This window comes from Poromitra crassiceps (genome assembly GCF_964638095.1).
Source record: "Poromitra crassiceps genome assembly, chromosome: 15".
In the NCBI taxonomy this organism is placed as follows: domain Eukaryota; kingdom Metazoa; phylum Chordata; class Actinopteri; order Beryciformes; family Melamphaidae; genus Poromitra; species Poromitra crassiceps.
The window spans coordinates 22,869,384-22,941,472 of record NC_139634.1 but is presented as its reverse complement, the minus strand read 5'-3'; positions in this window follow the sequence as shown (position 1 = coordinate 22,941,472).

Sequence of the window (72,089 nt, the reverse complement as noted above, 5' to 3'; positions counted from 1 at the left end):
AGTATGCATCCTATGTACGTAGGATGCATGATAGATGTTTTTTAAAAGAAGGATGGCTGCAACTGTGCAATGTTAATGATAAATGGCCAACATTGTGAGCCAATGCAGGTTGGGAAAATGGCCATAGACAGCTCTCATTGAAAATGAATTGAAATGAACAAAACACGGACACAACAGATCAGTGTGGTTGCATGCCGCCTATGCTTTGCAACACCTGGGGCCTCAAATGGTAACTGTTCAGTGCTTTTGCATCCAACTCCTACAAATTGCCTGTCACTAGGCACGGGCAATGCAGGGACAATTATTCATAACTGAACTGATGTACCTACAGCCATTATTCACACTGCTAATATAACAACTGATAACATTCAAAATATCTGAATAAATACTTGGCTGGATGCCTCGCTGATCTTTGAGCTCTTTCAACTGGGACAAAGCAGTGCCGATATGCATTGTGCCACTTATCACTCTCCGTTTTTCACTTGGGGACTTTCCAAAGATTCAATTTGTAGTTTCTGGACAAGTGAAGGCAGCTGATCCTGTGGAGCTGCTTCTGCCATGCTACACTGAACTTACCGCCTTCCAAAATAGCCACGATTGAAGCAGTTCTCCCTGTGATCAAAGGCATGGCTTCCTCTGTGCCCAGAAGATTTCCCACCAGTGGATGTGACGAACATTAAGAGTGAAATAAAAGGCAGCTTTTAGATAAAAAATTTACATTAGCATACTTTGAAAGAGTAACCAAACCCCACCAAAATATGCGGTGAATCCACAGCCCGTCAGAATATGTGGACGTGTAGCTCACGTGATTTCACCCATTGGGTTTTGGACTCCCGTTTTGATGTCTCACCGTCACCATCTTGGCTATTTGAAGCCAGACGTGATGTGAATTTGGACGAGAAGAACCACAGCGCCGCCTGCTATCTCTGCAATCAGCGAGCTTCGCAATCACTGGACAGGCGATAATCACGACCCAAAACATAGTATTTTCTATCATCTATTTTACTTCGAGATGGGACCATAATTTCCAAAATGCTGTATTCAAGAAGACTTGAAAATGGCGATTGAGACCATAAACTCATTAGGAAAGTGTTTACTGAGGTCATAAATCAAGTGAGAAGTATGGCCATTTTACCATTTTACCATTCACTTCCATACATCGGACTTCTTTTGCAGCCAGTGGAGTCACCCCCTGCAGGTCATTCGAAAGAATGCAGGTTTAAGTTACTCCCGCATTGGCTTCACAAACAAAGCTTCGAGCTAGCCCACTGGGTGAATCAGAAACCTAATGATGAAAAGTATGTACTGCTTTGCTCATCTGCTATTGGCTGGTGTTGGTGTCATGTGATGTCAACTTCCCAGCGATCAGTTGGGAAGTACCCCACTTTTCACCATTAGGTGTCAGGCTTGGCCATCACTTTAGGTTTAGTTAGTTAGTCTTTACAGCACGTACATATTCTCAAATGATGGGACCCATCATGGATCATAACGAGGGTATCGATAATGTTTTCATGACCCCGCTGCTAGCGAGTCTACATTTTTAAGTTGGCTACAAAAATGCTGCAACTCTTCCTTGAAGCGATTTCCCAGAGGGATTAAAAAAATCACTGCCCAGTTCACTAACCCACAGAGTCTGTCCAGTTCACTAACCCACATAGTCTGCCTAGTTCACTAACCCACAGAGTCTGTCCAGTCCACTAACCCACAGAGTCTGTCCAGTTCACTAACCCACAGAGTCTGCCCAGTTCACTAACCCACAGAGTCTGCCTAGTTCACTAACCCACAGAGTCTGCCCAGTTCACTAACCCACAGAGTCTGCCCAGTTCACTAACCCACAGAGTCTGTCCAGTTCACTAACCCACAGAGTCTGCCTAGTTCACTAACCCACAGAGTCTGCCCAGTTCACTAACCCACAGAGTCTGCCTAGTTCACTAACCCACAGAGTCTGCCCAGTTCACTAACCCACAGAGTCTGCCCAGTTCACTAACCCACAGAGTCTGCCCAGTTCACTAACCCACAGAGTCTGTCCAGTTCACTAACCCACAGAGTCTGCCTAGTTCACTAACCCACAGAGTCTGTCCAGTCCACTAACCCACAGAGTCTGTCCAGTTCACTAACCCACAGAGTCTGCCCAGTTCACTAACCCACAGAGTCTGCCTAGTTCACTAACCCACAGAGTCTGTCCAGTCCACTAACCCACAGAGTCTGCCCAGGTCACTAACCCACAGAGTCTGCCCAGTTCACTAACCCACAGAGTCTGCCCAGTTCACTAACCCACAGAGTCTGCCCAGGTCACTAACCCACAGAGTCTGTCCAGTCCACTAACCCACAGAGTCTGCCCAGGTCACTAACCCACAGAGTCTGCCTAGTTCACTAACCCACAGAGTCTGTCCAGTCCACTAACCCACAGAGTCTGCCTAGTTCACTAACCCACAGAGTCTGTCCAGGTCACTAACCCACAGAGTCTGCCCACTTCACTTGGATTTGTCTTTTCGGGGAAATGTGTCAAGCAAAGCACAGTGGAGAAACAATAGAGAGCTACTCTCTACTGTTATTGAAGGGAATTTAGAGGATGATTACAATTGAAGAAATGGCTTGCAGACTGAATGCGATGTCTGCTAACACTATTATTTGAGGTAAGTGACATTGAGTCATTGACAAAGCAGAGACTTGTGGCTTTGATGTGAAAGGTATTTTGTTCAAGGACATAATTTCACAGGACAAAACTGATTATTTTAAGAATCAGATATTCGGGTAGATTCAGTAGACTCCTGCACACTGTCTTCACTTAGCAATACTTTATTAAATAACAACGTTTCGGTCAAGCAACCTTCAGAATCAGATATTCAACTTTGTCATTGAGAACCACTACCTTTTCTTATGAGAATGTTTTCCTTGGATAAAGAATAAAATAGATACTGGTAATAATGACTGCTTTTGTAGTCACTGTACAACATCAGTGCCTTTTTTTTCACTTTGTAGACCAGTGGTTCTCAATCTTTTTCGAATTAAGAGGCCCTAATTTAATTCATATTAGCCCCCCAGACACCCATTTGATGATTTTGTCTCTCGGACCCAAATCTGAGAATATTTTATTGTTTGTTCAGAATTACATGACTATCTGTATTGTAGAGATAGAAGAGAAGCTATGATCAAAACAGTAATTATTCTACATTCTCTTATTGTGTTCACTTCTTGTAAATTAGACTAGAAATATTGCGCATCTCGTAGGCATTGCTCACTCGTGCAGCGTGCTCGTGCAGCTTGTAGGCATTGCTCACTCGCCTGCCGTAGCGTGCTCGTGCAGCTTGTAGGCATTGCTCACTCGCCTGCTGTAGCGTGCTCGTGCACCTTGAAAGCATTTCTCATTCGCCTGCCGTAGCGTGCTCATGCAGCTTGTAGGCATTGCTCACTCGCCTGCCGTAGTGTGCTCGTGCAGCTTGTAGGCATTGCTCACTCGCCTGCCGTAGTGTGCTCGTGCAGCTTGTAGGCATTGCTCACTCGCCTGCCGTAGCGTGCTCGTGCAGCTTGTAGGCATTGCTCACTCGCCTGCCGTAGCGTGCTCGTGCAGCTTGTAGGCATTGCTCACTCGCCTGTCGTAGCGTGCTCGTGCAGCTTGTAGGCATTGCTCACTCGCCTGTCGTAGCGTGCTCATGCAGCTTGTAGGCATTGCTCACTCGCCTGTCGTAGCGTGCTCGTGCACCTTGAAAGCATTTCTCATTCGCCTGCCGTAGCGTGCTCGTGCAGCTTGTAGGCATTGCTCACTCGCCTGCCGTGCTGAGTGGAGCGCCCGCCTGCCTTATTATAGTAGTGAGATAATGGTGACTGAAATGTAACAATTCACAGAGAGTAATGGCTTATTAAATGTAACTAAAAGTACGTAATAATAATAATAATAACACACACACATAATAACACACACACACACACACACACACACACACACACACACTCACACACACACACAAACATGCAGTATGTGTTATTTTCACCTATTCTATTTGAATATTTCTGCATACTTAGGTCCCTAAAGAGTCTAGGAAATGGATAAATTGTGTATGACTGAACTCATTAACTCATTAAACTTTACAACAATAAACTAGAGACCTAGGACATTCAGGGGATGTATGGCTTTCCTATACAGTATATTGACAATAAGTGTGATACCAAATCACAGCAAGAATTTTTCTATGGTGTGACTCAAGGTCTTGGTGTCTTCATGTTGTATTTTGAAGGTATTTTTGTCGTTTTTGTATCAATTCTCGAGTGGTCAAAAAGGGTTAAATCACCCCCCCCCCCCCTTTTCTTCCTTCATTTTCTGGGAGAGTCCCCCCACACTCCGCATTTTATTGTGTCCCCCCACTTCTCAAACCAAAGTTACGCCCTTGGCCCTATCACAACTGATATGTTTGAATGTAAACTTTCTCCACGAGGAATTAATTCAATCACAAAAGCAGGTGATTGTACTTCATAACTTCTATTAAACAAAGTTACAGTCCCTTCCACCTCCCAAGCAATAAATCTGATTTCTATACAGCCGCAGAAAGGAATGTCTTGACCACATGCAATAAAGGCCAGCAGAAATCATGGATAGTTAACCAAACTTTCATCTGAACGCTTGAAAAGCTAAATGCCTAGTAATTAAAGCCTTCTGCTAAAGGACAATGTTAAACAAATGAATGCTGTATAGACGTATTTGCATGCACGGATTTGAAATAATCAGAATAGTATTGAGGCCTGGAGTGTCATATTCAAACAATGACTTTAATTTATAACCCCCATCTCGCAAAGTTACAATGATCACTCACTACTCTAAATCTGGACACTATATATGACCACCAGAAATTAATGGCACATAACGACCACCATAAATATAATTCTAATTATACCCGGTCATTCCCTCAGTGCACATTGACTTCTATGTAATAACATCATAAAACTTTGGATAATGTATGTATGCTGTGTTATGGGCGCAGTGTTAAGAACCATTCAGAGATTTGGCAAATACGGTTGCAAATTCAAGTACTCGAGTATTTTTTATTTATTTATTTAGGATTTGTAGCTGACAAACTATTCCGTCGATCTATGGTAAACGATATGGTTAATGATGCATATTTTTTTGTTACGCTACACAAGTGACAACAGCTATAGGGGAAAGTGAGCACAATATTCGCAGATGGTGGTACATGTGGTAACTGTAAATATTCCACTCTGTTGCTACGTGCGTGACACTGTAGCTGTAGCCTACTCTGAAGAACTATATTTTCTGGCGGAGGGATATTTTGACTTTTATCAATAAATCATTGAAACGTTTGTTGCTGTGTGTTTATTTTATGAAATCTCGCCAGCGTCATGCCTTAGACCAGCCATTAGCCATTGTAAAATCAGTGTAAACAGCAGCCTCAAGGAGTTTATTGCTTAAATTGCTGCAGCTAGCAGCTCTAGCTTGTTTGGCAAAGGAGAGAAGCGACAAACTGAGCATGGTTGCATCTGAATGAGCTGACAGACAAAGACAGGAACAGCTTAGGTAACACTGGTAACATGTGCTGGATGTGTGAAATGTAATTATTGGGGTAAATAATTCAAATATAAAACATTTTTAACGTAACAAAGATGTCCTTTTTACTTGAGTACCTTAAAAAAAAAGACTACTTTTTTACTTCAGTAATTTCCCTGACTATTCATTTTACCTGTAGTTGAGTTAATTTTCACTAAAGTAACAATACTTGTACCTGATTAGGATTTGTCAGTACTCTTCCCACCTCTGGTGACTTCCTCTCTGTTTGTTAAGCCTGTTGCCGTGGCGACTGATTGAGAATCCGGACGAGGGAGTGAAGAGTTTGCAGCAAAGACATTAATGGTTGACATACGTATAATATATAGACGGCATCTCCTCGTTTCAGCGAGCTGCCATCTTTTTTGTTTGACGTCATTTGGGACTGGAGTCTGTGCAGTAGAGTCAGACTGAGCCCCCTCAGCCGTCTGACGGAGGTTTGAGAGTGGCTGTCACAACTGTCAATCATCCCTTTTTATATCTTCAAATAACTATTTTTAAAAACAAACCTATCAGAAAAAATTGCATTTAAACATACATTGGCACGATAAAAACAACCTAATAGACACAAACTATATTTGGGAAAAATCTATTTGACGTATACTCGTTTATTTTGGCTCATGTCCCATCTGCTAACATGGAGGGGGACGGGATTTATGACCTATACTTTGGCCAGCCACCAGAGGGCGATCGAGATGTTTTGGCTTCACTTTATATGGAGCTGACATGGTGTCCATATTTATATACAGTTAATGGGAAAGACCTGAGCCTTGGCGGCAAGAGATTAAACATTGTTTTCCCCCTCTGTGTTTACAGCAAGCTAATAGGTAATCTGAATTTTGTTTGCTCTGAGTTTTATAACTAATAGGCTAATCTGAGCTTTTTCTTCCTTTCATTCATTTCTCCCCTGGCTGGCCCTTAGCCATACAAAGAGAAAGAGTCTGGGAAGCTGCTTTGATGTAACCGGTAATGAGGAGTAGGCTCATTGTGTTGTGATTGGGGTGACTGGGGAACCCCCCCCCCCCCCCCCCCACACACACACACTTATGAAATCGAGCCTCGCACGTCATGCTTGTTGGCATCACTTAATTGTTATCATGCAGTCTTCTATCAACCAACCCAACTCCCCACGCGGCAGGGCGGACGCGAGCTGTCATGGTTTGAATCCTGAATGATTTACAGGCCAATTAGTCTGGTGAAGTATGAAGCGTGGCGTGTGAGCGCTGTGACATGAGGTCAGCGTCTCAGGCAGACGCCTTACAGTTGGCTAATCACCCACATCTTTCCACTTCTTAACAACAACAAAAAAGGTGATCGGCGCACAAGGAAGAGACACAAAATAGGTAATAAGCCCCTCGGAGAACACAATCAATGCTGGATCCATTTGGGTCCAAATTGTACAGAGGGTGTTGAGTAGATTTAAATAGGTCAGAGGGTGTTGAGTAGATTTAAATAGGTCAGAGGGTGTTGAGTAGATTTAAATAGGTCAGAGGGTGTTGAGTAGATTTAAACTGTACAGAGGGTGTTGAGTAGATTTAAATAGTACAGAGGGTGTTGAGTAGATTTAAATAGGTCAGAGGGTGTTGAGTAGATTTAAATAGGTCAGAGGGTGTTGAGTAGATTTAAATAGGTCAGAGGGTGTTGAGTAGATTTAAATAGGTCAGAGGGTGTTGAGTAGATTTAAACTGTACAGAGGGGGTTGAGTAGATTTAAACTGTACAGAGGGTGTTGAGTAGATTTAAATAGTACAGAGGGTGTTGAGTAGATTTAAATTGTACAGAGGGTGTTGAGTAGATTTAAATAGTACAGAGGGTGTTGAGTAGATTTAAATAGTACAGAGGGTGTTGAGTAGATTTAAATAGTACAGAGGGTGTTGAGTAGATTTAAATAGTACAGAGGGTGTTGAGTAGATTTAAATAGTACAGAGGGTGTTGAGTAGATTTAAATAGTACAGAGGGTGTTGAGTAGATTAAAATAGCACAGATGGTGTTGAGTAGATTTAAATAGTACAGAGGGTGTTGAGTAGATTTAAATAGTACAGAGGGTGTTGAGTAGATTTAAATTGTACAGAGGGTGTTGAGTAGATTTAAATAGTACAGAGGGTGTTGAGTAGATTTAGACTGTACAGAGGGTGTTGAGTAGATTTAAATAGTACAGAGGGTGTTGAGTAGATTTAAATAGTACAGAGGGTGTTGAGTAGATTTAAATTGTACAGAGGGTGTTGAGTAGATTTAAACTGTACAGAGGGTGTTGAGTAGATTTAAACTGTACAGAGGGTGTTGAGTAGATTAAAATAGCACAGATGGTGTTGAGTAGATTTAAATTGTACAGAGGGTGTTGAGTAGATTTAAACTGTACAGAGGGTGTTGAGTAGATTTAAATAGTACAGAGGGTGTTGAGTAGATTTAAATAGTACAGAGGGTGTTGAGTAGATTTAAATAGTACAGAGGGTGTTGAGTAGATTTAAACTGTACAGAGGGTGTTGAGTAGATTTAAACTGTACAGAGGGTGTTGAGTAGATTTAAACTGTACAGAGGGTGTTGAGTAGATTTAAATTGTACAGAGGGTGTTGAGTAGATTTAAATAGTACAGAGGGTGTTGAGTAGATTTAGACTGTACAGAGGGTGTTGAGTAGATTTAAATAGTACAGAGGGTGTTGAGTAGATTTAAATTGTACAGAGGGTGTTGAGTAGATTTAAATAGTACAGAGGGTGTTGAGTAGATTTAGACTGTACAGAGGGTGTTGAGTAGATTTAAATAGTACAGAGGGTGTTGAGTAGATTTAAATTGTACAGAGGGTGTTGAGTAGATTTAAATAGTACAGAGGGTGTTGAGTAGATTTAAATAGTACAGAGGGTGTTGAGTAGATTTAAATTGTACAGAGGGTGTTGAGTAGATTAAAATAGCACAGATGGTGTTGAGTAGATTTAAAGCAATCTTTCTCCAAAATAAAAAAAGGCATTTAGCCTCTGTGAGATTGTCTGTTTGGTGACCTTTCATGCAAGTAGTGTCATGAATCATTTCCAAACTTACTGTAATTCAGAGCAAGCAATGGTGAGTCAAAGATATGCTACTATGAAACTGCATGTGGTCATAAAGCTTTTATTATTTTTATTGTATTTTACAAAAGTTTGTTTTTAGCAGTAGCCTGCACGTTTTATCATTATGAAAATGTAACAAACCAGAAATCTTAGTTTACTTGAGCTGTAATTTTAATCTCCCCTTATAAATGTAAATGAGTTCAATAGGTTCAATAGGCCTGGGGGGCACCGTTGTGTCCATTTCCGCTTCATCCTTCCCTGGTTCGGGGTTTCCTTAAGTAAGGCCAGGCACCAGGTGGCGTTCGTAGAGGGGGGGTACTGTCAGATGATGTCACCGATGATGACGATGTCACCAAGGATGATGACGATGTCACCAAGGATGATGACACCAATGATGTCAACAGTGATGTTGCCGACAGTGATGATGATCATCATTGAAATGACGAGGTTGATGATGTCAGTGATTATGTCACACTTGACATAATGTCACAGGTTGACGGGTATAGGAATCAGCTCTGTCAGCTTCACACTGTGATCATAAGATCAGTTTCAGCAACAGTCTAGTCTTTCCTCTTGGCTGCAAGTTTGTCTGTTACCAGTTTCTGTTGATCAAGTATCAAGTGTGTCAAGCCTGACAGGATGATGGCAATTGCAACACAATCTTGGTTGTTTTATAATTAAGCACATTGTTGCAGTGCTTCTATTTATATATTCAAGTTATGCTTGCTAATGGTTCAGTTGGTAGCATAGCCTAACCTGAACTGACAATTAAATAGTGTCAAAAATGCAGTAGGCTACTTGTTCCTTCTCTCAGCCTGTGGTGTGGCTTTAAATCTCACCTGCAGTTAGCACACTTACATGTTTAATGAGGGTCACTGGAAGAAGCCAGTAACAACACATTCATGTTCATTTACCATTGTTAAGGCTCATTAACCTGAGATTTAGCACTCACTTCTCATTAATGAGGATGACATTAATGAGGCTTAAGACACAGATAGTCTACTATAGTAAATAACCTGATACCAGTCATTTGCTCAACTTAAAACTAGAAAGGCCAAACCAAGAGCATAAGACAATGAGAGAAGTTGTGCGATGTCAGAAGGTATTTTTATTTATTTATCTATTTCATAGGGACAGTGCAGCATTTATGAACATTTGCATGTAAATGTGCCGGATTGTAGCCTTAGCTAATTTCCATCCGTAGTCCCTCGACAGGTAGATGTAAAGTGTAAGAGTTTAAAAAGAAAAGAGAAATAGAAAAATTTGTGCATACATAGGGCAACTGACAGGGATACGATGTAAGTAACACATACATACATATGGGGTAAAGTATAGTGTATAAGTAAAAAAAAAAAAAAAAAAACCCATATACATGAAGGAGGCATTTGACTATCAGGGGTGTGCATATACAAATAAACAAAAACAGGAGACATTAGGGACATTGACTAAGGTAGACATTGGACTTTCAGGGATGTACATATACAAAAAACAAACACATGAAACAAAAGGGTTTAGATGTGGTCGCAGTTTTGGTTGGTTCTGAGCCATGACTTTAACAGCCCCTTGAAGGTGTGGATGCTGGTACTGCTGGTAAGGTAGATAACTCAAATCATTGTTACATTATTCTGAAGCCAAACTGTAGGGAGATATAAAGGATGCATTATTTAATATCAACGGCTATTCATATACAGGTCGAGGTCAGTATCACTATGTGTCTATAAGGAAACAGTAAGTTGATATAATGTGTTGAATAACATAGCTGAAATTAGTGTTAATGTATGTTACCATCAGGACGGAGGTACAGGCCAGGGTACCGCCTTTGCGGACTTCCCATGCCCTTTCATACCTTCCAGCATAGCTCTGCTAAATAAACTATGAAGATATCATGTAGTAATCTAATAATCTTTCACTAGGGTTGGAGTGGAGTACTTTGTGAACAAATATTTGTTACTGTATGTCGTAACTGTATTGTAACTAACTAACTCAATCTTAAGACATGTACTAATTAGCATGCAAGCACAGCTGTAACTGCAGGTTTAAGCTAACTAGGCTAATTTATAATAACAATGATCAATATTTACAAAAGTTATGGTTGGGGTATAAAACATTTCCTATAGTATACCATATAATGATCTTGGTGAAACAGACAGCATTTTAACAAAGGTAACAAAAGACAAAGAATATTAGCAGCCAAGATGGTTTGTTCTTTCTTTCTTTCTTTCTTTCTTTCTTTCTTTCTTTCTTTCTTTCTTTCTTTCTTTCTAACTGGAATCATCACTTCCTCTCTTTGTCTTTTTTTCCTGATTTGTCATTCTCATATGCATCCATGTTCACACACACCCATGAGGTATCATATGACTTGATGGTCATGAATATGCAGGAATTGGGATCAGGCCCCTTGTACACAACTGACAGGAAGACAAATGATGCAACCCGCTGTAACACACACACACACACACACACACACACACACACACACACACACACACACACACTCATTCACTCTCTCTTTCTCTCCCTCTCACACACACTGTGACACACACACACTCACTCAACACTTCAATCAACTAAAGAGATCAGTGGCGTGTGTGTGTGTGTGTGTGTGTGTGTGTGTGTGTGTAGTAAGAAACATCGTCTGCTTGTGTATGAGAGAGAGAGACAGACTGTGTGGCTGTTTTCATTTGAGAGATTACTGAATATAGTTGAATCTGATGATAGAAATCAAAATCATGATGCTCTTATACAAAATTTGTATCCAATTTAAAAGTCCCAGATATTTCGTTTATTAAAAAACTGAAGTGATATTTCAAGATGTATATAAAATACTCTACTTTGAATAACTAAGCATCTCGCGTGCTACACATGCTCGATTTCTAGGCTTGCCCGCTGCACGGGCTTGCCCCACCTGATCATCACTTATAGCCTCAGCCTTAGGGCAATTATGGCAATTAATCTGCTCTAATTAAATAAATAAATAAACGGCTCTGTCAGGTGACCTGCACGGGTGCTCTTTACACTTCCTGAAAGTTTCAGCCCGATCGCACGTAAAACGGCATAGCTGTGGCCGGCCAAATTTGTTGAAACAAACAGACAGACAGAGTCCACATTGCCAAATTTATAGATATAGAAGATAGATAATGTGTGTCTGATGGGTCTACTGCTCAGCCTGCTTCTTCACCATGCTAACAGCCACAAACAGGAACAAACTCACCCACATCACACATAATGCCTCAACCCCTCCTACTCTACATCTCACCCTGCTTCTTTACCATGCTAACATCCAACACATCCTACTCTACTGCTCACCCTGCTTCTTCACCATGCTAACATCCAACCCATCCTACTCTGCTCACCCTGCTTCTTCACCATGCTAACAGCCACAAACAGGAACAAACTCACCCACATCACACATAACACCTCAAAACTCATTGGACTCCCCACCCAAAACCTCTCAGACCTCAATAACAGAGCACTAACATGCAGATCACTCACCATTGCGCAAGACCACACACACACCCTCAATCCACTCTTCTCACTCCTTCCATCTAGCCGCAGGTAGGGTACAGGTCTCTGACTTGGAAACGGGCCCGTTTCAAAAAGAGCTTTGTGCCACCTGTCGTTGAGGCACTGAACAACGCTAAATGTAGGTGTGTTACATGTTGTGTGCGGGTCATATGTATGTATGTACAGTATGTATGTATGTAAATGTATGTATTTATTTAGTATTTATGTGAGGCCGAAGTGCAAGCTGTGAAAACAAATTTCCCTCAAGGGACAATAATGCATTGTACTGTATTGTTCCTGTGACAAGAGGTTCTGCTTGTCATCTTGTGAGCAGCTGTTGCAGGTGCGCGGTTCCACTGCATGTCCCTTTTGGGCGAGGACGAGGGTTTGGCACAGCATGGGAGAAGGTGTTATACTGGACAAGCTTTTTAAATTGTTTGACTACTATATATATATATATATATATATATATATATATATATACACACACACACACACACACACACACACACACACACACACACACACACACACACACACACACACTTGTTTATACATGAATCCACATTGAAAATATTGGCAGCTTCAATCCAAAACATGGTCCTAAAACCTAAACCTTACTATTAGCGGTGTGGCCTTAAAAATAGATATAAAATGCTCCAAATATGTGTGAGATTAAGAGAGAAAAGCAGACAGGCAGAACAGGAGAGGAAGGTAGAGACACACGAGTGCTTGTGCAAAAAGGTACAGCAGCTAAGATGTGTAAAAAACAGGAATAAAGAAAGGCTTTGAAGAATGAAGCGTAACATCACTGAGACAAGTAGAAGACATGCACCTCTCAGCCACACATGCTTTATCTAACTCTCTGGCAGACTTTGCAGCACTTTGCAGCACATGCCTTTGCTTTGCACAAACCTTGCATCATCACCATCACTTGCTAATGATGGCAGGACTTGGAAGAAAAGTTTAGAGACTTTGATATCGGTTTCATCCTGTTTCTCTGTCTCTGTTCATTCGGTCATGATGCCATGGATTGTTAGATAGAGTTAGGAATGTCTCACAAAACCTGGCCATTTGCGTCATAGTGTTTTCTTTTTCTTTTCTTTTTTTTGGCGGGTGGGGGGGGGGGGGGGGGGGAGGAATGGGGGGAGGAAGCAGGCTATGAGTGCATCTCAATAGTGAGGAAAGTTTGACAACTCTGATATCTCATCTTATTTGCCTTTCCTTGTTTTTTGTCATCTCTCACCAATCTTTCCTTTCAATGTATTTACCTTCTGTTGAATAAGGTGAATACGCTTGTCCTATTGGTTACCTTACCAGCTTACCTGTTGAGTGATAGTAGCTCCATGCTAACACTTTAGCATACACTATTTTGAGTGATAGGCTCCATGCTAACACTTTAGCATACACTATGTTGCGTGATACTGTAGTACAGATGTTGCCTGTTTCCAGGGGCAGGGGCACTGTTGCTGCGGCGGCAGTAAGTGTAAGTGTTTTTCTTCGGCTGTTAGTTCAGTGAGTTTTGGCCGTACAGTGATCAGATTAATAGCATTGGAATCTGTGGATTCTCAGCTTTAATTTGACATATTGTTGGACTCTTCCATGCCCAATTATGCTCAATGTTAAATACAGATACACATACGGACGAAGCTTTTTGTCCGTACTCTGCGTTAATTTGTTCATTTTCTGCTTTTTTCCTGAAAGCTTACAACGGGGCAGGACCACACGCACACATTAGGCTCTCTACTGCCCACTAGTGGATGTATTGCTTAACATGATGTTAATGTGAAATGTGAAAGACCCAAGGAAGTATGTGAGCAGGGACGTTTACATCGTTTGAAACACATTTATTTTCAGACAAAAATGGAGCATGAATGAGCCCTTACTGCTGCAAACAAACAAAATATAATCCAACCAATAATACAACCAGCACTTTTGCGGTGGTAATGCCCTTGGACACTGTAACATATGTAGGCTAACATTTTAGCATACAATAGAATGATAGTAGGTCACTAGAATTATCTCAAAAGTGAGAAAATGAGAACCTGTAACAGCAGCACCAGTTAATTTAAAACATGATGTTTACCACTTTACACTCAATTGTAGCTGCTGTAAATATATTGTGACACAGCATTGTGAGTGGTTGGCCTCCACGGGAATAAGAAAATACAACACCAAACGTCGCAATATTACTTTTTAACAGTGGTCGATTTTGCTTTTAACCGGAAAATTATCCAATGGGCCAATTGGGGTCATGCCTATGTTCCCCGGGTTCTATGTTCCCCGGGTTCTATGTTCCCCGCTCCTGCTAAAAAGGGTTCTATGTTCCCCGGGTCCTATGTTCCCCGCTCCCGAAAAAGGGTCCTATGTTCCCCGGGTCCTATGTTCCCCGCTCCCGAAAAAGGGTCCTATGTTCCCCGGGTCCTATGTTCCCCGCTCGTATGCTTGAAGTCGGTGAGTGCAAACCGCAATATCTCGAGGTTGTGAGACTTCATTGACGGAGTGCATGAGGGAAAGCTCGAGTCTATAGGCTCAGATATATGCACACATTCAGCAGCAGGAGCAGCAACATGCTATCCATAATATTAAATTTTTCAGAGAGAGAGAGAGATCAATATTTGCAACATTGACGCAGCACAAATCGCATCTGCCTATATAACCCACAGACATGCACAAGTTCTGTAAAGCCATTCAAATAAATTGTTTAATTTCGCTTGATATGTAGCCTAGCCCCAGGCTATTATATTTTGGTATTCAAAGTAGCCTAGTCTAAGTAAGAACTGGTGAGAAACTGCCACCTATTAGCTGTCGGTGGAGGTGATTTATCGATAGAAAGCCATTAAAGCAGGCCTATTTGATTTCGTTGCCTATAAGTCCACATGCTCTATTAATGAAATAAAAAAGATATAATATAAAAAAACATTGGGAAACATATCAAGCGAAATTAAACAATTTATTTGAATGGCTTTACAGAACTTGTGCATGTCTGTGGGTTATATAGGGCGAGGCGATTTGTGCTGCGTCAATGTTGCAAATATTGATCTCTCTCTCTCTCTCTCTCTCTCTCTCTCTCTCTCTGAAAAATGTAATATTATGGATAGCATGTTGCTGCTGCTGCCGCCGCGCAGTCACCAACTTATAATTTATTTTTACTGTCGGACTCGAATGTGTGCATCTGAGCCTATAGACTCGAGCTTTCCCTCATGCAGTCTGTCAATGAAGTCTCACAACCTCGAGATATTGCGGTTTGCACTCGCCGACTTTACGCATACGAGCGGGGAACATAGGACCCGGGAGAACATAGGACACTATTTCGGGAGTGGGGAACATAGGACCCTTTTTCGGGAGCGGGGAACATAGGACCCGGGGAACATAGAACCCTTTTTAGCAGGAGCGGGGAACATAGAACCCGGGGAACATAGGTACGCTCCCGGCCAATTTCCCAAAAGTGTGATCCATATTCCTTTAACACGCAGAATAGACAAAAAGAACGATGGCAGAATAAGATCAGATTCAAAACCATGCTGTCATGGTATGAGGACTTTACCCCTGCTTGGAAAAGAATAAAATGTGACCCAGATTTTAAAACAGATTCTCTTGTCTTTAGTTTTATTCTCAGTCTGAGTCTCAGCCTGAGATTTTTCAAAGGTTTGCTTTGGTTCTCAGGCTGTGAAACATTTTCTCCATGTGGGAAAAAGCTGTCAGGTAGAGTTCAGTGATAAAACAGAATCAAATATGAGGTCTTTGTAGGGAATTGATGATGTGTGAGACTAGTATTCCCCTTGAAAGCATAACTCTGGACATTTTTTACATGGACCCTATCTATTCCAGTCGCATTATTTTCCACCAAATCTCATCAATTGTTTCACTGCAGGGGTACCAGAGTTTAGCGATATGCTGGGGAAAATATGGTGCATGGTGAAAATAGACAGACTCATCCTCAGTTCTAGAAATTTAACATCCGCAGTATCATGAAGCATTTTCAGTTGGGAGACAGCGCCCGACATCAATTTAAGATGGGGGGGGGGGGGGGGTGTTGGAATTCTTAAATTAAGTGGTATTCCCCTTTACCCGACGCTCTTGAAATAGTCTTCCCAGGTGTATTGTTTTATGTGTCAAAGTATAAAATCTAATGAATCCAGCGTCATAAAATCCCCCTACTACTCTCCCTTATCTTTAATTTGATGCCGACCGCCATTGAACAATCACTGATTTCCCCCCAAAGTCTCCTGACACGCAGGCAGCAATGATTAACTGTGAGCAATTATGATGTGAATAGGAGCCTTTTCTCCTCTCTGCACCCCATAAAAGACAGACTAGCTATTACTACCCAGACAGCACGTCGTCATTGTGCAACCTGTCACTTTTATTGAATCTCTCTATTCTGGAGAGGGACACGCCAGTCGCCAGGCGCTGGCCTGGCCTGGCCTGCAAAGAAAAAAGAAAAAAAAAGAAAAAAATTGTGTGTCAGGCCACTCTCACTGAACAGCAGGCCAGGCGCCGCCTACTGGTTTACTAGTGGTTTTATTACTTTATTAGTTAGTCTGAAGTAATAATTACACCTCAGGGTTAAAGTGGGTGCATCTCATTGTAAAATTGGACTCAGAAGCTCGGAACCATAGACGGTATGAAAATATGGACAGAGCCACCGTGAAGTCACTCATTCATTTCTGGACTCTTGTGTTGGAGCCTTGAGTTTTGCATTGCTCAACACTTGGCTATAGGCTATTCATAGCTTTCAAGGGGCGTTACGTGCTGCCGGGAACGCCCACCTGGCGGTCAAAAAAAAAACGTGTTCATTCCACTGCCGCCGAGTCACTAGTTTCTCACGCTGTGTTTGTTCAGCCAAAATGCCGGATACCTGTTGTGCTATCGGTTGCACTAACCGACGAGGAGACACGCCTGGCTTGTGCTTTTACAGAATGCCGTTGGAGAAAGAAAACTCAGACAGGAGGAGGTTGTGGATTTGTGCGATTAGACGTGGTTCAGTCGCTGGGGAGGGCAAATGGCTACCATCAAAGTACACACGTCTTTGCGGCCAACATTTCATCAAAGGTAAGCTCAAGTAACGTTAACGGGGTATTTTAATAATTATTGTAACGTTACTTGAGCTTACCTTTGAGGAAATGTTGGCCGCAAAGACGTGTGTACAAACGGCTGAACAAACACTGCGTGAGAAACTAGTCGACGCGGCTGGCAGCGAATGAACAAGTTTGTTTTTTGACCGCCAGGTGGGCGTTCCCGGCAGCACGTAACGCCCCTTGAAAGCTATGAATAGAGACTAAAACCATTGTTGGCCTAATTTTTCAGAAACAAAGGTTGGGGCAGAACACATTACCATGTCTTTAATGTTAGGGGGCTTGCTTAAACAGGAAGATGTTTAATTAAACTGAGAATATGTCAATGTTTATTATTATTGTTATTGTTATGATGTGTAGTTCTTAAGCCTGTGGAGAATAACGCAGTATGCACAATTTGATCACTCTTCCTTAAATAAAGTTTGCTGTGAAGCGTTTTGTACAGAGGCATGTTTTTGGTTTTACTTCTTCATATTACTTGCAGTTATCTAGGCAATGTTGATGTTTCTATTAGTGAACAAATAGGTAACATGTATCATCGCGTTAGCATTATATTCACTAAATCTTGCTTCAAACGACCCAAATTGGGCTTCAAACGACCCCAGCACGCGCGTCAGCCCATATCGGCCTGGCCTGCTTGGTATAATGCCCGGCCTGAATTATGATCCCAGTCCGCCCCTGCCAGTCGCTATAATAAAAGTGCAGAGACCTGGGTTTAATTCCGGACAGCCGTACTTCCAGGTTGGTCAGACGTCCCAACAGACACAAACGGCCATGTCTGTGCATGGATGGGAAGCCGGTGGGGTATACTGTATGAGTCCTGGTCGCTGCACTATAGCGCCTCCTCTGATCGGAGGTGTAGATGTATAGTTCTAGATGGCTCAGCCTGGTGGCCAGGTCACAAATATAGTGATGTCATAAATCACTGATTGATGTCACAGATGATGTCAACAGTAATGTAACTTGAGCGAGAATGATGTCATCAGTTCACTTTAACACTGGCATTCATCATCTTGTGATTTTATTGTGCAGTCATGTCTTGTAGAAATGCGTGCAAGATCGTTTGAACTACGATATGCCTTCCTCGTCACTGTCATCATCATCATCATCATCATTTTACAATATCACTTTTAAACATTTAGATGTTGTTTCTTCAGAGCAATTTACAACGGGATGAAAAAAAATTGCATTGACATCACAGCAAGTTAGTTAAATGTCCCATATTCTCCACTTTCCCATTTGAAGCTACCAAAACCAACCAAAATGAACTCAAAACACACTCAATCCATTTTTACACGTTCATTTTCCAGCATTTATCTGAGCCTTACCAAGAACAGGCTGTTTCTGTCACTGTGTCTTTAAGGCTCATTAATATTGACAACCCCTCTGTTCTGATTGGCTGCTTCAAAACTCTCAATGACAACAGTGACAACTGCACAACCACTTTGGAAAAAACAACACTTTATTGGTCTGTTATTTCTTACAAAAATGATAATGAGTGAACCTTTGTGATGCCACAAATTACAGGGCAATTCGCTTTTTTTTGAGTCTTCAGAAATATGCTCCTCTTCCAGCAGTTAGTGGACAAATGGGGTGGGGCCCTTGTGTGGTCAGATGGAAAGCCAACATGGTGAACCTCTGGAACAGAGGTTCACCATGTTGGCTTTCCATCCATGTTGGCTTTCCATCCATCCCTGAGGTAGGGTTGCTAGTCAGATTTTCTTCTGGGACTTGAAGGGGAGTGGGTCTCAGATATGTCAGACCTGTTTCAGGAGTGTGGTTTTGGAGAATATTACTCTCAAAGAATGTGTATAAATGTAGAGCTGTTTAAATCTCAGATCCATGCTAACTGGTTACAGTCTTGGACTGAAGAAATTTGGCAGAAGCCAAAATTAAGAACTTATTGTTTATTTAAAAATGAATTTAAATGTGAAAAAAATGTTATGTTTAATTTACCTAAAAGCAAGAGGTCCTTATGTGCTCAGTTACGATGTGGTATCCTGCCTTTACATATTGAAACAGGCAGATACAGAGGGACGGTGGAGGAGGATAGGATTTGTGAATATTGTGAGTTGAAGGAAGTGGAGAATTAATTTCATTTTATTTTGTATTGCCCATTGTATCATGACTTATGAGAGATACTATTTAAAAAAGTTCACTCCCCTGAGCTAAACTTGTTAGATTTTGAAGAAGGTGCCATACTTGAATTTATTTTTGACAAGATCTTTGCTTTTTCCGAATATATTTCTCATGCGTGGGATAGGAGGAAAAAGATGACATATGATAGATAATTCATATATTTTACTTAGTACATATTGTAGTTAAATATGTGTTTTGCTGTCCATGCTGTGTGTGCTGTGTGTGTGTTTGTATGGTTTTGTATTGTTTATGCACCGGAATCGATATGGTAATAACTTTATGTAGTCCGGGAGCCGTGGGGTTGAACCTCGCTTCGTCGGATAAAGTTTTTTTCTCTGCTGATTCTTGTAGTTTGGGGGTATCTATTCAAAATACAGGAGGGTGCCCGGTGAGTACCCTTGAGCATTTTCAGATATTAACCCCTTAAGTGCCAAAATTCCAGAAAATTAGGGATTTATGGGATGTCATGCAAAATACTCAAATCAAATGCATCCAATTTGTTTTCTCCAATGTCTATTCATAAAGGAGGTAATGTACAATGTATCTCATTCCACATTAAATAATATTAACCATTTTAGGCCGTGCCAGCAAAACCAACTGTTTATGACTATAGGGGTTGTGCTGGATGAGAACATCCATTGAGCCTTTGCTCATTCGCATGTAGAGATTCAGAGTAGATGATACACATTGGGAGGTGTGAAGGACACATTTTGCTGCTGATGGTCTGATGGTAGTTAAGCCTATTTGGATCTTGAGCATCCTACCCTGAAACATGCACAGAACATTGTGCATGGCAAACCAGGCACTCCACAGTTGCACTTATTGGAGTTAAAAGGGTTTTGCAGCCACACCTGATCATCTCCAAAATGTAGTCTGGGACAAGTTTGCAATCTTCCGGTAGAGTGGTTGGGCTCAGTGACCTGTTGCATGTGTCTTTTTTTCCATCAAAATTCCTCAGTGTTCAATGCTAGTGGCAGATTTACATTGATATTTCAATATATTGTTTGAAAGTGGGCCCTCTTAACATTCTCAATTAATGCTTCATTCGCTAGCGGTAGAGCAGCTAAGTTTGGAGCAGACATGTGTCCTTTCCCTTTCTTTTCCTCCCAGACAAGTAGCCTTGTGTGTGACATGTCTGTGCTCTCATTTATACCAGAACAGGCTGAGATGAAGGCAGTGGCTTGGTCGGGGACCTGCTGGAATGGTGCACCCACATTGCTAATGGCAGATAGTTCGTACAGTTTTGAGGACTTTGATGACAGAGCCTTTTCCCAACCCATAGTAAGACGCTACAGTGTCACATCCCAATATGGCATGGGCTGGTAAAAGGTTCTTCACAATTTGTGAATGCTTGGCCAGTGTTGACTTGATGTCCGCTATTGCCCTTTCCTTGTGGGGCGATTCCATGATGTGTGGTGTACATCCAGTCCTTCCTGATGGTAATGGTGAAGGAGTAGGATGAACACATCTGTGTCATCAGAAACCACTGAGATTTGATGGGCTTCTCCAGCACACCTCAGGGCCTTTTGGACAATGATGTGTCAGTTTCTTCCTGTCGATTTTCTATATCATATTGGCTCCTTCTTTCTTCCAACCTGATCTCAATGGGACATGGCTCCTCCCCTGTCACATGGCTCCTCCCCTGTCACATGGCTCCTCCCCTGTCACCACCAACTTGTGTTTGCTTGTCCTCTGTAGATGGAAAAGCTGAACCTTCCTGGGTCAGTTCCTCACATAAGAGCTAAGAGATGGTGTTTCTAGGTGAGCCTTGTCTCTGTGACATCTCGGGTGATGGACTTGATACAGTACTGTAATCAGAGTAGCTGCCGAAGATGAGGTAGGCGTCACTGTCTGATAGGTATGAATTCAGCCGTGTCTTATCATTTTTGATGAAATCGGCTATGGTGCCATCAGCTGGCCAGTGGATGTCCAAAGAAGGGCTGATCCATCAATGACACTGGCATTCCACCTGGAGATTTTGACTTGGAATGACTTCTTCAGTGTAGACTTGGATTTACAAATTTGCATTCCGTCCTCATCCTCCCTAGACAACAGTGTGATTACCCTTGAATCGATGGCATTTAGGTCATAAATTGTGGAGTTGTCAACTTGGATTGATTTGGTTGTTGTCATTGTCTTTACTTTGTTTGAGATGGTGTTGTAAAATCCCTCTGGCCAGGTCTTCTCAAAATCTTCTAACATTGCCTCCCCAATCATTACGGCACTGTCACTGGTGTTGGTGATCTTGATGTTCACGATGCGTTTGCCCCTGGATGTTCGTTGGGATCCAATGGATGGAGGCAGGTTTCCAGTTTCTGACAAAGTCCAGTCCTGTCCTTGACTTTGGCAACTGCTTAACCCATGGCTTTAGCCTCCTCCTTGTGATAGAGATGAACCTTTGTAGTATCTGTCTCATCATCTTCCATCTCCTTCATGTCTGATTCAATCTTGCAGCATATGTGGTGGCTCAGAGCCCAGATCTTCAGTGCCTCTGGCTTCATGGTTATTCCAATGGTGATCCCTCCATCACTGTGGCCGTACCTCATGAAAGTAGTTATGAACTGGTTGATCCACAGGCCATTCCATATTCCACTAATGTGTCACATCACATGCTGCCCCTGGAGAAAATTACTTTGTGGAGGAAGCTTCTCCATGGAACGAAGATAGTAGAGGCCATACCAGACATGATTGACATGGCCAGCTGCAAAGTAGTAGGTAAGCATCTTCTGGAATGTGGTCAGATGGAGAAGCCAGTCACCTTCAGCCCAGATGTATGACATCAGCATCAGCATCATTGGTTTCACCAAGACCTAAACCCAAAGTTTGGCTGTTCTGGTCTGACTGACAATCTGATCCATAAGGCTCTCATCAGGTCATCTGCTTTCTGGAAATTTCTTACCGGAACTCCAGAGAGCCCACTATCAGCCATCAGTGAACATAAAGCCCCAACAAAACTCATCAATGCGTGCATACCCCCAAGACGCTTTAAGCAGCGCAGCCACATCTATAAGTGACATGTGTGTCTGTTTGAGGCGAGATGTGTCTGAGCCGAGATGCAGTGTCCCAGCCATTTTGAGTGGGGTGGCCCAGGTGGGGCACAGACTCAAGCAAGGGTGGCACTGATTGGCATTTAGGAAGGATGTAGAAAGGTTTTCCCTTGCCAAAATTTAGCCTAACACCACTCTAGCTTAAAGATTAGCCCGCTACAGCCTCTGAAAGACAGTATTCTTGGCCAGCACCCTCAGGATTTTGGGGTGGCCAAATTAGATTTAAGGGGTGGGCAGTGCCACCCCTGGCCACTCCCTAGAGACTCCCCTGCCAAGATGTGTGCACAGGATTTGAACAGTGCACCTAGAGCCCTCCCCTCGGCTGTACAAGGAATTGAGAGTGGAGACAGAAAGTGCCACGGCTCAAAGCCGGTGAAACATGCACATACGCGCACATGCACGCACACACACATGTGCACACGCATGCACACACACAGTGCCAGAGAGAGGGGAGTGTGGGAGAAGGGTCTGACCTGCACCGCTTCAACACCTAGGATTGATTTATCAGACTAAAAGTCCTCTGCTAATTGCATGTTTTTAATAATAATAATAATAATCATTGGATTTATATAGCGCCTTTCCAAGGCTCAAAGCGCTGACACAGGATGATTATTCGTTCACACCATTCGTACCGGTGGTTCAGAAGCGTGGCAGCCACACATTGGCGCTCAACGGCCCCTCCGAACCACCATCATTCATGTCTACATTCATACCAATCGTACCAATCATACCATTCATGTCTACATTCATACCAATCATACCAATCATACGAGGCAAGGAGGGTTAAGGGTTTTATTGGGGGTCGGAGGTGGGGGGGGGGGGGGGGGGGGCACATGGGCGGGGGAATCAAATAGGCTACATTATACATGACCTCGTTGCTCCTTTATGAATAAACATTGGAGAAAGCTAATTTGATGCATTTGATTTGAGGATTTTGCATGAAATCTCATAAATCCCTATTTGTAAGGGGATTTTGGCACTTAAGGGGTTAATATCTAAAAATGCTCAAGGGTACTCACCGGGCACCCTCCTGTATTTTGAATAGGTACCCCCAAACTACAAGAATCAGCAGAGAAAAAAACTTTATCCGACGAAACAAGGTTCATCAAAAAAACAGCCTTTGGCTCCCGGACTAATGTTGATGTGTCTGATAATCCCATGTGGGATGGGTCATGTAATTTGTCCTGACACGTAAATAAAACTTTCATTCATTCATTCATTCATTCATTCATTCATTCATTCATACAGAAGTCCAAACGGCTCGTTTAGAGGCTGGCTTATTATGGATTGTGTGGATTTAGTCATGTTGAGATAGATAGACCATCCAACTCCTTTATAATCAGAGGCAAGATGAATCCTGTTTTACACAATATGGGACTTTTAGAATTAATGCTTGGAGTGTAATGGCCATTTAAAGACTGGCTTTAGAGCAGTTTCTGGCTGTACAAACAGAGCGGCAGACTGAAGCAGGCAGGAGCAGACAGAGCAGGAGCGGATCTGTGGAGTTTGACAGCGTCGATAGATCTGTGAATCAACAGGTTAAATAGGCCAGAAAACAGGTGTAAGACATAACAGATAATTACAAACTGATAGCTATCATTACCTCATATGTCGCTACTTCCCGCTGGTGGCAACCCACCTTGAAATCAGCGGATTCTGCCCCGCAATGGATGGAACCGGAGCAGTGCGGCTTTCAACACCCTGGAAAACGCTCAGAGCCCGGTGTGGATCACATGCCTAGGTGGACAGGATTTCAGCAAATCGGAGAGCACTCAGTGGCTGGGCAGTTATCACATGGGGCCCTATCGTTGTAAAAGCAGTATTTTAGTGTTTGCGTGTGTTTAACGCCTGTGTCCCCGCAAAATGCGAGCACACAGATGGCATTCTGCTATCGTCGACATGCGCACGATTATTTGCGCTAAGAGCTCTGAAAAGCAACTCTTAGCGCAAAAATGCCCCACTGCGTTTGAGCGCACCATTATCCTCCGTGCTGCGGAGCGCAGGCAGTGCAGGGGAATTCCTTTACGCACAGAGGTGCCATGCCAGGACATAAAATTCTGCTGCTAAAATTGGGTATTAGCAGATAATTCAGTGAGGCAATCAACTATAATTCACTGATAAACTTTTATCACATTGCAAAGAGGGGTTAATGGCAAATGAATTGAGAAAACTTGCTGGACATTGTAGCCTACTTGCAATATTTACCTTCATCCCATAACCTGGAGGGTCGTTGGCACCACAGACGATCTGTTGACAAGGTCTCTCCATCTCTCTCTGTTTCAATGGGTTTTAATTGAGTCCACTCTAAATCCTCCCATCTTTTCTCTTGTCTCCCCCGTTTCCCCGCTGCAAACGCATTTCTATTTTCCACTCAACAAAAGAACCCGAAGTGCATCAAATCAGAGATGTTTTTAACAGGTATATGTATGATATGATGGTGTTGTTGTGAGATATCCAAATACACATGAATTAGGAGCATGCATTGCGCAAACTGTATTAAAGGGACTGCGAGATGGGAATCTGACAGGTTTGATTGATGTAACGCCCAGGCATTGCCAGGCCACACCTGTGAATAATTCTGGTGCTTAAGACCGCCCAAATCCCATTTGTGCTGGCATTTTGCGGGGTGACAGATGACTTGGCACGCCTTCATTTTGCGCCTGCGGCAGGTGCTCTGCCCACTTTAAACAGTTATGTTTCTGTATAAATCATTACAATATGCTCCCGTGAGGTGGGGATGCGTTTGGCGGCGGGGGTGCAAAACTCCTGGAACGCAAATTGGCATTTGCGCGAAGCAGACTGCTATCGTCCCTGCCGAAGAGGTGGGGAAGATAGCATAAGAGGCGCGCAAACCGGTACGCAAGCGATAGCGTCTGTAGGACGATAGGGCCCATGGAGTCTAAAAAATAACCAAGGAGCAGAAGATATGCATCTGCAGCAGAAGATGCAGGTACTAGATCATAGACAGGACTTTTGCCAAATGTTGGTTCCTATTGCTCTGTTTTTGTGAACCATGCATGGATACATCAACATACAGGCAGGATTTAATGGTACAAGCATCAAGTCTAAAAATTGGCCACATTTTGGGAGGCAAAATATTTTGTCAATGTTTGTCTTTCAATTTTCTCTCTCTGGAGCAGTTGTGGTAATTTTATTTGACAACATTGCTGAAAGAATATAAATGAATAAATGCTGCACATTGAAGCAAGTGGATCATTGGAATGGATATCAGCACTAACCAATCCATATCCAAATCCCATCTCCATATGAAGTCCATCAAGCACTGTTGCTTGGAATCCCATTCCCACTGTATGAAGTCCATCAAGCACTGCCGCTTGGACTTCAATATAAACCTCAAGTGTTTTTTTAATGAGGAGAAATGTAATCGTGTAGAGGTAAAAGCACTCACCTACCACCGTGGAGACCCGGGTTCAATTCCTGGCAGCGGTACTTCCGGCTTGGTCAGACTTTCTGCAGGTGGGAAGCCAGTGAGGTCCTGGTTGCTGCACTAGTGCCTCCTCTGGTTGGTCGGGGTACCTGTTCTGGGGGGATGGGAACTGGGGGGAATAGCATGATAATCCTCCCACGCGCTACGTCCTCCCGGTGAAACTCCTCGCTGTCGGGTGAAAAGAAGCAACTGGCGACTGCACATGTATCGGAGGAAGCATGTGGTCATCTCCAACTCTCCCCAGATCGGCAGAGGGGGTAGAGCAACGACTGGGACAGCAGGCAGAATTGGCCAAGTACAATTGGGGAGAAAATGAGAGGAAAATACAAAAAATAAAATACAAAAATAATTGGGGTCGTAAAGGTTGACACCAAATAAAGTCAATCGACACATTAATAAAGACCTTAGACTCTTGCCGTGGGACTCAGATTGATTAAAAAGTAATTCCACTTCTGTCAAGACCCACAAACTCATAGCCACTAATTCAGCCTTAAAGGAGAACTAACCCCCAAAACACTTTTTTTCAGCTTTTAACCAATATATATGACTTTGGGGGTGATGTGTGAAGAATTCTGGTCAAAATTTCCACATTTGACACCAAACTGTTGCAATTTTACCATTTGTATCATTTTTCAGCAGCATACCTGGCATAAGCGCCCTCTAAGGGTGGAACACTGCTTTTTTTTCTCAAATGAATGGGATATTTGACACGTCGTGACGTCACGGTGAACCAAAGACTATGGGATTTCAAGATAGTTACTCCACTACTCCCCCTGTACCCTTTCGGCTCCTCACAACTCCAAGCCTATTCCTATTGAAGTTTGCTCTTAAAATACTGAACCAAACGTCGTCAAAGTTGGCACATGTCTTAATTATAGTTAGTTTCCCGCTGAATGTGTCATTACTTTATTAATATCTTACCTGGATAAGCTCGAATGATGATGTTTATATTATCAGACCGAGTTGGAAGCACTCTCTCGCGGCCAGTCAGGCGGGAGAGAGTCGTACTGTATCCTCATGCATCCTCATGCACAAGCCCCAAGCTCCGGGGGCGCGCGCAGCAGCAGCAGCAGGCGGGGGCTTTTGCATGGGAACAGTCCGACATTTCCGCAAACAAATCTAAACGCAGTTTAGCGCACATGTAAAATATAACGCTATACTACGACGTGACAACGTGACAAAGCTTCTCTAAACATATCGGCTAATATAATATCGTCACTGTGTACAAGCAACGCCAACTTTTCAGGAAATGAAGTCAGCAGAGCAGAGCGACTGGCTCTGTCTGTGTGTGTGTGCTCCTCGGGGGGATTTGCATGGGAACAGTCTGACGCTCTCAGTTGCAGTTTAGCGCACATGTAAAATATAACGCTATACTACGACGTGAGAACGCTGCTCTTAACACATCGGCTATAATATATTTCCCTGCATCCCTCCTACTGAGATTATATCGGTATTGAGTTTGGACAGACTGAATCGGCTGACTGAAGGTGCTCTTATGCTCGAGCGAAGCTCTGTGGGAGGAGGGAGGAGGAGAAGAGCTTTGCCCTGCTCTGCCCTGCACTGCATTGCCTGAGAGGAAAAATCAGAGGTGCTGTAACTTTTAACAAGAATCACGAAAAGCCCCAAAACGCAAATTAAAAACGGATTTCATTGCGCGGTTTATCTCTAGTTAGACGAGGGAATGACGTGGAGAAATCTTGCATTGTGATTTACATGAGCGTGAGAGCGGGGCGTTTGTCGTGACTATTGTGCTGTGCTGCGCTCTCGTGTCACTAATCTCACGTAGTAGGACAAGACGCCGCACACACACATATGACAAAAATAATTACATTTCTAGTTCGCCACTGAATTACCAAATTGATATAACTTTCAACCATTTTGAGCAAAGCTGTTTCCAAACAGGCCACCAGCGTTGGCTAGTTGTTGATATTTATAAAGATATTGCCCCTCTCAAATAAATTATTTTTGAGGCAGTAGGCAAACTGTAATGGCGTCGATTTCCGAAAAAAAATCTTGACTTGAACACAGCCAAAGAGTCTAGTATAGACAAGAGCATATGTCATTTCTTGGTTTTTTCCATAGGTATTTTCAAATCACTGTTCTGATACATATCTAGGGGGTTAGTCCTCCTTTAAGATCATACTTTAAGAAATTAGGACTGAAAGGAAAATCCATCCTAAACCACTTTAACCCTGTAAAAATAATGCTATCGGCAATGTTGTTTAGTGTGGTTTTCTTAACTGGTCAAAACATAGACAATGTACTGTACAATGTACTACAATACATACATACATTGTACAATACATTGTACAATGGAGTTTAATAGCAGAAAATGGCATGGAAGTCAGGTTTTGTTGTCAGCTCACTATGCTCTCACTATTGCTAATGGGATTTTGGTAGGGGGATTTCACTTAAATGCATGAAATGAGTTGGCGAAGTTTGTGTTCAGCAAGATAATCTTCACAAACGAGGACCACTTTTATGATTTTTTTTTTTTTTCAATTTTCAGAACAAAAGTGAAACAAACTCAGATACACACACAACAAAAACAAAAACAAAAAAACAAACAACACATACCGACATTACAACACAGTGCTACCAGACGTGTAAGGTGCTTAGGTACTTCGGTAAAAATAATAATAATAATAAATTAAGGAGTCCTTTAAAGTAGCTGGACGAGTCACTCATTTCTAACCTTGTCAAAGTAGGCCAGGAACGGGTCCCAAATAGTCGAGAACTTCCGAAGTGAGTTCGCCCTCATGTACCTGAGTCTCTCCATGCGCACAACCGAAACCATGTCCGTCAGCCACAACTGAAAAGATGGTGGAGAGGGGGACTTCCACTCCTTTAGAATGAGTCTCTTGGCGACAGTCATCCCCTGCGTCAGAGATTGCTGCACAGCCGTAGGGAGGAGTAGAGAAGATTCAGAACAGCCGAAGATGGCAAGTTCCGCCTCCGGCTGAAGGGCTATTCCATAGGCCTTAGAGTACCAGTCAAATATTTTGGCCCAGAATCCGGATAGTGAAGAACAAAACCAAAAAGCGTGTGACAGTGTGCCCTCTAACACCTGACACCTATCACACAGTGGTGAGACAGAAGGGTAGATCCTGTGCAATCTAGACTTGGAATAGTGAAGTCGATGAGTGACTTTAAATTGAATCAGCTGGTGTCTGCTGTTAATTGAGCAAAGTTGGAGCACAGAAAGACTCCTGTCCCAAATAATTTCAGACAACTCAACACCAAGTTCCTCCTGCCATGCCTCTCTAATCCTACTTTTATGACTTTTGAAGCGTAAAAAAAAAAAAAAAAACACGATTTTCAGAAAACGCTTCAAAAGTAAAAAAGTGGTCCTGGTTTGTGAAGATTATCTTGCTGAACACAAACTTTGCTGTTTCATAAACTTGACCTTTCATTCATTTAACCAAAATTCCTGTGCAAAAATCCTTCCCCCCTACAGTACGAAGCAGCAGCTCAGGGACTTCCTACAAAAAGATGTCATCCCTGCAGTAATCTATTACCCAATACGCTCTCAATGGCTCTCTCTGGTGGTTTCACAGAATGGTGGGCTGTTCCAGTTGATATCCTCCTTTTAAAATGTAATGCCATCTGCAACGACAGGGTGCTAAATCTTACATTTCAAGCAAATGCATGGTTGTTCATTGTTGTAATATTGGCTTTTGGTATTGGACTATAAAACAAAAGTGTTCTGAATATGGATGAAATACTTAAAGATTTACAGTTTCTCTGTGCAAACTTTGGGGTGGCGTTTTCAGGCTGATTTTCCTTCTTTAATAATCTGTTTGAAGATGTAATTTGTGAATAGTTAGCACTTTGTTCTTTGAAATGCAACACCACTGGCGACGCTGTGGCAAAATAAATCCTTCAAAGAGGTGCAATATTAGATTTGACTGTAGCCTCATACATATGTAATTACGTCGATGTTAATATTTGATCATAGAATAAAGTTTTTCCATATTAGGTGGGGGCGAGGCCCCAGTTGGCTTGAATGGGTTTCAGATGGTGACTTTATAAGGCTGACCTATGGACAGTGTCCCGCACTCTGGGAAATGAGCTAAAAAGTGAAACCGCTTGACAGTCTGACCAAACAAAAAAAAATCTCTCTCTGGATCGCTTTTTAAACTCTCTCCATAGCTCTCATCTTAAATGCTTCTCTCTCTTTCTCTCCCTCGCTACCCCTGGCTCTCTTTAGAAATAGGACTTCTCTCCAAACGTAACCTCATAATCCCCCCACCTCTCTCTCTCTCTCTCTCTCTCTCTCTCTCTCTCTCTCTCTCTCTCTCTCTCTCTCTCTCTCTCTCTCTCTCTCTCTCTCAAAATGTCTCTCTCCCTGGGGGCCTCTTCATGTCATTACTCCAGTCCTGGATTCAAAATGTCATTAAAGTCGTTGCTTTAGTCAGAATTCATTTCAATTAGATCCAGCCACCCTGGGACCCTCCCTCCTCTCTTTCTCCCTTCATCTCCAGCCATAGAAGGGGGGTGCTGAATGAGAGTGACCCTATATTCAAATTCAGTTCAGTGTAAACTGTGAGAGCAAAATGATTGATTGATTGCAACAGGGTCGATAATGATCAACAACCAATTAATAAGCAATCAATCAATAATTTTGCTCTCACAAAACCATCCGATCAGTATACGAAACATACCATACACAACAACAACAACAACAACGACACAGCACTGTTAGTGGTATATTATCCTATTAAAGAGTACGAGTATTTATCTGATGAATAACTGTACTTTATCAAAAGAACATTTTTGCTTTCATCAAATCCATGATTTATGCCAATGGCAGGACTCTGGAAAAAAACCTTACTCATACAAATAGGACTAGATAGCCTCAATTATCCAGTTTTATTTTAATTAATGGCCAACATCAATCAATTTCCAATTGTGACACCTTACTATAATTACTTAAAAAATATGAGATCATGGTGGAGATGAGCTTTGATCTCAGACCAGTGGTATTGTTATCGTGAGTGTTTCTCAAAATTACTGTTAGATTTCAGATCAACTCTGTTGCCTCCTGTAACCCCTTACCCTGGTGTGTTTGGCTTTACTGAAGAGGATAAACATGTTTATCTTTAATAGAATAGTATGGTGTAATTGAGGGAAAGTCATTTTTTTTGTCTCTTGAAGTGCTGCTATTCCCATGTTAACTCTCGGATTTGTAGAAAGCCATTTTGTAGTTTTGGCAGAGCACCAACCAGAAGAAGGTTATCCAAGAAGGTTCACCATCTACACATTTTTCTTTGGAGAAATATTTGCCTACTTGGACAAACCATAAATTCAGTGTATGGATACAGTCCATGGATCATCAGCAAATAGTACACACAGTGTGGCCAATGAAAATCAAATCAAATCAAAACAACAGATGAACAGTAAATCTCCCACACAGACTTTAACAATACAAATATTGTGTAGACATTGTTTTCCTCTATGTATTTAGAGGGAAAATTGTATAATATGGCAGCTTTAAAGCAATAAGAACACAGGGGGGGAGGAATCCCTGTAACCACTACACCATAGAGCAGGAGGGAAGGGACGGGGATAGACTGGAGAGGACGGAGCAACAAAAATAGAGGAGTGCCTGAAAGATGTATTAGAAGGAGAAGCAAATACAAGGACAAACAGAGAGAGACAGAGGACAAGAGAGACAGAAGCACTAAGACAAATTGAGAGAAAGACAAGGCACCAGATTGCTGGAGGTCAGCAGAGTGATGAGAGAGAGAGAGGGGGATGATGTTAAGAGACAGAGAGGAAGGGAATCGTCAGGCGAGTGCTACAGTAATTCACCCCGGTGACAGGCGTTAGGCCTCCCTGTCTCCTCCCAGTCTGGACTAATGGAGAGAGGGAGGAGGGCGTAGAGAGAGAAAGATGGACAACGGGCTAAACAGCGGGCTATCTCTTAGATCTGTTTGTGAGGCCAATGCGGAAGTAGCTTAAATCTGCATTCTTTTGAATGGCCTGCAGGGGGCGACTCATTGGCTGCCAAAAGAAGTCCGGTTACATTGAAGTCAATGGGAAATGGTGCTACTTCTCGCTTGATTTATGGCCTCAGTAAACACTTTCCTAATGAGTTATCCTCCATCGCCAATGTCAAGTCTTCTTCAATACAGCATGATGTTAATTTGGTAAATTATGGTCCCATTTCGAGTAAAATATGTTTTGGGGCATGATTGACAGGTCGCCTGTCCAGTGATCGCACAGCTCGCAAATCATGGACTAATAGCAGCTGCGCTGCAGCTGTTCTCATCCAAATTCATGTCACTTCTGTCTCCAAATAACAAAGATGGTGACCGTGAGTCCAAAAACGAATGGGTGCTTCCCACTGATGATGTCAAGGGATTGTGATGTCACCAGTGATGATGTCTGATTTTGCGGGCAGATCTCTCTCTACTTTCTTCAGCTCAACAGTCATGGTCAACAGACATACCTGAAGCCTTTCGACTGAGGGCCGGGTATGACCCAGAGGGCTACGCTCTGAAAAGCCAATCCCTGACAGAGATGAGGTCACAGGTCAACTGGAAAACACTATAAGCGACGTTAAGGATGATGTCATAACCACTGATAATGTCATGTCATGCCCCACAATTATTTCTCATAGGTCATACGTACCCTGTAACCAGAGGTGTAGTGCTATCTGGAGAAGTGAGGGAACTGCCTTTTCATCTTTACTTGTTATAGTGAGGTACTGGGAGAAAAAAAACATATTTGGACGCTGAAAAACCCAGTAGCTAGTTAAGGTGGAATGTTTCCTTCTTCCTTCAAGCCACGAGTTGATGCCATGTGAATCATTCAGCCCACCTTAAATATAGTTAAGGTGGAATGTTTCCTTCTTCCTTCAAGCCACGAGTTGATGCCATGTGAATCATTCAGCCCACCTTAAATATAGATAAGGTGGAATGTTTCCTTCTTCCTATAAGCCACCAGTTGATGCCATGTGAATAATTCAGCCCACCTTAAATATAGTTAAGGTGGAATGTTTCCTTCTTCCTTCAAGCCACGAGTTGATGCCGTGTGAATCATTCAGCCCACCTTAAATATAGGACGAACGACAACTTTGCCCAGTTTCACTCGTTTTATTGGCTCCACATGCACACACACAAAATACCCCTTTCTAGAAGTATGGGAACGCCGTTCCCCCGCGTTCTACGGGCACTACACCTATGCCTGTAACAACAGAATAGGTACCCGGTAGTTACAAGAATAGGTACAGTATAAGTTCTTTATAAGTCCCCCTTTATTACCCCCTTATTCCATAAATTCAGATTTAGTTACCCTGTAAATACAGATTGTGTTATTCTGTACTTACTCTGTTAGTTCTACCCTGTACTTACCCTGTAAGTTGCGGGCTGTATTCTAAAGCGTTACCAGGTATTTCAACTTGGCTCAGTTTAAAACTCTGCAGTTTCCAAGCAGAGGACACTAGTGATGATTGGCTTATGAGGACCAGTCACTCAAGCTCTACCCTGTAATAATGAGTCTCTGGCCTGCTGGCATTTCCATCAGTATTCATAACATACTGTAGATGAGGTTCCTGCAAGCTGATTCTGCTGTCAAGTCACTTGTCAGACCACAATACACTGATCATATACACCAAGTGAATAGCAATAGATATAATGTGTTTTAGTTAGTTGGACTGAGGCCAAGATGCATGTCTCTGAAATGTAGGTCACTTGTGAAGTTTGAATTTTGAAGAGCAGTGGATTCAAACCAGACACATCACAGTTTTAAGCATATAGTCTGTCATTCCAAGTATAATAGTGGGGAAAGAAGAGGTCATGATAAACAGCTGGGGCGTAAACAGACACAAAGGCAATCTTGTCGCCTGATATTGCTGCTTTGAGAATTGAAAGCACTCTCATCCTGAACTGAATCCGAGAGGTAAATTTAGGGAGCTAAATTTCTATTTCTTTCCAAGGACAATAAGGAAAGTGTGAAAGTGATGATACAGCCGCGCCAAGCTCTTAAAGTCGAACTTGAAATGAAAAATGACTTTTTTTCTATTTTCGATCACATCCCTGGGTATTCAGTGCATCTATTTAATAAGGTATGCAAACAAATCACAAAAATCTAATTTCTTTCATTTTTCACATTTTTTCACATGAAAAGCTCATTTTTCAGGATTTCATTCATAACTCTAATCTACAGTATGCTGATGTCATTCAGTACTATCAAATGTCTACCCCATTTCAACCAATCATATCACGGAGCAGGCAAGATGGCTGCTTAGTGCCTACATGGGCAGACCTTTCTAGCCCATAAACGTTAATATATTTGGCCAATATAAGTATGTAACATAGAAAATAAAATGGTAATGTCTTAATTTAATGTATAATGCAAAGGACATGTAACTGGCTCGTTAAATTCGCATTCCAGGAATATCGTATTTCCCGCGATCCAGCTGGCTGCCTCCGTGCGGGCTACCGCTTCCAAGCCAAGGCAAGAGTGCTGCCTGCTGACTTGGAGCATTGTTGTGAACATGCAGGTTTTAGAATGTTGCAGACCCGGCTTATTCAGGCCCGGCTCCACGATGAAATGACTGAGGGGGCAGTTAAAATTGTGAGGGAACAATTTGAAAATGGCCATGCCAGTTCTTCCCTTGCCAAAATGTAGCCTAAATTTGGAGCATTATTGCACCCCCTTCCTGAGAAGCTAGTGTGACATAATAGAAAATACGACTACACCCCCGTGGCGCCGGGCCCGGGCGCATTGCAAGCAGTTGCAAGTTGCATCCAGTCTGGTTGCAAATCTTTGGTCTGAACTGGGCTTTTATGCCTGTTTCAAAAGAGCCCAGCATCTGAGGCACCATAGGGTGGCCGGGCAGTTTGTTCCACAGGAAGCTTGATCTCCCATAATGAGACGTTTTGTACCAATAAGGGCTTGAAGAAGCAGGGTGCCTGCTTGACCTGAGGGTGCTGAGAGAGGGTGGAGGTTTGTGGGGTAATGAGTGTAAAATCAAAATGACAGTTCAATAATGGTGATTTGAAAAGGATTGCGTTTCAGTTCTATGGGGTAAAGTAGACAGTGCAAAAAAATACTGCCATTACGAATTAGCCTGCATGGGAATGAATGTTCTTGGACAGTAGCTTGGCAGATCTAGTTGGCTGTCATTTCTGTTGTGTCTCAATTAGTGCACATTCAAATTCTGGCTCATACGGGGCTACGTCAGACTTACATACCAGCCTTTGGCAGATAAGCAGTGTATTAGCTTGACACTCTGAAATGAGTGGAATAAATCTCTATAGCCATTTTGAGCATGAAACTCTACCATAAGTCCACTTACAATCTTGCCCTATTGTGAACATAATGTATGTTTTACATACTGCATCTTATAGATACACTGCAAAAAAAACTTCCATTTTACCACGGCATATATTATTATATTAATTCCTGAAACTTTATTGTTCTTTAATCCCTTGCACCTAGGGTTTGCCCTCAAATTTCCTCAAGGAACCTCGAAGTACGATGCCCCTTCTCCCCCCAAACTGTATGACAATGCGACATCAGAATCAGAATCAGAATCAGAAAGACTTTAATGATCCCCAGGGGGAAATTGGGACAAGTTACAGTAGCTCGCTCACAGAACACACATAGCATAAAATATAAAAAAATAAAAATAAACAGTAGTAAATGCGATATTAAGCAAAATAAGCAGAATAGGAACACAACATAGCATAGAATAACAGTAGTAAATGCGATAGAAGCAAAAATAAGTAGAAAATGTCTAAGAAGCAAAATACGTAGAGTAAGTATACATTCCGTGCCAATTATCATTATTGCACCCTGGAATTATACTCTTCTAAAGCCACCTATTTCTGAAGAAAATGGTGAAAACGACATACCCAAACTAAAATGCTTACTGTGGCTGAACCGCTAGGGTTACAGACAACTGCCTGACCATTTCTGAAAGGTAAGACTTTGAAGTTTCTGTTCCAAGTGTCAGCATGACTCTATGTGTTACTGACCCTGAGTAACACCAGCTCAAACACAGTGGTTGATTCTCGCCTAGAATAAAAAACACTTTTAGAGTGTAAACAGTTACCTGTGGTTGTTGTATTTATGGCTAGAAACCCAATGGAGACATAGCCACAGGCCTAACCACATCTCAAAGAAGATGAAAAAATACCAAAACATGAGTATTTGGCAGTGGTTTTTGTAGGGAGATACCTAGGCGGATTTCCAAAAAGCCATTTGAAAAAGCCAAATAATCTGAAATGTTGTCTTTGTCTTTGTACAAAGACAGCTATAACTTCTGCTGTGTTGATCTGATCTGAAAAAAGAAGACATGGTTCGATGCGCAAGATTCAGCCGGTTAATTTGGTATGTAGCATGAACAGTATTGTTCAGAATTAACTACCTAATTAATCACATAAATGACAGATGAACAGCAAAAAATCAGAAACGTAACGCCGGGGTTACGGCGCCATAGAGGTTTTAAGTCGGCTTGCCCTATACGTTACACGTGGCTCAGCCAGGCACAGTTAACCTATCGGCTGGCTCAGTCTCAGGGAGACTGAGCGTCTCCGAGGTGCTCTTTTAAGAGAGGCATTAAATAGACCAATGGCCACAGGCAGGAATGATTTCCTGTGCCTCTCCGTACTGCATCTAGGTGGAATCAGTCTCTCACTGAACGTACTCCTGTGTTTGACTAGCACGCCGTGGAGTGGGTGCGAGTCATTGCTCATGATGGAGCGTAGCCTGGACAACGTTCTCTTCTCTGACACCGCAGTCAGAGAGCCCAGATCCAGCCCCACAATGTCCCTGGCCTTACGGATCATACATACATACATTCCAATGCTTCAAGGCACTAAATACCATAATCAGCTGTACTAGATGCCTTCAAGATCTTCTGCAGCTCCACTGTCATCAACCACAACTTCATACAGTACCAAATGGCCACAACAGTCTTCATCATTCAAGAGGAAGTGCATGCACTGGTCTTGGGAGGCCCCGTCCTAGGCGCCAGGGTTGTCTCAATACTCTGCAACACCGTCACAAGCAAAGAGGCAACTGTGGTGTTCCACCACAACTTCTTTACTAGCTTCATCTTCTCAAGAGATGCTGCACACCAACCAGGAATGTGTGGGTACCGCCAGGGCAAACCGATCAGGTAAGATATGTTAATCATTATACAATCACAACCCCCCCAAAGCCCGCTGCCCAACCCAACCAAGCCCACCCCCTCATCACCTGTCACTGTGCCATGGTCTGCGCTGGAGAAGACAACTTCCCAGTGGGCATGCAATTTCACTCGCTGAATTCTTTTTTCTCCAGTTTATATATAATTTATAGTTTATATAGATTTACATACATTAAATCATTGGTATAGGAGATTTAATCATCATGGGAGATAAATCTTTTCTCCTTCTTCTCGGGGGGGAGGGGGCGGTTAACCACACAGTATTGGTTAATCAAGCAAGTTCGATTTTGTTTTTTCCCTTCACCTAAAACATGACAGCACTATCATACAGTACCAAGCACCAAGTAGGAACAGCACATGCAGAACTAATGTTTTCAGATGGTAAAATCTTTAGAGTACAAAATTTTGTATGTGATTTTTATTTTATTTTATTTAGAATCCATATGATGCACCTGGAAGCACCTGCCCCCCCATCATTTTCACATGATCTAATCTGGCCCCCATTCAAAACAGTTTGGACACCCCTGTCCTAACCCTAACCCCAGGGTAGGCTGCTCTTGATATCAGCAATAATCTCCCATTAGTCATTTCTACTGCCAAGCCCCACTGGGGGCACAATGACACTGGGTGAGAGACATGGAGAGAGAGCGAGAGAGAGGAAGAGAGAGAGAGGAGAGGAAGGCAGAGCGAGCTAGAAAGATATGACAGGCAGAGAGGCAAAGAGAGGTCAAGAGACATACCTGTAGTGGGCACATAGAGAGGGAGAGAGACAGAGAGAAAAGAGAGATGTGCTGCGTCATGAAGTTTGCGCTGCAGCTGATCGAGAGGAGAACAGCTGGTGGTCTCCCACTGACAACTGATCTGTGTTGGGCAGTAAAGTAAAGTAATGCATTACTGTAATGTTATTGCTTTCCCAGTAACTACAGTAGTAATGTAAGGGATTACAATTTCCAAAAAATGATATTACAGTTACTAAAATCCAGTAACAGTGCTAGAACAAGGTGTGGAGATGGCTATGCCAGACTATAGCTTAAATATTCATTTTCACTTAGAAAAACGATTCTAACGAACACCTCCATAAGTTATGGGTTTTACACTTCATTTAATTCCTTAAGCCTCAAAAGATAAGGCATTGTCTTCCACTGAGCAGCTCCACAGAGTTCCCAATCAGACTTCAAACTGGCAACCTTCCAGCCACTCCTTGCTTCTCTAATCAGGACTACTGTATCTTTAATTATAGCTTCAAACGAGCCACCATTATCTTTTACAGCACAGCCGACACTGTACTTTTTACAGCGTCTAGCCATGCATTCAAATGACTGATACACGGACTTGACAGTTTGATGGGTGTGCATTGAAAATGTAATAGGCTACCTTTCTTTTACAAGGAGGCGTGGTTTTACAGTAAGAGGAGGATTAGGAGTTAGTCTGACCACCTGAGATCATGAGGAACAAGAGGCTGTGGTGAGCATAGTAATTGGTGTGTTACATATTCAGATTAAAGATTAAACCGGACGGACAAACCATCCACCACGCATATGCTTTGGAGGCACGGTGAAATTGGTCCATCCTGGCTCATCCTCCTGCATGGTTCAGGCCAGGAGCGGTTGGCAGCTGCAGTGAAGCGCCCGGGGACCAACTTCTTCCAACCACCACTGAACTCCAGGAAGTCCATGAAAAGCCAGCAACAACCGTATGTCATTTGTGGGATGTCGCTGATGCAGCTCCTTCATGACATCAGGCCATGCCATGGCAGAGCTGCTGTTAACTGTCCAATAAAATGATACATCCATTCTGAACTCTGAATGCGGGCTGGCATCCTGAGTTTTAACATACAGTTCTTGGTTTTTTGACAAGCGATCATTTTCCCTTGGAAGCTTGTAAAAAAAATTGCAAGCCATCAGTGCGAGTTTGACAAACCAGTTAGGCTACATGTCCTATGCATTCTACATCAAATGAAGACATTACTGTTTGTTTTATTTTGTATGTTACATACTTACTGGCCAAGTTATTAGTTAGTTTATAGGCTAGAAATTCTGCCAGGTTACAGGCACTATAGGCACTTAGGCAGCCATCTTGCCTGCAGAATTTTGGCCACTGCTGTTGTCTGCTGAACAGACGGGTGGAGTGATATTTTAGTGATGAGAATGGCTAGGTGTGCTGTTATGCTCATTTGAGAACGGTCCTTGACAAATCAGATTGCTTGGTCGGAACTACATGTTGTATAATCTCCCATTCATCGTCAGTGGACAAGCTACATGTATAAGGATTGGATCAAGAGTCTTGGGGGGAAAAAATGTCATGTTCACTCATCTACACTGTTAGGCCTACCCTGTGAAATGTGATTTCGAGTGGCTTTCCAAATTGAAGAGGCAACATTAACATTCTGATTTAGAATATGAATATGTGACATTAATATGCTGCTGAGATTACGTTTTTGACAAGCCCCAATAATCAGTGGCAGCTATCTCCAACACACACACACTTGTAATGGGAGCACAAGTGGCACAAAAGAAAGTCGGGCAATTCCACGTTTTCAATTAAAACTTGAAAGGGAAAAACCATTTGACATTAATAGTTGAGACACGGAGCCTCCGCTATGGCAAATCTTTTTAAATTAATTGTAACTACATGGGTTTAAAGGGACAAAATGGCCTCCAGTTACAAGGACATAACTTAATTATCAATATTTAATTCAAATGGAGAGATGTGTATGATTTATTTGCATGTTAATATGGCCGCTCATATTGCTACCCATTGAACATAGCCTATTTGTTGATGCTTGCTTCAAATGAAGCCGAGAGCATTTTTCTGAAGCATTCTTGGCTTAATTAGACCCCCATTTGAGAACCATTGGTGTAGACTGTACAATGATGACACCTACTGGCTACGACGCACGTCTCTCCATCAACCTGTCAATCAGCAGTCAATAATCAAACGTCAGCAGCGCACGCTGCAGCTACGCATCAATGTGCGCCACAGTTGGGGAAAAAAGTCAACAATGAGCTGACAAAGTTTGGCAAGAATGGAACCGTTGCAAAGTGGAATTTATGTGTCTGGAAATACAAAGAGGAGGAAGAGAATGTGAACCAATGTGGCCAATTTTGCGAGAGAGTTAATATCAACAATTTATTAGCCTACTAGCATTAGTGTATATAGCATACTGATATAATCATGCAGAATTTCTATTGGTTGTTGTTATATCAGACGTCGTCATAGCTGTCACTCTAAATTTTCTGACACTGTCAGAATTCGTCCTAGGCTATCTTTGGTCACAAGACTTTGACAACGGCCATCTTTGAACCTCTCACTGCATGACGCAGGACTAGAGTTTTGAAGCCAAGACCAACCACGTTTTTCTCACGTTGCTCATTTTTCATCTGGGACAGCCCAAAATCGCACCGTCTGTCAGAGGCTTAGGCGAGGATCAGCAGCCTAGCACAGAGGATCGACTGCTTCAATCTGAATTGGATTGTTGCACTGCGTGTGTGCATGCATGTGTGTGTGTGTGTGTGTGTGTGTGTGTCTGTCAGTGTGTGATTATTTAGCAGCTGTGCCCCGGTGGGTCTGTTGTTTGGTCTCATAGGCACATGTGTGGTTGGATGTGATATTGTGAAATAAAAGCTATACCGTATTTATGATTTGATGTGGCTCATTGTGTCATTAACAGCACAGAGGGTTTGTGCGCATGTGTGGTTATAAGGGCAACATTTTTCACCGGGGACCTATGGTCGCCACCGAAGGTACGTACGGTCCATGGCTACAGCGGGCCCACCCGGCTCAGCCAAAATGAGTTTGTCCACCCAAAAATGAAATTCTGCAGCCGTGCCTGAACTGAAACTGTGCAAGAGGAGCTGCATCTTGAACTCAGGAACATGTCCCAAATATTTGACACATTATGTGTATTTGCTTATCTATGTTGAAGTAGTCAAGTTTATTGACTTGACTACTTCTAAGTTTAGTACAAATGGGAAAATGCAGAGCAATTGTATTTGGCAGTTCTTGTCTCACACTCCCCCCAATTACAGCTCTTTCACTGGTATGGACTAATGGACAGCCTCACTCTATACCAAGCTTTTACTTGCTGTTGCGGGCTTATATAACAGGGTCCAAGGTTCTCCCAGTCCCTTTTTGGGTACAGGCAGAGGAGAGGAGGCAGTAGTTTTACTAAAGTGTAGCTATAGCCCAGACTGGTTACCCCAGGCTAATGTCAAAGTGTCACTTTTTTTAAATCTCCGTTTTAACAAATCAAACCATCTCCATGAGAGCATAGCATGGGAATTGCACTGTTCATCTTTCTCAGTCTCCTTTTTTCTGTCTGTCTGATCCTAGATCCTCTTCTCTCCTCTCTGTCCATAGTTTTCTTCTCCTCCTTTTCTCTCACTCAGGGACGTTCTCTTTACATCTCTTCACTGTCAGTCTCTCTCTTGGTAGCTCCTCTTCCCCTCTTTCTCCCTCGCTTTGCACCACATCTCTTTTTTACATTCCTTTTCTTCAACTTCCTCCTCTCTCCTTCCCGTCTGAACTTCTGTCTCTCTCTGTGCTGAAACCCTCAGCTTCTCTCTCTCTCACTTCCCTTCTTCTTCTTGGCTCCGCTCTCCTCAGTTTGGCCTCCCTTGGAGATTGTACAGTCGTTGTGTAAAGTGCTGAGGGTGAGCGTGGCGCTCGATGGTGAATGAAACATTAAACAGCATGGAGCCCGGCGTCCTCGCCGCTGCTTCTCTTCGCTTGGAGGGAAATGTTGGCGTAAAGCGCTTGATTGCATCACAACCTGGCATCCATAAAAAAGGCAGCTTGAGTTTCAACCTAATGTTTCTACATGACATTATGCAGGGCTTAAAGACGTCCCGCAGGTGCCAGGTTTACGCCATATGGACGTTTTCTATTCACAAACTGGAGAAAAAGAAGAACAAGTGGGTTTTGGATGCGTTTTTTCCAATCATATTCAGTTATGCCAACCAATATTTTACATTTACCAATGGAATGGAAAAACATTTTTTTTTTAATCCAATGAAAATGCAAAAAAGGGGGGGGCGGGGTACCCAGTGTGTTATAAAGTGACTCAGAGGGTTCGACCAAATGTCGAGATGGGGAGTGAGAATGTGTTGGTTCCTCAGGCTGCAGCTGGGTGTAGCCAAATATCAGTTGGGTTTGCAAAATTCCACTTGCCTCCAATACAGTTTTCTATAAACAAGTGTCCGTATCTTGAAATAAGGCAAAGTAGAACATCAAGAACATGCAAGACTTGTAGTATGTTATCAAATGTTCACTTGGTGTATTGTTTATTGTTGTCCTTTGCAAAATTAAACAAAGTAAAAAAAGATAACATGCAAGTAACACAAATATAAATTCCACCCTAAATCAAAATCTACATCCGATGATGGACAGAATCACACGCAACATCGGTGACCCTAAACAGCCTTCCATGCTTTTTCACCCAACTAATTATAACTATTATATGTGCTATTCATATGAATCACCCTGTGTACAAATTGCCACGGCATCATCTTATGCCTATCAATAGGTCAGCTCCATGTTTTCTTCTTGACATTTCCACGACTTACAGCCTTACATTTTATTTTGTCAAGCTCCTATACTCTGTCTTGAATCATGAACACTATCTTTATATGTATTATATATTTTTTTATACACACACATATATATATATATATAGGCTGATTAATCTAACTTTACCAGGCTAATAGGGCCAAGGATACCTGGAGAAGAGAGAGCAAAAGAGAGCGAGAAAGACAGAATGCAATAAGAATAACTTGATAAGGGAGAGAAGAGAGCGGTGTAGAGATGGGAAGGAGGTGGGGAGAGAGACAAAGGAAATAGAGAGGTGGAGAAACAGCAAGAGAGGCGACATGGGCAGGGTGAGAAGGCCTAAAACTCCTTGAGAAGCGTAAAAGTAGGTCTGGACAGTGCAGGCTATTTGCAGCATGAGCGGTATTACACATTGTTAATAGGTTCAAGCAGGGCTCTGCTCATTAATCAGGCCGAGAACAGACACCAGGAGCAGGGGAAGAGACGAGGAGAGGGAGCGGAGGAGAGTGATAGATGGAGGGGGACATTGGAGGAGGAAAATTAGGTTTCTTGGAGCAGAGGTGAACATCTTGGAGCAAAGGCTCTCTCCTTTTCTAGTTCTAGCATGCTCGCTTCTTCACTCACTCTCGGTCTCTCTCTCTCTATTTAAAGGTGCTACTGTACAGTATGTGCAGCATTTTCACATCAATACATCATTATCACATTAATAATGTACTGTAAACAAACTAGACCATCGCAGAGAAGATTGGCAGCCTGTCTTTTACAGTGTATTGGCCTCTGTTTTGCAGTGTTTTGCCAATTGACCATGTACAAAATATGGAGGTAGCCACCGTGACTTCACGTGAGTTTGGCATTTCGACCGTCGCCATCTTGGTTATTTGGAGCCAGAAGCAGCTAGCACGAGACCACAGAGCTGCCTGCTATTGGTTTGCGATCGGCGGACCAGACAGGCGACCTGTCAATCATGAATATAGTCTGCTTAAGTGCAGTGTCACATTGACTTTCTCTTCCAGATTTGGAATATGCACAAGATTTAACATATTTCCCCAAAAAAGAATTTCACTACGCCGAGGATGTTTGCCCTCGTAACACACTGCCAGGCAGCGCTGTGTGCACGCTATCATGCCAAGCCTCCCACACACGTGCACACGCACGCGTGCACCCACACACACACCCACACACACAAACACAGACTCTGAATGCCAACTTTACCTCCCACACATGCAGGAGTTTATCGTCTTCATCCTCCTCATTGGCCTCCTTTGTTAATACAATCAGCATAGAGAGTTACATTAAGCGTGATGCCACCTCGGTCGCTGGTCAGTGGGCGTGGCTTTCCTGATGTCCTCCAGGCACTGGGGGATTCTGGCCTTGGCCAGCTTGATGCATTGCCTCAGGCTGTCAGCTTACAGCAGCCTGGACATCTTCCGGGCCTTGACCTTGAGTTGATGCTTTATGACGTGCCGGTGCATCCCCGACTTGCAGCAGCTCAGGTCCTAAGATAAGCCGCGAAGAAAGTAAAGTGATGGTAACATCTCAGGTGATTGATGAGGAACAGCATGAGGTGGAAGCTGATGGGACAGTGCTGGAATCGATAGACCATCCAGCAATGCACCTCGGACTTAGAAGTGAGGAGAAGACTAAGGCCATTGCTACCGGTCAGCTTGCAAAACTAAATAAGAACATTTCACTTCCCCAAAAAGAAAACGAAATTGCTAAATGTGAAACCTGGACATTCAACACTTGCTAAATGTGAAACCTGGACATACAACACACATTGAAAAGAGAATCAATGCTTTTGAAATGCGTTGCTACAGGAGGGGTCACATGGAATCTGAAATGAATCTCCTACCTGTCCAACAAAAACATGTGATGTCCCTCTTCATCCTCAGCCTCTCCTTCAATACTCTCCAACAGGTGAAAGCCAACCTCGGATTCGTTCATTTTGGAATGAGTGTTGTATCCTTGGCGTACTGCATTCTGGGGGCTTATTGAGCTAGGGAGGAGGAGCATGCACTTTGCGTCTTATTAGGCTAGGGAGGAGGGGCATGCACTTTGTGTCTTATTGAGCTAGGGAGGAGGGCCATGCACTTTGTGTCTTATTGAGCTATAGGGAGGAGGGGCATGCACTTTGTGTCTTATTGAGCTAGGGAGGAGGGCCATGCACTTTGTGTCTTATTGAGCTATAGGGAGGAGGGCCATGCACTTTGTGTCTTATTGAGCTATAGGGAGGAGGGGCATGCACTTTGTGTCTTATTGAGCTATAGGAAGAAGGGGCATGCACTTTGTGTCTTATTGAGCTAGGGAGGAGGAGCATGCACTTTGTGTCTTATTGAGCTAGGGAGGAGGAGCATGCACTTTGTGTCTTATTGAGCTATAGGGAGGAGGGGCATGCACTTTGTGTCTTATTGAGCTATAGGGAGGAGGGGCATGCACTTTGTGTCTTATTGAGCTAGGGAGGAGGGGCATGCACTTTGTGTCTTATTGAGCTAGGGAGGAGGAGCATGCACTTTGTGTCTTATTGAGCTAGGGAGGAGGGGCATGCACTTTGTGTCTTATTGAGCTAGGGAGGAGGAGCATGCACTTTGTGTCTTATTGAGCTATAGGGAGGAGGGGCATGCACTTTGTGTATTATTGAGCTAGGGAGGAGGGGCATGCACTTTGTGTCTTATTGAGCTAGGGAGGAGGAGCATGCACTTTGTGTCTTATTGAGCTAGGGAGGAGGGCCATGCACTTTGTGTCTTATTGAGCTAGGGAGGAGGGGCATGCACTTTGTGTCTTATTGAGCTAGGGAGGAGGAGCATGCACTTTGTGTCTTATTGAGCTAGGGAGGAGGGGCATGCACTTTGTGTCTTATTGAGCTAGGGAGGAGGAGCATGCACTTTGTGTCTTATTGAGCTATAGGGAGGAGGGGCATGCACTTTGTGTCTTATTGAGCTAGGGAGGAGGAGCATGCACTTTGTGTCTTATTGAGCTAGGGAGGAGGGCCATGCACTTTGTGTCTTATTGAGCTAGGGAGGAGGGACATGCACTTTGTGTCTTATTGAGCTAGGGAGGAGGAGCATGCACTTTGTGTCTTATTGAGCTATAGGGAGGAGGGGCATGCACTTTGTGTCTTATTGAGCTAGGGAGGAGGAGCATGCACTTTGTGTCTTATTGAGCTATAGGGATGAGGGGCATGCACTTTGTGTCTTATTGAGCTAGAGAGGAGGAGCATGCACTTTGTGTCTTATTGAGCTAGGGAGGAGGAGCATGCACTTTGTGTCTTATTGAGCTAGGGAGGAGGGCCATGCACTTTGTGTCTTATTGAGCTAGGGAGGAGGGGCATGCACTTTGTGTCTTATTGAGCTAGGGAGGAGGAGCATGCACTTTGTGTCTTATTGAGCTATAGGGAGGAGGGGCATGCACTTTGTGTCTTATTGAGCTAGGGAGGAGGGGCATGCACTTTGTGTCTTATTGAGCTAGGGAGGAGGAGCATGCACTTTGTGTCTTATTGAGCTAGGGAGGAGGGGCATGCACTTTGTGTCTTATTGAGCTAGGGAGGAGGAGCATGCACTTTGTGTCTTATTGAGCTATAGGGAGGAGGGGCATGCACTTTGTGTCTTATTGAGCTAGGGAGGAGGAGCATGCACTTTGTGTCTTATTGAGCTAGGGAGGAGGAGCATGCACTTTGTGTCTTATTGAGCTAGGGAGGAGGGGCATGCACTTTGTGTCTTATTGAGCTAGGGAGGAGGGGCATGCACTTTGTGTCTTATTGAGCTAGGGAGGAGGGGCATGCACTTTGTGTCTTATTGAGCTAGGGGGGAGGCGCATGCACTTTGTGTCTTATTGAGCTAGGGAGGAGGGGCATGCACTTTGTGTCTTATTGAGCTAGGGAGGAGGGGTCATTTTTGAAAGTTGTGTTTACAAGCCAGAACTAAACTTCTACTCAGTATGCTTATGGAATTATGGCCAGGTTCTGAATTTTCTGTGTTTTTAAAACATTTTACATTTCTAGCAGTGGGAGTGAATGCGAGGGTCCAGAGAAACACTGTTTGCCATGCACGCAATCAGTTTGTGTAGGAAGAATGGAGAATGGGCTGAGAAACACAGAGACAGAATGAGAGTGTGCGAGTTGTGAGGAGGTGATCGTGAAGGTCGGGTGTAGTTATGTAAAAATTGGACTCCGGTGGCAACAGAGTTTTGTTTCCGTGCCAACAGATGGAGAATCTTCACACCTTTACCTTCATTAAATACAACAAGGGAAAACACACACACCTACACACAGACACGCGCACACACACACACACACACACACACACAAACCCACACAAATGGCAACACCAAGGTAAAAGCAAACAGGGTGTGTGTGTTTGTGCGCGCGTGTGCACACACACACACACACACACACACACCCACCATGCGTGTGCACATTCAATCAAAGCCAGTTTATTTCACTTTACTTACAGCATCTTGTCCTCTCTCTCCCTCACTCTCATTTCAATTAAATCCACTTTATTGCCTTTATGTGTCAAAAGGGAGCACTATTGCAAAATTAGTTTATACTGCATTACAATGCAGGGCAATGTTATCATAACAGCACAGACACATGATTATGCTACTAATATTCGCTCATTTTAAGAAGAAATGTGTTTACTGCTGTGTAGAATCTCTCCCTTTCTCCCTCTAGTACCATCATGAATACCAGGGTGTTTTCACAGTCCGTTTTAAACTAAATTAACTCCGTCCTATTACTGTAAAAGTGGACCAACAGAAAAGAGACTCACTTCTTTTTGCATTTACATTGTCAGTTCATTTGAAAGAGGACTGTCTTTCTGGTCCACTTCAGCTCTGATGGGTAGTACTTTTAGTAGGTGGGAGGCAATGTGTGGTTGTGTTGGGGGGGGGGCTTGGGTACGACTGTAGTAGGGGGGATGCAATGTGTGGTTGTGTTGGCTCGGACCACACCCATTTTGAACCCAGGTTGGCCGCGCGAAGGACCAGGCCTTTGTGGTAAGCGTGCTACCAGGTGAGCCACCAGGACGCCCCCCAGGACCATATTTTGACATGAAGAGACACACACAGACTCACGAGGTGAAAACAACCAGCAAACAGTTGTGGCTGCACACATACCTGTTTAAAGTGGTAATCCTTGTGTACCTCTTTTCCTTATTTTGTCTCCATTGTTGGTGCTCAACGCTCATTGATGTATTTTTGCATTGGTCTTCCCAGAAGTCACCTGTCAACCAAACAGTGTCAAATAAAATCATGTATTTTTCCTCAGATTCTCTGTTCTTTTTTCTCTGTCTGTCCAGCCTTATTGGCTATCACTGCTCATCCTAACTACCCAATTCCACTTCCAAACAAAGTGGAAAAGTAAAACGCATCACTTCCTGTGCACCAGAACGCTATAGACAGAGAACTAGTGCAGACAGCCAAGAGAGGGAATGCTGTCAGTGAAAGCATGTCGGAGGCAAGATGTAACGACACACAACCACACAACTCACCTCCTCTCTCTCTGGGAAGTTTGTCACTCACGGTGTTCTTTGTGATTTTCACGAAGTCATACATCAAGCACATCCTGATCAAAATAGCGGGGACACGTTCATTCATTTCATTTCAGCAAAAACCAAAACGAGGAAGTCAACGAGGAAGTCAAGCATGTCTATATAGCCAATCAAACCTGCACGACACTATGTGACGTAATCAGCGACACTAGAAATTTCACTAGGTAGCAGACACCTCTCGCCGACACTTGAAGGTGTCGACTCAAGTCCTCATTTGTGTCGGCGACGGTTTCAAAAGTGTCGACAGACAAAGCATAAACTGGGCTTTACCCGCAGCTCACTGTGAGCCGCTAAGGATATCATTCCTTCCTATTTCAAGTCCTGCCTTTCAATTGAGAGAAACCCGCCGGGAGCCAGAGTAGGAGGCCGTGGAATTTAGTGGCGTCTATTTAAAAGCCGTGATCCAGAATAGGTCAGGCTATATAAATTGCAGGTAAATTCACAGACACTCTCAAAGACGTCGAGTTCTCTCTGCTTCGCTGTCTGTGTCAGCTGTATTTATAGATGAAGCATGCACAGCCTGGTAAAAGAGAGGATAGCAGGCCAACTACTCTGGATATCATCTATTAATCATGTAATTGTGTGTGAGTGTGTGTGTGTGTGTGTGTGTGTGTGTGTGTGTGTGTGTGTGTGTGTGTGTGTGTGTGTGTGTATGTGTGTGTGTGTGCACGTGTGTGTGTGTGTGTGTGTGTGTGTGTGTGTGTGTGTGTGTGTGTGTGTGTGTGTGTGTTTAGATCATCCACAGCCTTTGATAGTAAAGCTAAAGAAAGCTGCTTCACTAATCACAAATCCTTCTGTGGCGCTACCATCTGACATCCTTTTTGTCGCATTTAACAGCTTTCTCATACTCGTGAATTTTACATTATTGGCTTTCACAATCATTGTTCACTTTCACTGTGTCATCCACCGTCAATGCCACTGTCCCTCTAAGGTTCTACATTTTTTTCCCATGAGGGATCCCTAAACGGACAAAGATTAGACCACGGACTCCCATTTGATAGGATTTTGTCCCACGGTCCCCCATATGATAATTGATGCTTTTAGATGTTTTATTACAGAAAGTGTATAAAATCCATGACCAAAATAGTCATTGTGTTACTTATGAATGGAATTATAGCGAAAATAAATTACCATCCTTTTGGCTGGGGACCCCTTGGAACCCCCTCAAGGACCCCTGGGGGTAATAAGGTAATCAATGTCCGATCACGGGATGTTTACACAGTTTTGAGGCCCTATCTTCGTACAGGCGATATCCCCTATTTGCACTTGCGCACCTGTCTGTGCATGCCTTAAGGCAGGCAAGATAGCAGTCCGCCTTGCGCTTTGTCCAGGTGTTATGCCAAGTTTTGCACCCCCGCCCGGCAGCAGCTAAACGCATCCCCACCTCATGGGAGCATATTGTAATGATTTATACAGAAACATAACTGTTTAAAAATGATATAATTGTTTGGGAAGATGTGACCTCCCTGTTTTAAGTTAAAACAGCCCCAAAATATGGTGAGGATGCAATACTCACAGGGGAGCATAACTCATCACAACAACGGGCACAAGCGCAGATTAGAGGCGTGCCAAATCATTTATGCACGGCGCAAACGGGATTTGGGCAGTGTTAACTACCAGAATTATTCACAGGTGTGGCCTGGCAATGCCTGGGCGTTACATCAATCAAACCAGATTTCCGTCTTGCAGTCCCTGTAATACAGTTTGCGTGAGGCATGCTGTAATTCTCCCCATGCGTAATTTGGATAGGTGTAGGCCTATTGACTGTATATATTATGCCTATCTCATAACAACACCATCACATCATATAGCCTACCTGTTAAAAACATCTGTGTTTTGATGCAATTCGGGTTATTTTGTTGACTGGGGTGGGATAATAGAAACGTGTTTGCAGCGGGTAAACGGCGGAGACAAAATAAATGATTGGAGGATTTACAGTGCACTCAATTAAAACTCTGTCATATTGAGCTGCCGACTCATGTCGAGGACAGAGAGATGGAGAGAGCTTGTTACAGATCGGCTGTGGTGCGCCAACGATCCTCCGGGTTATGGAATAGCATGGTGAAGGTGAATAGCCTATTGCAAGTAGGCTACAATGTACAAGTTTTCTCAATTCATTTACCATAACCCCTCCTTGCGATGTGATAAAAGTTTCTCAGTGAATTATAGTTTGAATAATCTGCTGGTTACCCAATTTTGGCCTTATATTAGCGCTTAGCAGCCTATATTAGTGGGCGTGGACCAGCGCACTCCCTATTTTCGTGTCGGCGCTACACTCGGCCTTAAGCATTATAACCACGCCTTTTAAGCGTAGATCACAACGTGCTCATTGGAGAAGTGCAGTAAACAAATCACAATGTCCCTTTCATGTTCCATTGCACGGAGCGATCCAATCCGGTCAGAAAAGCCCGACCAAAGCGCTCTGAGCTCCGCCCCTCCCTCTTTCATCCCCCTCTGTCTCCATATATATTATTCCATATTATTATGCTTCTCAAACCAATCTCACTTCAGTTTAAATACAGCAAGCCTGTAAATACGCTACACTATAGCAAGATCAAAGTGAAAAGAATGTTCTAAATGCATCGGCTAGAAAAATATAGCCTATCCCTGGATGTCATGATGAGATTAGATTGGTGAAAGTTTGGGCAGAATGATATCGTTTTCTCTCGCTATACCTTTTCTTCTCCCCCACTGCACAGGTAGGATGATGCAACAGCCTCTGAATGACAGGGGGTCAAAACTACAGTATAACAACTGTTTTTTCATCGGTCATTGTGCCTGTCTGACGCGCGAGAGAGAGAGGGAGTGAGAGAGAGAGAGGGGGAGAGAGAGTGAGATGGCAGAGGAGAGCTGCGCGTAATTACGCAGAGTAATATCCCTGGCGCACTGAATAAGGCCTGGTTTTGAAAAGCGCTAAGCGCTAAATTAACGCCAGGGGGGAAGATAGCGTTAGGCCGGTATTTAAGGCCAAAACGCCCATTCTGGCCTATTCTGGCACTGCGCCACGCCTCCTCGGCGTAAAGCGCATTTCGGGGCCTAAAAACATGATGCTATCTTCCTGAGGCAGGCGCAAAGCGCGTTTTTTTGCGTTTAACGCCAGTTTAGCGCCTAAGGCCAGTGGGAAGATAGAGCCCCATATCTCCACGCTGGCCTGTGAACGCCTCGGGATCGCCCACTCAGAGCTGGCTAATGTGGCCAGGGAAAGGAAAATGTGTACCTTGAAGATGGATGGAGCTAGAATGGGAAATTTAATTTTATGTAATTGATGTGATAGCCGATTTAAATGAGTAGAGAAAGTTCTCCAATCCAATCCTAGACCCCACAAAACTCAGTCAAGCACCGTTAGTTGACAATTTATAATTACTTACACTTGAGGCTTTTACTTGCTGACTTAAAATGATAGTGTCATGTTTTGAGCCTGGTGAACACAACAGCATCATACTTTCGAGGTTCATGAACAGAAGTCATTTCAGCACGCAGGCCAATATTACTTCAAAACACACATGGCATCTGAAAACAGAAAAAGTGCAACAAATGTAAGGAAAGCATGACCAAAAAACAAAAAACAATTTACTTTTTCAAGATTACCTTTTTATGTAAATTGTCCAACTCTGAATTATAAACGCGCATGTAACATTTTCCTAATCAGTGGGAATTTATGGATGTGGATGTGGATGTGTGTGTGTGTGTGTGTGTGTGTGTGTGTGTGTGTGTGTGTGTGTGTGTGTGTGTGTGTGTGTGTGTGTGTGTGTGCGTGTGTCGGGCGTGTTAAATTATTGTTTTGGATCATTTTTAATCTGGTCGGGCGGCAGGGGGATACAGTTTTAATTTTTCTGGGGCATGCACACAAACACACACACACACACACACACACACACAGAAGCACATGCACACTGCACACACACGAGTTGCAAATCACTGACTCTCACATGAACACACACACACACACACACACACACACACACACACACCGTCTTTGCCTGGCAGTGTAGTTTTTAATTTCCCTCCCACCAGCCAGTCGTCACTGATGGTGCCACTAAATGAATTTATCATCTCATTCAAATACAAGGACAGAGAGTCATTCACTAAGCCCTGTGCAATTACAAAATCAACATATTCAATAAAATTGCTCTCTCTCTATGTCTGTGTTTGTGTAATTAAAAGTGTGTGTGTGTGTGTGTGTGTGTGTGTGTGTGTGTGTGTGTGTGTGTGTGTGTGTGTGTGTGTGTGTGTGTGTGTGTGTGTGTGTGTGTGTGTGTGTGTGTGTGTGTGTATTGACGCTTTGTCCCGTCCCTTATGCGCCACTTGTTACTAACATGGTACCCTTGAGCGACCCATGAAACGACTTGGGCTTTCCGACTAAACTCAATGCAAACCCATAGAAGTCAACTTTGACGCTTATGGCAACTGCTCCCCCATCAGCCTAACTGCTCGCCCATTAGTCAACTGCTCACCATTAGCGTCTGGGGGGAGGTTAGGTTTAGGCGTGGGAGGTGGGAGAGGTTAGGTTTAGGGTCTGGGAGAGGTTAGGGTTAGGGTTAGGGTCTGGGAGAGGTTAGGTTTAGGCATGGGGTGGGAGAGGTTAGGTTTAGGGTTAGGGTCTGGGAGAGGTTAGCTCCTCCAGACCCTAATGGGCGAGCAGTTGACTAATGGTGGAGCAGTTAGGCTAATAGGGGAGCAGTTGCCATAAGCGTCAAAGATGACTTCCATGGGTTTGCATTGAGTTTAGTCGGAAAGCCCAAGTCGTTTCATGTGTCGCTCAAGGGTACCATGTTAGTAACAAGCGACGCACAAGGGACAGGACAAAGCGTCAATATGCGACGCGCTCAGAGTGAGAACGGGTTGTCTCATCACAGAGTCACATTCCAACACTTTAACACGACCCCTTGGCGCAGTATATCCTATACTGACACAAAAGGTCGTATCCTCATCAGATTTGGAGGCACGGGGTAGTCCAGCAGAACTCCCAATGTCTGAAAGCAATGCCACCGGTCATGTCCATTTGAAAATGTTGCGTTGGTTAAAGGAAGGCTTTGCCTTCAACCATTATAATCTTAGTACTAATATAAAGCAAATGGACAGTGCTTACCTTTAGTATGTTTTCTGCATAGAGTAAATCCATGTTTGACTGCCTGCAGAAACTCCGCCCCCCGCCTGCTGGTATGGCAAATTAACGCTCGTTAAGGCTCTCCATGGATTCTCTGTGGATGTGGCATAGATTGGCAATATGGTCCCACCCCCTTTTAGGGGGAAAACACCAGCCACTCACCACTTCAATGTAAAATAGCAGTAGCAAAACAAATCATAGAAAAATAACAGAATTAATCTAGTTTATTAATGACACAAATACACCATGACATGACAATATATTACAACTCGTCTGGCCATAGAATGCGCAAGATACACCGGAAATATTACTTTGAGACATCTAAAATCATGTGACTCGTCACATGTTACGGCAGTTTAGCCTGAGCCAAGTAGCCTACAATGATGTGGGGCTCAACATTTAATGTCGGAAGGCTAAATTAGAAACAGGCGGACAGCGGAACTAGGTCACAGACGTGTCATGAGTTTGATGGACGTGTCATGAGTGATGGACGCTGATTGGTCCGAACAGATTAGAGCGTGGCCAGATGGTCATGTGATCGTTAGTGGGGGGGGGGGGGGGGGGAGTTAATGAGTTATTGATTCAAAGCAATCTTAAAGCACTGTAGTTTTTCCCAAACTATCATGAATGACTCTGTGTTGTAGCGTGGGTGGCCATGGAATTCCATGTTACATTATAACGGGATTATCAAAATCGGTTAATCTGCTCAAAAATACATCTTTTTAGGATGAACAATCTTTTGAATCAAGGAAACCTCATGCTGTTAGATTGGCAATCAGGGTTGGCCAACAGCCCATTACATGTGAAATGCAATGAATTTACAACAAAGGGGTTTCTGTAAACTGTAATATCCTGGAAAAAAATGAATAAGATGATAGCAGTAACATGGAGGCTAGTATCGCAATACTCAGTAGTCTCCATTAGAATTTGTCAAATCGGATTGGTCAAGTATTGCCTATTGTTGACTCATGGTTGATTTTTTTAATCCTAAGACATCAAACAGCAAAACAGAAAATACAGTTACGCACATGCACACCCACCCACCCACTCATCCATCCAACCCCCACCCCCCTCACACACACGCACGCACGCACACACAAACACACACACACACACACACACCAAATAATACCATTTAAAGCAAGACAACATTGCTCATTACGATATACCGTAGTCAGACAAGTAACTATCAATTACACGTATGTGGACAGTAACTTCTTTCTAAAAAACGTTTTAAAGATGAAAAGGACTGCGACATTTTAATGAAACCATCGAGCTCGTTCCATATCTGTGGTCCTCTGCACACGATACTCAGGCTAGTGCCTTTCAGTTTTCGCTTTTTTCCTATAATAAGATTTTTTTTCCTGTTATGTATGTGTGCAGGGGAAGAGAGATTGGGACAAGCTCGCATAAACGAGAGTTGATCCTGTTGATGACCTGATACATTGTACAAGCGTTGTGGTAAATATTACACTCAGGTAGCCTCAGGAGACCATTATGCGTAGAAGAGTGAGCCAGTGGGAGCAGTGAACTCAGACCAGGAAATTGCACATAATTTTCTTTTGTAATGACCACCATGCACCGGTTCTCCTAGTGTTAAACCTATCTGATGCCACCATGCACCGGTTCTCCTAATGTTAAACCTATCTGATGCCACCATGCACCGGTTCTCCTAGTGTTAAACCTATCTGATGCCACCATGCACCGGTTCTCCTAGTGTTAAACCTATCTAATGCCACCATGCACCGGTTCTCCTAGTGTTAAACCTATCTAATGCCACCATGCACCGGTTCTCCTAGTGTTAAACCTATCTGATGCCACCATGCACCGGTTCTCCTAGTGTTAAACCTATCTGATGCCACCATGCACCGGTTCTCCTAGTGTTAAACCTATCTGATGCCACCATGCACCGGTTCTCCTAGTGTTAAACCTATCTGATGCCACCATGCACCGGTTCTCCTAGTGTTAAACCTATCTGATGCCACCATGCACCGGTTCTCCTAGTGTTAAACCTATCTAATGCCACCATGCACCGGTTCTCCTAGTGTTAAACCTATCTGATGCCACCATGCACCGGTTCTCCTAGTGTTAAACCTATCTGATGCCACCATGCACCGGTTCTCCTAGTGTTAAACCTATCTGATGCCACCATGCACCGGTTCTCCTAGTGTTAAAGATATCTGATGCCACCATACACCGGTTCTCCTAGTGTTAAACCTATCTGATGCCACCATGCACCGGTTCTCCTAGTGTTAAACCTATCTGATGCCACCATGCACCGGTTCTCCTAGTGTTAAACCTATCTGAGTGACATCGAACCACCTTAACAAAGAGAGCATTGTATTCCTAGAGGAATGCTGTCAAAGGTATAAAGCGTGTGTGTGTGTGTGTGTGTGTGTGTGTGTGTGTGTGTGTGAGAGAGAGAGAGAGAGAGAGAGAGAGAGAGAGATCTTTAGCATAGGCGTGATACTGTAAACAGGTGACTGGCCTGCTGAGGAAGTGCTGTTGTGATTAAGAAGCGAGCGCTAATATAAATCACTGTATTACCAGTACCACCATAAATACTGCAGACCCATTTATACCGTCACTGAGTGAGGAATGTACCATTTTAAAGGGATAGTTCACATTTTTTTAAAGTCTAGCCCTATTTCCTGCTTACCAATGATGATGTTAATTAATGTTAATTACTAACTTAACTTTACCACTATTCCTTCAGATGTTGTAGTTGTCATAGACTGTGTTGCATAGTTGATTGCTCTATTGCTGACAAAAATGTGTTATTGTAAGTCGCTTTGGATAAAAGCGTCTGCCAAATGACGTAATGTAAATGTAAATGTAATGTTGATTGGTGAAGTTATTTCTCAGTACAACCCATGTTGTTCCTCCTAGTAGCTCTGGAAAGTTGGGCAAAAATGAATGTAAGGTCAATGGGGTCACGCTCCTATATGTACAAGCTGCAATGCGGGAGACCTAGGGTCAAATCCCAGTTGGGGTACAATTTTACTTTTAAATAGACCTTTCATGGTTGGTACCTGTAACCATACTGGTACTGAAGGCCCGAGCCAGAGGCCCACAAAACTAAGTTATCAGAGGGGGCACAAGTAGTTTTGGCTGCCAAAATAGTGTTAATGGATCAGAATTCTACATATGGACTGGGACACAGCAGAGCAGTGAGCCGACATGCACACACGTGCACGCGCGCGCACCCCCCCCCCCCCCCCCCCCCCCCACACACACACACACACACACACACATCCACATCCACATCCACATCCACACACACCCACATCCACGCACACCACTTCAATAATCTCAGAGAGATGGCAGCGGGTTGAGGAGATTAAAAAAAGACTGTGAAATTTATAATCTGTCTCTTCTGATAACGATCACTCCTAGGAGCTATCAAAAGAGAGAGTCTCGCCTCTCACTTTTGATAGCTCCTAGGAGGTAAAGAGGGAGATATTGGTGTGTGTGTGCATGTGTGTGTGTGTGTGTGTGTGTGTGTGTGTGTGTGCGTGCATGCGTGCGTGCGTGTGCGTGTGTGTGTGTTGATCTGAGCGAGAAGTGTCACCAACTCTCGTCAAGTCCCGCGAGACTTTCCTGCCGGCTGGCCTGTGTAGTGTGGGCCTGTGGACTGACTTGACGAGAGTTGGTGACACTGACCCGAAATGAGGAAATGGGATCCATGTAAATACCGCTGGAAATAGCCCGGGGGAGATTGGCAGTCTGATGTTTCTTTATATATATATAATGATGATATGGGTCGAAAACGGGAATAAAACTGTCTATTTAAATGGAGGAACAGCACGCTGCCATGTGGCCCCGGCGGAGCTCAATTCTAGGACTGGCATGGACACTATTGATCTCCAAACAACGCGTAGGAGGCACAAAAACGCTGCGGAGAACACTGGGTGAGTCGTCAGATAATAATTAATGTGAGGAGAGGGCTCCAGGTTAAAAAAAAAACTAAATTCTCCTTTAACCATTTCGATTCACTCAGTTTCTAATGGGGGCATCAGCTTTGAAATCTGTTGGCCAGTTGTTGAGATCTCACCAATAATACGTCTATTCCTTGCAGCTAATTATGGAGGAATGCTGTTCCTGGCATAACTTGTGCTGTTTTCCCGGGCGTATCTCCTCGGTGTATCAGCATAGCACAGAATCAGATGACATGTGACTATACACCAGGCTCTCATAGAACACCAAGAACATTTGAAATAGAACAGCAACCGTTAAACCGGTAGAAAAGGTGACTGAAGGGGGGCTTTAAAAGCATCAATTACTTACATGTTAGGCATTTGACTGACAATCTAATCCAGGGTGATTTACAATGGAGTTTTCCTGGATCACCAGTAAGGATCACAAAGGTCAGAGCTGCAGCACCCTGATACGAGATGGAACAAAGCAAGGCTGAAATAGAGAACAGGATGGAGATGGAAAGAAATAAAGAGAGACCAAATGAAATTGAGAGGGGGAGAGAGTCAGAAGGCTTGGCCTGATGATTCATTTAAACCTATTTTACGCCGCCGCCCCGTCACCAACAATAGGCAGTAATTTCCCTTGTGTTGATAAATGACACAGCTCCCTGTTATTAGGAGAAAAGGCGTGGAAAGAGGAGGGATGGAATACGCAGGAAAGAGGGCACATAGGCAGGAGGTGTGGAAGAAGGGAGGGGGTAAAAAAGCAGATGGGTGGATAGCGAGAGAGTAGGTTTATTGTTAAAGTTGCCTCTGACGACAGGTAAACGGATTGAAAGACAATGGCCAGAATGAAATCTTGGCATTTTACATTTCTGCCCAACCATGCCGTTTCTGAACCAAAAATATGTTGCATATCAATGAGTCCTCCAACCACATTTGAAAATGTTGGTTAATTTGGAAACGTGAGTTAATTTAAAAATGTTACAGCGTTAATTTGAAAACATGCAAATGAAACAACTTTGGTTATGTTTAGGCAACTAAAACAACCTTGTTAAGGTTATGGCTTGGGTTTAAATAACAACATTTTTAAATGTGACTTACGGTTTAAATGTAGACTTTAAACTCGCTGGGACACGAGGCAGATGTTTACGTCCCTCTGCTACCACTAAATAAATAAACTACTTTTTCTCGCTGGGCGATGGAGAAATAGGACGTTGTAAGCTAATCACTGAATTTACATTACTGTAACAACGATCATAAAGGCACTATAGATTATACCGGACATGTATTGTAAATATCTGCCATCTGGTAAGCCTTGCTTGTTCTACAACACTGTATTGTTGCTAGAAGTGCTAAAGTTACCGTAACAAGGTAGTTCAGCTCATGAGCTTGTAAACTAGGAGCAGGCGTTACCATTCGTTTCTCCTCACAATAAGCGCTCCAGGCAGCGTTTTTTCCACACCAGGAAGACGCGGACAGCTACGCCCATAGTCTTCCGCTAAGCTTTGATATGCTGCGCAGCGTCATTTGGGTCACAAACATTGACATTGAACGTATCCGTGGTTCGCAGAAACGTAAAACGCCAACTGGCATCTGGGCTGAAAAAGATGGATGGAGAGGAAGTGGAAGAGAGGCACCTATAGAGAAATATGGGAGGACAGAGTAGACAGAGAGGAGAAAGGGAGGGGTGGAGATGCTAATATGGACAGAGAAATGAGGGAGATGAGAGAATGTGCCACATTGTGGGGGCGTTCTAATGACTAATTACTCACTACCAGGAGCATCGAAGACGGGAGACAATAGAAGACAACAGGGACTATTTTCAAACCAACTCTGCGTCACTGAGAGTGTAATTAAAGTGCCCTGCCACAGCATCAGTCAGGGAGGTGTCCCTGGTAGGGGGAGGGCTGCGGGCTTCCGACATGGTGGATTAGAGTCTGGAAGTTGACCTCTGCCGTGCCCCACCAGACATGGGAAGTAACTAAGTACAAATACTTTGTTACTGTACTTAAGTAGGATTTTCAGGTATCTGTACTTTACAGAGTATTTATTTATCTGATAACTTTTTACTTTTACTCCCTACAGTTTAACACAAACACTGTATCTACTTTCTACTCATTACATTTTCAAAACAGGCTAGTTAATTAAGTTTTAATGCACGACAGAAAAACAAGGTAACGTTTGTCTGTTTCGCTCATCTCGCACTCTCCCAGCTTTCGAATTTAATTGAAACCTTTATTTATCACCGTGGGGAAATTCAAATAGCAGCAGAGACAAGAGTAAAAAAGACACGTAGAAGACTGTAAAAGTTAGGTCAATAGATAAAAACAATAAAAGATTAAAATAGATAAAAGTCAATAAGTCTATGTGCAAAGTCTGTTTGTAAAGTGCAGAGCCATGTGCAAGAATGCATGTTAAAAAATGCATAATGTACAAAAGTACATACAATCCCTACAGGTCAGTTCTTGTTATGTCTGATGGCTACTGGCACAAAGGACTCTGTGCATGCAGTGTGTGGTGCTTGTGACAGTAAAGGCTTCTCCGTCCCTATTTAATTATGTCACTCGAGCAATTACAATCTTACTACTATAATAGATGAGCAATTACAATCTTACTACTATAATAAATGAGCAATTATAGCAGCTCAGCAGCTCTCGAAAATGCACCTAATTTATCCATGTGGTCCCTGTGGTTTAGGAGTTCTTATAATGCATTTAACTCGAACAAAATCCAAAATGGGGCTTGAAATATGTGCTGCAAAGATTAAGAAATCTGACCTGCATCCGTTTCATTTCATATATTCTCCATCTGATGACACAAAGCTGTATTGGTGGAAGATATATCTCACTCTAAATGGGTTTATTTGGATCTTTGTCACCATTAGGGTGGTAAGTAGAGGTCTTCGGGTATGCCCGAATACCTGAGGACCCGCCCGGGTCCATTCAAAAGAAGTGACTCTGGGTCCGGGCCCCGGGTCTAGCCGGTGAGTGGCTGTCACAGCTGTCAATCACCCCTTTTTATATCTTGCAATAACTAATTAAAAACTAACTTATCAGAAAAATAAGCACTTGAACCTACTAGAGGTCTTCGGGTACACCCAAACCCCTGAATACCCGAGGACCCGGCCGGGTCTCAGGTCCATTCAAAAGCAGCGACTCCGGGTCCAGGCCGGGTCGAACATTTATCGGCTCTGTATGGATCTGGGTCTCAGCTTTCTAACAACAAATGGGTCAAATTGAGTCCAGGGACACATTTCCTAGGTCCATTAGGGTCTGGGTCCGTCATTTTGGACCCATAGAGACCTCTAGTGGGAAGCTCCTTCAAACCATAATTGACTCCTGCAATAACACTGTTCCTTATTACTTATGTGCCTGTGAGACTCACATTCACTTGGTAAAATTGTGTTTCTGTGTCGCTGCTTCTTGCTTGTGTCCTTGACACAAAATTTTCTTTTGGGGCACCGTGCTGCTGTAATAATTGTGTGTCTTATTGCTTAAGTGCTTGGCAGGCTTTCTCCTTGGTGCATTATGTTGCTAATTTAATAATAATGCGACTTGTTGCTGAAGCACACTGGCAAAATGGGTTTAAGAAGACACTAATCCCTGAATTCTTGTTAATTAGAAAGTGACACCTCTGCCTATATACAATTGGTTCTAAATTAAAGCAAGTTATAGCAATTGGTAAAGGATAGTGGATAACTTAAGCTTTTGTTTAACAAAATTATAGCACTTTTGCAAAGTGACCCATCGTGATGAATTTAAGGTAATTGCTTCCTCAACCATTGTATTATTATGTCTCATACCCATTCCACCTAGTTTTTATGGAAACTGCCATAATTGTGACACCACTTGGACAGAAGTGTTTTTATAATGTTCTTTGTGTTTTACCCCTGACTCCTGATTTTTTTCAATTCTTATGCTTGTTTGCTTTTCATGTACTTTTATAGCTGTAATTATAGAAATATGGTAAATCTATACATTAACATTCAGAGAAAATCTCCTGTTGGTGAACAAGCTTGGTTCCCCTGAACAAGCTTAGTTTGCTAACAAATTACAACAAATAAGTATTTAGTGATCCTAAAACTGTTGTTTGTTATATTGAGTGCATTTTTAAACAATTTGTATCCTTCATACATACATACGAATTTTACATAAAATGCATATAAACATAGGCTACACACAATGTTTACTGCATGTGATGTGATACCTTTTAGCAATGAGAGGCCATTGCTGCTGTCACACTAAAACCTTGAAACATGTTTTTCCTTTTCTTATTTGAATTTAAGGCATACATGGGCTTTCCTTTGTGAATAAGGCATCAGAACCTCAAGGTCCATCCAAAAATATTGAATGATAATAATAATAATAATAACAACAGCAACAACAACAACAACATATAGCCGCAAGCGGCCACTACAGGAGTTCAAGCCTTTTCCCAACTGCAATGACATCACAAAAAAGTGGCACTGGTTCTGGTACATTGTCCAAATATGTCCCTCGGTATATCTGCAAAGTTCTGCGATCATTGAACTACGGGCGTGGAGTTACGGCCATGATTGTGTTAGGTCACACCCACTTTTGGCATCTGCGGTGCCCCCTTTTGCTCAAATCGCACAATAGCATGTCTGAAATGCCATTCCAGATGAGGCTGAGAAGTTTAGGACTGATTATGCGAATGGACTTGATAAATGTGTTTTCCAAACTTTTCAAAATATCTCAAAAACTTTCCAAGAGGATCCCAATGAGAAAGTTGTAGAGCAGGTTCACCTGAACAAAGTGTTTTACCCCTGACTCCCGATTTGTTTCAATTCTTATGCTTGTTTGCTTTTCATGTACTTGTATTATAGCTGTTACTATAGAAAAATGGTAAATCTATACATGTGAAAAAAACATGCTTGAAAATTGGACAAACGGCGTGCCTTTAACGTAAAACCTTTTATTATAGCGCCACCTTCAGGCCAATTCAAAATATATTTATTGTGCATCTAGTAACCACCAATCTGTTATTGGGCCAAATTCCAGGTCTCTGCGATCTACCAACTCACGGGAATTTGCGCCATGGCAGAAAAACAATAATAAACCATCACAAAAACAATAGGAGTTCAGCCCCTTCGGGGCTTGAACCCATAAAAATAAAAAATATATGCTTGGCAATCCAAACATGAGGCCGTTTGTATTCTCATTTGTATTGTCTGTATTCCCGAAGAGCTGACTTGCAGCAGCTACACAAGAATTACAAACTGAAAGTATGTGTTATCATGTGTATCTATTGAGGGAAGCTCCCAAAGGTAGTGGGACTGTAGCATCTGATAATATAATCTGGTTAGTGTCTATTCACATCACCAACATTAATCGGGAATTGGGGGGAATTCAGTGATGTGTTTTGGACATTTGGAAAGCCAGAAGCTGTCAATTTTGATTACATTTTCTAAATATCGCTGGAATTTTCTTTTTTTAGACAGTCCCTCTTATACTGTAGATGCCTGGGTCCCTAGTGGCCATGCCATAAATTCCAATGACCAGTTATGTTTGAATATCACCATGCAGCTGACAGTGCCGTTTATTTTTGCTCCTTTTTTGTTATGTTGTTGTTGTTATTGTTATTAATATTGTTATTATTGGTATTATTATTATTATTATTATTATTATTATTATTATTATTATTATTGTTATTATTTTCTCATTTGGAAGGTGGTCCCTGGAAATGTTTTAACAATCAGAAGTGGGCCTTAAGTTACAAAAGGTTGAGAACCTCTGGTCTAAACAGTACAAAGTAGTACTACTACTAGAAGTGTCCTCTGAGGATCTGTCTCTGGTGGCCGAAACACCATGTTTTATCCATAAGTTATTCAACAGTATTCTGTGTGCGCGTTTGAGCAAGAGAGGGAGTGTGTGTGAGTGTGTGTGTCTGTGTGTGTGTGTGTGTGTGTGTGTGTGTGTGTGTATGCATGTGTGTGTGTGTGTGTGTGTGTGTGTGTGTGTGTGTGTGTGTGTGTGTGTGTGTGTGTGTGTGTGTATACGTACGTACAGTAGCAGATGATTGCTCTTGCATTTATCTGTACAATATTTAATTGTGTAAACAGTTTGACAAAGTAATGTCATGTGCCCACTCAGGCCCATTCAGGTGAGTATCATGTTTTAAAGATGAGCTACCTCCAACTCTATGTGTTGAAATATTTATGCAAAGCAAATCACAAGGGAACTCTAGAAATCGACCCCTTGTGTGTTTACATGACCCTTGAAGGGAATAACGAGCAGAAGTTTGCATTGTAGCCTATTAAGTTAATGTACAATATTCTGTATGTAAATGTTTTAAACATTTACATACGTTTACAAACGTTTACATAAGAGCTTTTTAACACTCTTTTCTCCTTCCTCCATGCACACGCTTCACGCATGCTGTGTGAACAGAGCACATTTTCTCTTCTTACCTTCCTGTTTCTTTCGACCTCTCCAACAAGGGGTCTCACGCCAGTCTCCAAACAATTGTGGCATAGTAACACTGGTCCACAAAACGGCTTCAAAATGGTTAGTTTGCTCGGGCGCTAGGGGCGAACGCTAGGGGTCGTTGTGATAATCCTAACCTTAACCAAGTTGTTTTAGTTGCCAATCCTTAAAGGTATACTATGCAACTATTTAATTATATATATATATATATATATATATATATATATATATATATATATATATATATATATATATATATATATATGCTCCTTCCTCTTGCGGACTTTGTCCTGGCTTTTTTGACATTCGCCCTTACCTCGTCATAGACAACGGGTTGGTGAGTGTGCAAGAGCTCTGTGACCTTGTCATCGTCACCTGCCAAGAAACAGATTAGAGGTGATGGACTAAATTGATATATTGATGGAATAACTTGAGTTTCATCTTAACATTTTTATGCTGAGAACATGTACTCCTTTGGTATCTTTGAGGGATACCTCGCCTCCCTCCCGAACATTCATTTCATTTTATTTATTTTATTTTTATTTTGCCTTTATTTATACAGGGGTGACCCTTGAGAGCGAGCTCTCATTTGCAAAAGGGCCCTGTTACAGATTTTTTTTAATAAAACGTTACAAAATTACAGACAGACAAGATAAAGAACAATAAGAACAGATGATAAAACACTTGAACACTTGATAAAATATGAGCCCTCCCCGTGCAGGGTACCCTAGGAGCACTAGGACTCAAGGGAAACCAATTGCTCCAATTTTAGTGTCCTGGAGCCTCTTCCATTTACCAGGGGCATAGAATGAAAAAGCAGTCTTTCCCTGTTCGGACCTCACACGTGGAATAGATAGTCTGATATGAGACCGTGAGCGTTTGTCTAATTCACTAAATGTGAGAAAAAAGAAAAAAGAAATAGATACACGCAGAGAGACATTGACTGAGGCAACATGTTGTCTACCTCACCTCACACACAAAGCATCCTGAAACGAGACATGCATCTCTCTGTCCCGTTGTGGATCTAGCGGAGCGCGATATCGGCATCTCTCCATTTAGCTTCAGCCACAATGCAGACCAAGATAGCATCTGCCCTTTTCCAGAGGCCGGCACTAATCCATACAGCGCTGTGACAATTATCCACAATCAATCAGTCTATTTACCTGCCATTCACAGTGAGTGAATGCCGCCGTCTGAATAAGGCCAATGACAGTCTTGGGTTTTTGAACAAGAGGGTGTGTGTGTGTGTGTGTGTGTGTGTGTGTGTGTGTGTGTGTGTGTGTGTGTGTGTGTGTGTGTGTGTGTGTGTGTGTGTGTGTGTGTGTGTGTGTGTGTGTGTGTGTGAGTGAGTGTGTGTGTGTGTGTGTGTGTGTGTGTGTGTGTGTGTGTGTGTGTGTGTGTGTGTGTGTGTGTGTTTATGTGTGTGTGTGTTTGTGTGTGTGTGGGGGGGGGGGCTCTTCCTTATGTGTAGGTGTGTGTCAGAGGCGGTTTTACCATTAGGCATAGGTAGGCGATTGCCTTAAGGCTCAGACATGGTCGAGTGAGGCACTGTGAGGCAGACCTCCGTTGATCGTGCACGAGGTCTGCGCAAGCACCGCAACAGCCCATTAAAAGTCACAATGATATGTGCAGTACTAATGACTATAAATGGACAGTTATAAATCAAAGTTTTACCACACGGGTCAAGAAATGTGGTCAAAACACGGCTCAGTGTACTTCTTCATTTCATTTCTCTCCCTGTCTCTCCTGCAAAGCGCAGCGTGCCCTGGGAGCTGCGCGCTTATTAGCCCTTATTCACACAGGACGCCGAACGTAAGCAGAAATGAAGCTTGAAGCAGACACAAGCTGAACGTACGCCTTACCGTTCACACAAGACGCCTTCTCTTTTCCTCTCAGCGCCTACTCTCGCGCCTTGAACCCGCCCACAACTCCCATTGACTTCATGCCTGTCTTCACGCGTCACGCTTGGAAAATAGGCGTGAATCCTGAACAATCTCTTGAGCAAGGCGTGAGCGCGGCTTCGGCGAGGCTTCAGCGTGACACACGCGTGGGTGGTGTGAACGGCCTCGCCTGTTAACAAGGACGCCTAAATGAAACTTGTGGGTTCAGCGTAGGTAGAGCTTAGGTTGAGCGTTGCTTCGGCGTCCTGTGTGAACGGGGGATTAGAAAAATCTTCAGGTATGCGCTAGCAGTTGCAGAGGCCTCGCCCCTGATGCGCCCACTATATATATTTCTATTTATATATATCATATCAGTTGCATTTTTTGTAAACTGAAAGTTCAATTCTACCCAAAGCCATGAAAGTTTAGGGCTGCCTGCTCTGATTGAGACCCTAACGTGTTGTCTATTTTCAGACAAGGCCATATGTTAGCCTACACTCTCTACTCTCTCTGTCCCTCTCTCTCTCTCTGACTTAAGGTGACCAGACGTCCCCGATTTTCGGGGGCAGTCCCCGTTTTTGGGGACCTGTCCCCGGCTGGAGCTGTCCCTGAAAATGTCCCCGATTTTCTACTGGCGTCTGCGGCCGATATGACTCTAGCTCTAGCAGGCTCATTCTTAAATCTCGAGTGAAGATACTTACAGGCTATGAAACTGTAATACCGACAGCATCCATTGGGACCAACAATGCCATGATACCTTGTCAGGAAGGGGGCTAAATAATACATTTTGAAAAACCGACATATATGGTCCATTTCAAAGGGGACCCTTGACCTCTCACCTCAATATATCTGAATGAGAATGGATTCTATGAGTCCCCACTACAGACGTGCCCACTGGTCAACCACTCAAGCAGAAAGGTTGCGGGAGGCTTACAGGCGGGTTAAAAGCATAATAAGCATCACATGTCTATGTTTTGATCCAGGCATAACATTGAAAAAGCACTTAGCACTCCACCAAAAATACTTTTTGAGATCTGAGGCTATTCATAAAACATTTGGCGCTGTAGGTTGGGAAGGCCAGGCCTAATGATGCTGGAGAACACATTGACATTTTGTAAAGGGGCACAGTGAATGACGTGTGTGTGTGTGTGTGTGTGTGTGTGTGTGTGTGTGTGTGTGTGTGTGTGAGGGGGGGGGGGTCACCAGGGGCCTCTTCGTGAAGCCGACACTGTTTATTACAGTACAACAAAACTGGACAAAATAAATGAAACCGGAATCATCTCCCTTTATTATTTCATAGGTAATAACATTGGATATTTTTATGATATATTGATTGCCGGACTGGAAATGTCCCCGATTTTCATTTGAGAAATCTGGTCACCTTACTCTGACTGCACATCATGTTTTCTTACTGCATCAGTGTATGCCTTGGTATCATCCCTAAATCAGCATACGGCACACTACATAGCAGTCATCAAGTCTGTCACTAATCAAATCAAGGCTCATAGTGGTTTAGCAAGTACGTCAAGCGCTAGTTTAGTGACAGGCCCTGCGCCTCTCTTCTCCTAGCGAACAGAAAAATTACGAAAGGAGCCATCTCTAATCACCTGACTTAGCCAATGTCAACAACCCAGCCGTGGTTAACTTCAGCGAATGTAACAAGCAAGTCACCGCCACTGAAAAACAGGTGCACCAGCCAAGTGGATCTGTGCCTCATGTTTTCAGCCAAATTACACACGACAAAATGGCGTAAGTGTGCAAACACCTTAACGTGAGTAGAGTAAACACAGCTGTAACGGCAGTTATTGCAGAAATAGACTGAGGAATATGTATGTTTTTTAGATTAGGTGTTTTGGAAGGTGTGTGTGTGTGTGTGTGTGTGTGTGTGTGTGTGTGTGTGTGTGTGTGTGTGTGTGTGTGTGTGTGTGTGTGTGTGTGTGTGTGTGTGAGAGAGAGAGAGAGAGAGAGAGAGAGAAACTGATAACCATACAAATTCACCAGCATGCAAAGGCAAAACACACACACACACACACACACACACACACACACACACACACACACACACACACATACACAGACACACACACACACACACACACACACACACTCTATCTCTCTCTCTCTCTCTCTCCCTCTCTCTCTCTCTCTCACACACACACACACACACACACACACACACACACACACACACACACACACACACACACACACACACACACACACACACACACACACACGTCTTCAGTGAAAAGTGCTGCTGGCATAAACAAACCAGCACAAAAAAGTACAGGGAGAAGGAGTAATGCACAGGTATGAAAACGGGACTCTGAGTATATGTTTGACAGCGGTGTGTGTGTGTGTGTGTGTGTGTGTGTGTGTGTGTGTGTGAACCTGCTGTGAGTGCAATTGAGATTCTAAGGTCACAAGCCTTGTAGAAATATTTCACCACTTCAGACGAAAGACACCCCTCTGAGAACAAACATGCACGCGCGAGCGCACACACACACACACACACACACACACAGGCAGGCAGACAGACAGACAGCGTGCGCACGACTCAAAAGCAGTTCCTTTTCTAAAAGCAGCAAGCCAGCAGACACCATAAAAAGAAAAGAAAGGAGCAGCCTGCTCGCCAGAATAACATGCCAGCATTGTATGTTTCTGCAACCATGAATACGTAGAATATCAACGTTTCTGAACCAAACATATGTTGCACATCACGTTATACACGTCACAGATCTGCTATTGAAATAGTGTGGTGGCCAGTAAGGGTCATAATCCTCCTAACTGTCATGGACTGGTCTCAATATTCTGCACAAACTCGTTATAGGGGTATCTACTATTACACCAATATCTGTAACATAATGAAATTAACAAAGGTTACAGGAAGGGCAGGCTGATGATCGTTGAAATATGGCTTATCTACCTTACGCCTGGCGACGGTATAGATAGGCCGCTCTGGTAGGTAGCTCTCTTCAGGGCTAGCAGGTGAGGTCCCAGCCCTGGACCAGCTCAGACACTCGGGTGTGTGTGAGGGACCCAAACAAGGCCTCACCAGTTCACGGCGTCGCATGAAGATAGGCCTGAAAACAAAAGCGGTGTTTGAACAACACCCAAAAAGGTAGCTTCCATAGTCAATAGTAATCCAGCTCGGGCTGTCCTGCGGCTCTCCGCCATTACCGCTGGAAGTAGTCCAACATGGAAGGGAGGGGTCAGGCACGTACTGAGAGTCACTTATATTTATCAAGACATGCTCCCCACAATGGACAAACAAGCCTCATTCAATAACAGACAGCCAGAAATATATAGAAATAAACATGATCATATCTGAGCTAAAGGGATACTGTCTACTCTCAACCAAGTGTCCGTGACACTAACCTTTAGCACGTTGTTTTACTTGCCTACACATAACCAAGGTTGTTGAAGTTGTTTTATTGGTGTATAACATTGGAAAGGCAGCGGGGTTGAGCCACATTTAAAATGTAAAAGACCGGCATTCAAATTTACATTGAGATTGTACGTATTTGTGGATTGCAGAAACGTACAATACCAATATTTTATTCTGGCGATTGGGTTGAGAAAGGAGGAGTGGAAATGAGGAGGAGAAGGGAGAGGAGGCAAGTGACTGGACGAAGGAAACTTCAATATACCTATAGTAGCCTAGCCTAGCAAGGGACACAGCGCCAAACTAAACAAGAACATATTTTCACAATGCGAAATCATACAATGGTATGATAGGTATGGCGTATGGACATCGACTTTCATTTCAGCATCAAAATGTTTGCTAGGGGAATTTATCTTTAACATTGATTTAAAGATCATTAGATAAAAAAATATAATGTCACATATCAATATAAAATATTTATTGATTTATATGAGGAAATTGGGTTGTGGCAGCAGCATAGCATACCCCAAAGGAAATGTAAGGAATATAAATAAGAATTAGGGTATTAAACATAATGCAGCAACTGTACAATTTATGTACAACAGAATGTATAATAGCAGAAGAATGAAAGCTATATAACATTAAAAACCATGTGCACAGGATGAAAAAAAATACACATTAAAAGCAAATATCAAAATGCTTATAGGTAATAGAATGCTGAAAGGCAGTGTTTCCCAAACTATGGGGCACGACCCAATTTGGCTCGCGGACCCGTGGGGGGTGGGTCGCCAACTGGCAGGGGGAAGATTTTTTTTTTTTTTTCCTACAATTTTCCTGAAAAGCTGCGCAAAGATCGGCGCGGCCTGGGGTCCTTCAGGCTAGAGCGAGGTGCTCGACGCAGGTAAATGACGTGCAGCGCACAGGCCCTCTTGAGGCGTCCTTGAGGCATCCTCTCAGCCTCTGGATTGCCTTTACCCCGGGAGGGTCTGGTGAGACGAAGGAGGAGCACGGCCGGGAGTAACCCACAGAGCCTAGATCCTCCATGCACCGAAGGGCCAATACTGCGGCGTAGCACTAGCTCTATTGCAGCGGATTGGGTTCTCTTTTACCCCTCCCGCGGGCAACGTTGCAGACAGAGTAGTAAGGCTGATCCGTGAGCGGCTTCTGGGACGCGAATTGGGGTCTTAATTAGCCTCGGCTGGGTCTAGGGCGAGGGTGTATGATGTTGACAGACCCGAAACACCTTACGACCCCAGATAACATCACTGATGACGCGTCCTAGCGCATACGGCAGTAGTGTATTTGAGAATGTAGAATCCTGGCTTGCCTCTGGCCAGTGACACTTAGGAAAGACTAGGTGACAACCAAGTATAGTTTGGTGACGAGCTGGAGAGACAGTTGACGGCCGGAGAGACGGCAACCGGTACGGGATGGTCTTAATTGGCCTCGGCTGGGTCTACTGGGCGACGGTGTATGATGTTGACAGACCCGAAACACCTTACGACCCCAGATAACATCACTGATGACGCGTCCTAGCGCATACGGCAGTAGTGTATTTGAGAATGAAAGTAATCACAACACTATAGACAAAGACCATGACAACAATATGTAAACATGCCAACTGGCAGAGTTAATACAGTAATATTACGAAAGCACGGAATCTTGTTTATTTGCTGAATCGAAACACTCGAGGTCCTCGATTATTTTCTGCTGCGCTGCAGTCTGCCAGGCTGGCTGTCAGCTCCACTGTGTGTTCTGTGCAAGGCTGTTTACTCCTCCCCCTCTGCGCCCCGTATACCCTGACCAAGGTGAGTGAGTGATGCCTGCATCTAACCTGGTCAGTCAGTGTCAATCAGTGAGGATAAACGCTTTCACCTGCCAGCATCGCCATCTGTAGCACTATGTCAAAACGTAAATATAAAGAGGAATATAGTTTGGTTTTACCGAAGCATTTAGAAACGACGAGGAGCGCCCACAAGTGATGTTTATAACGAATTTCAATAATGAAGACTACCTTGCAGCCAACAAGGTTTGGTTTGGGTTCCATCTCCTAAAGACGGGGTTTTACAGTGTACCAACCATTAGAGACACTGTCCTAATTATGAGCTGCGTTACTTTTTGCACAATCCGTGTACTGTAAAAAAAAAAATCCCTCCTCTCCATCTACAGCTCCTATGGGATTGTAGCATTCACCTTGATTCACCCAGTCTATTTCACAGAAAGAGCAGGTACGATGAATATATAAAGAAGATTAAAATTACTGGAGGTTCACTTCTCTCAGAATTGGTAGCACTGCAGGGTCCAGGAGAGCGTAACTCTCCATAGAATAGGATAAATTGGTTTATTTACTTCTTTACAGCACAGTGGGTCAGATTGGGGATGACAGCAGCACGTTGCAGGACTGATTAGACCGACTGACTCGGCTGGTTCTCAAGGCTGATTGAGGTATGTTGCTGGAGATGTGCCACTAGGATGACTGCAACTTCAAATTGGGTGATTTGTTTGTCCTGGAGTTGAAGGTAGAGCATATTCCAGGACCCTGAGGCTCAAGAAACTCCTTTCAAAACCTGATACGCTTTTAAATTAAGGGCTGCTTCTCGGAAATCCTGAAAATTTGACTTTTTGAAAGTATGTGGGTTTCATCTGACACTACCAGAGCATTATGATGTAGGCTATTGTACAATCTTTGTGCTTTGATTTGGGACATTTTGTGGGACTTTTTGGGGTTAGTCTTTGAAGTGGGTAAATGACACTTCAAAGACTTTTGGCGTTAGTCTTTGAAGTGGGTAAATGACTTTTGGGGTTAGTTAGTCTTTGAAGTGGGTAAATGACTTAGTCTTTGAAGTGGGTAAATTACTTTTGGGGTTAGTTAGTCTTTGAAGTATAGGTAAATTACTTTTGGGGTTAGTCTTTGAAGTGGTTAGTTCGTCTTTGAAGTGGGTAAATGACACTTCAAAGGCACAGAGAGGAGGGAAAATGAAATGTGCTGTTAGTGTCTCACGGGGGGCTGTCCCACACGGCATCGCCCATCATTGTAACATTTAATTTGATGGTGACAGTGTTGGTGAAAATGCACTGCAAGTTGACGTCTTCTATGCAGTGTGTTTATGCGTTAACGTTATTAGTGAATAGCCGAAACGGACGCGGAAAAGGAAAGTGGAAGTGACTAAAAAGCCACCGTCGATTTAGGCTATTTGCTAATAACGTTAACGAAATAACGAGTCTCCGTTGGGGCTTCTACCTTTTCACAAAATGATTTTTGTCAAAATTTCTCAAAACGCCA